General features: G+C 35.2%; 6 protein-coding genes, 1 long non-coding RNA gene and 1 pseudogene across 12 annotated transcripts; 3 read left to right on the top strand and 5 right to left on the bottom strand.

Annotated features, from left to right (window-relative positions):
- Positions 1 to 3,071: 3,071 nt before the first annotated feature.
- On the bottom strand, positions 3,072 to 6,196 carry LOC120280902. 3 transcript variants are annotated; one of them, XM_039287875.1, is made up of 3 exons: positions 5,461 to 6,196; positions 5,185 to 5,339; positions 3,072 to 3,456 (listed from the first exon to the last, which is right to left on the bottom strand). In XM_039287875.1, the coding sequence occupies exons 1-3, from the start codon at positions 5,996 to 5,998 to the stop codon at positions 3,454 to 3,456; spliced, it is 696 nt and encodes a 231-aa protein (XP_039143809.1). In that variant the 5' UTR covers positions 5,999 to 6,196; the 3' UTR covers positions 3,072 to 3,453. The 3 variants fall into 3 exon arrangements, with proteins under 3 accessions (XP_039143809.1, XP_039143808.1, XP_039143807.1); XM_039287874.1 differs by having other exon boundaries at positions 3,072 to 3,469; XM_039287873.1 differs by lacking the exon at positions 3,072 to 3,456 and adding an exon at positions 3,478 to 3,974.
- A 4,819-nt stretch (positions 6,197 to 11,015) lies between these two features.
- LOC120280761 (protein FANTASTIC FOUR 4-like) lies at positions 11,016 to 13,946 on the top strand. The gene is given in 3 exon segments (XM_039287704.1): positions 11,016 to 11,698; positions 11,700 to 12,072; positions 12,429 to 13,946. Coding segments are annotated over 2 exon segments (666 nt in total). The 5' UTR covers positions 11,016 to 11,286; the 3' UTR covers positions 11,954 to 12,072; positions 12,429 to 13,946.
- A 446-nt stretch (positions 13,947 to 14,392) lies between these two features.
- On the bottom strand, positions 14,393 to 22,764 carry LOC120280760 (annotated as a pseudogene).
- Positions 19,682 to 20,295, top strand: LOC120281095 (uncharacterized mitochondrial protein AtMg00860-like). The gene is made up of 2 exons (XM_039288023.1): positions 19,682 to 19,774; positions 19,861 to 20,295. The coding sequence occupies exons 1-2, from the start codon at positions 19,682 to 19,684 to the stop codon at positions 20,293 to 20,295; spliced, it is 528 nt and encodes a 175-aa protein (XP_039143957.1).
- Positions 22,765 to 27,527: 4,763 nt separating the features above from the next.
- On the top strand, positions 27,528 to 32,834 carry LOC120280388. 4 transcript variants are annotated; one of them, XR_005542329.1, is made up of 6 exons: positions 27,528 to 28,321; positions 29,030 to 29,186; positions 29,568 to 30,065; positions 30,220 to 30,328; positions 30,424 to 30,507; positions 31,446 to 32,834. It is a non-coding gene; the product is annotated as an uncharacterized LOC120280388 (long non-coding RNA). The 4 variants fall into 4 exon arrangements; XR_005542328.1 differs by having other exon boundaries at positions 27,531 to 28,321; positions 29,568 to 30,328; positions 31,446 to 31,617; positions 32,362 to 32,834; XR_005542330.1 differs by having other exon boundaries at positions 29,648 to 30,328.
- A 7,112-nt stretch (positions 32,835 to 39,946) lies between these two features.
- LOC120281096 lies at positions 39,947 to 51,303 on the bottom strand. The gene is made up of 17 exons (XM_039288024.1): positions 51,267 to 51,303; positions 50,930 to 51,123; positions 50,295 to 50,434; positions 45,768 to 45,894; positions 45,574 to 45,696; positions 43,911 to 44,119; positions 43,589 to 43,653; positions 43,208 to 43,261; positions 42,977 to 43,014; positions 42,755 to 42,872; positions 42,059 to 42,130; positions 41,801 to 41,844; positions 41,637 to 41,678; positions 40,948 to 41,007; positions 40,821 to 40,888; positions 40,514 to 40,578; positions 39,947 to 40,390 (listed from the first exon to the last, which is right to left on the bottom strand). Exons 1-16 carry the CDS (start codon positions 51,301 to 51,303, stop codon positions 40,533 to 40,535), a joined length of 1,437 nt encoding a protein of 478 aa, XP_039143958.1. The 3' UTR covers positions 39,947 to 40,390; positions 40,514 to 40,532.
- A 7,158-nt stretch (positions 51,304 to 58,461) lies between these two features.
- LOC120280412 (pentatricopeptide repeat-containing protein At2g36240-like) lies at positions 58,462 to 60,938 on the bottom strand. Its single transcript, XM_039287259.1, is given in 3 exon segments — positions 58,462 to 58,843; positions 58,846 to 60,123; positions 60,856 to 60,938. Coding segments are annotated over 2 exon segments (1,431 nt in total). The 5' UTR covers positions 60,112 to 60,123; positions 60,856 to 60,938; the 3' UTR covers positions 58,462 to 58,678.
- Positions 60,939 to 62,150: 1,212 nt separating this feature from the next.
- On the bottom strand, positions 62,151 to 64,995 carry LOC120280414. The gene is made up of 6 exons (XM_039287260.1): positions 64,837 to 64,995; positions 64,697 to 64,764; positions 64,256 to 64,391; positions 63,498 to 64,151; positions 62,679 to 62,862; positions 62,151 to 62,432 (listed from the first exon to the last, which is right to left on the bottom strand). Exons 1-6 carry the CDS (start codon positions 64,861 to 64,863, stop codon positions 62,407 to 62,409), a joined length of 1,095 nt encoding a protein of 364 aa, XP_039143194.1. The 5' UTR covers positions 64,864 to 64,995; the 3' UTR covers positions 62,151 to 62,406.
- Between the last annotated feature and the right edge of the window lie 6,920 nt (positions 64,996 to 71,915).

Below are 71,915 nucleotides of genomic sequence, written 5' to 3' on the forward strand. Positions count from 1 at the left end.
TCATATTGCCAATTAAAACAAATCAAAGAGTCATAGTTAAAAGAATTAAAAAATAATCTTATTTTAAGTGTGAAGTAAAATTATCAATTTACAATTTTACTTTATGATATAAAGTGAAATTATAAATTCATCTAAAGTTTGAATTTTGATCAAAATTCGATAGAATCGAATAATTAACCAATATTATATATGCTTAAAAACAAAAGTTGATTTAGGGCTCATACGTATATCTTCACAATAAGATAATGTATATCATTTTATTATATTTTATAAAATTTATATAAATATGACGCTTCTCTAACTTTAGCAACACAATTCTATTCTCTTATATTATTAATTTTCTCATCTTTTCCACTTTCTAACTTTGACCACAGTTTTTTAGAAAAAGATGAAGCCTTTTATGGAGACGTTGGATTTTGATTTGACTCCCAAAGGCCTAGAACAATCCAAGAAACAAATTTGGCACATTTAGAAATAATTTTTAAATTTTTTTAATTAATTTGATTAAATTAAGGTAGTTATCAACTCGTCCATATTTAAAAATTTCTCTATACCTACATAAAATCTGAATGTATTGTATATTTTGTGATATTTTCTCAATAGCAGGATGGGGCATAATAATATCTCACTATTATGTACATTTCATAATTTATTTAAATGTTGAAATTTGAATATTCTAATATTGAAAAATTAGTTTCTTATTTATAATTAATTTTATTAATATTAAAATATATTTATTCAAACAACATGCAAGCTTCAATGTTGTATCACTATGAAGTTGTACGTATAAAAAGGCAAGCAGATACATTAAAAAAAATGTTCTCAAAGAAAATATTTGGAAAGTATATTAGATACACACAGATGGAGGATATTTGATCAATTTTATTTATGCAGTATTTAATTGGCAAGGGTGTACAAACATATTTAAAAAAATCATTTATGTACAAGTAATTGGAATGTTATCAAAAATATACATACATTAATTCATTTATAAGAAATTAATAATAAATAAAAAAATTATAAATAACAAATGCATATGATTAAAAGTAAAATTCTATGATATGTAATTTTTTATTTAAAAAATTACGTTTATTTATTCATTCATTCATTTATTATGTGTGTCTTATTCATCTAAGAAATTAACTATTATTTTGGTACAATATTAGCAAAATTGAGACACATAATATATTATAATTGTGCAAGTCTTTATTCAATGCAGATTGTGTGGCTCGATGTTATTTGTGTGACTTATACAAATTCATTCATTTTTCCCATTAATATTCCACCATTTATCAGAGTCTTTTTAAAAAAAAAAAAAAAAAAAGATTATCACAGTCATTTTTACGGTGCAAAATTTAAGTCAAATAAATTTGTTATATCAAATTTAAAAATTATTAGATGTAAAATATATTGAGTTATTGAGTTGTTGGAGGATACTGAAATAGTTAATATTTTATTTGAAGAATTTTTAAATTAATCGGTTATGATGAAAGACAAACTATAAATAACTTTTTCATTAATATATCAATCACTAATTTATAATTAAGAGTTTTTGTGGAGGTTGGATCTGAAAACATACACTACTTGGTTTGAGGGGCGTAGCGTGCATGAGGATGCACAAATCTTCAAAACTATTTGTTTGTTTAAAGGTTCACGCTTGATGCAGTACCTTGAACGGTGAGATTATTCTTTTCTTTTTAATATATTAGGCAAAATGCAAATGGAGAGATGTGCATTTCCACTCTTTTAATTTTTCTTTTGAAAAAAATAAAAAAATCTAAATTAAAATAAAAAATGTTATACTATTAAAACGACGGAAAAGAATTTAAAATTTATAAAAAAATTAATTGGATGGGAATTATGTGGACCAATTTTATTAGACAATATGACAAATTATGAGTATTGATCTATGAATTTTGTTTTTGGTTACACATAATTTCAGATAATGTGAATGTAAATAATACAGAGAATACCGTTTTCTGTCTTATTTGTTATTCATAAAACTTGTGTTATAATTTGAATGTTGTAATTGAACTATGTGTCGAGATAATGTGAGTGTAAACAACGAAGATAATACAACATGATCATGTTAAATTGTGTTTACCATGATTTCATTGTACGTGAAAAACTCAATTGATCATCTTATTACCCAAATGGAGAGGAAATTAATCTTGCAATCGCTTCAAGAACTTAACTTAATTAAATTGTGTTTAACATGATTTGGCGGTAAAATTCGCATAAAAAAAATAATTATTGCAAGATTTTTCACATGTTTACTTTTGATAAGCAATTAAGTCAAAATGAGTGTCTCCAATGGGATTCGACTAGGGATGGCAATAATACCCAAACCCGACCCTACCCGACCCGTCCCGATCCGATCCGAGTTTGACGGATAAAACCCGATTTGACCGGGTTTCGGGTCGGGTTCGGGTAAAACCCAACTTGTATGAAACGGGTGCGGGTGTGGGTATGGGAATTCTAATACCCGACCCTGCACTGCACTCCAAAAATTAAAAATTATTAAAATATTTATATAATATATATATACTAATATGTTCTATAACTTAACAATTTAGGGTTTTTTATTTTTCCTCTTTGTTTAGTCTTGTAATTTTATAATTATTTTATTTTATTTTATAAAAAACTTATAATTAATTTTAAGTTATTTTTCTATAAAAAATATATTTTTTATTAATTTTTTTAATATGGAGGCGGGGCGGGTATATCCACGGGTACCCGATTACCCGTCGGTGCGGGTGTGGGTTGGGGTTTTTAAAACTCGTCGGGTTCAGACATACTAGCGGGGTAGCGGAGTGCGGCGTATGGTAAAAACCCAGACCCGACTCGACCCGACCTGCTGCCATTCCTAGATTCGACTCAAATTCATAAAAAAAGTGATTGGTATCAAAAAAACAAAAATGTGTGCCTCCAATGGCAATCAATTTGAATTGATAGTGAGTGACTGGTAAAAACAAAACTATAACAAAAAAACAAATTTGAGAATTTCCGGCCAGCCATAGGGCTTCAAACAATCTCCATACTCCAGCAACCTCACATGAGTGTCTCCAATGGCAATCAATTTGAATTCAAAGTGAGTGACTGGTAAAAAAACATACAACAACAAAATAAATCTGAGAAATTCGGGCTAGCCCTAAGGCTTTAAACATTCTCCATTCTCTAGCAAGCTCACATGGCTTAGTTGAGAGATTTTGGGAGGTTCTGGCCAAGGTGAAAAAAAGCATCCCAAAAGTCTCTACGACGGTCACACACCATGAGCCCACTCCACCACTCTCGCTCTATTTGAATGACCAAGGAAAATGAAGTTGACATGGCAAAATATTCTGACGTGGCAAATTTACGATGACGTGGCAAAGGTTTTGGCACAACTGACATGTCTCTAGTCAGCTGACTGGGCTTTTCCCGGCCTCCAAGTTAGTTAATGACGATGTTAATTCACTGAGTGACCTATCTGTGAAATAGTTAGTGACTTTAATGAGCATTTTGAAACAAACCAAAATTCGGTGAGCAAACTGGTATTTTGACAAAGTTGACTAATTTATCAAGAAAATTAACCCAAAATATTCTTATAAAAGATTCATCAATCATCGGAGTAAGTCTGTACATCAGTGAAGAAAACAAAGAAGGATATTGAGAGGGATCTTTTGGATAGTGGGAGAAATAGATCATCATCTTTCCCTTTCTAATGAGGTAATTAGTGATTTAAGAAGCAAGAGCAATTGCTGCTGATCTTTAATGGATTTGCAAAGCAATTCTATGTATTTCATGGACTCATGAGGAAGGAGGCCTGACATGAAGAAGGGAAAGAGTTGAGAGTGTGTGACCTCCATGAGCTCCATGACTTTGTCCAACCATCTCTCTGTTTCTTCTCCTTCTTCTTTGCCAATACTCTCTGCAGTGTTTAGTAGTGGTAGTAGTTCTCTTTCCTCTTTCTGGAAGTGCTCTTTGCAGTGTTCCTGTTCATGATCCCCAACAAAACCAGAAACTTCAATGTATATGCTTGAAAAACTAAATAATCTTGCAATGGAGTCTATTGAAAGATCACATACTTTACTTAATTGTGACCTATAATTAGAATTTGTAAGAAGGATTTGTTTTAAATATATATATATACATATTGTTGAAACACTGATTGATCAACCAGCAGTTTCAAAGAGCTAAAACATGCGTGAGTGATTCATTAATTTGAAAGAAAGGAGCTAGATATAGGAATTAGCATATGAACTCTGAGGAAAAACAGAGAAAGCCACAAGCACAGAAGTAAATGATTCATTAATTCATGGATCATTCTCAAATCATGCAGCAAAATTTCATCTGCCTAAACACATAATAACCAACTTAATACTGTGACATTTCAGGGTCAGGATGGACGGAATGAGGATAAATTGATCATATAAAGCTGACTAAAGAATAACAAAAGTTGGTGGTGAATCTGGTGCAAAACTTTTTGCTATACCTATTCTGTTCTTTGTCAAACATAATCATAAAATTCATATTGGGGTTAATGTCCACTTTCATGAACACACTGTTATTTAAAACTTATATCATCTACATTTCCCTACAGAAACCATGTGAAACTAGACAAGAGTGAAATATATGTATATGAAAGAAACCACAAAATTAAGTAAACAAACAAAGTAAAATTATCTTATGCATATGTCTCTACTTTAAAGTGGTGTTTAATAAATTATCCATAAATAATCATGGCTAATCACAACATTCATGTTGGGGCCCACGTCCACTCTCATACCTTGTACATTTCCCAACTGATATGCCTCCCTATATTCAAATAATCACTACCATAAAGAAAAACTGAAAGACATGAAACTAGATAGAGCGAAATACACCCATGAAAAAAAAACTACAAAATTAAATAAACAAAGTAACAAACAAACATATAAATATATATATATATATATATATATATATATTGCTATGAGTGAGATGATATATTATAAATGAGTAATTAACAAGCAAAGTATATTATATGGACCAATGGAAGATTGCATTGATGTTACTGAGCTTGAAAGCCAAGGAAAGGCCTTAACTTTTCAAAAGGCCGCACCATCAGATAGCAAAACAAATACAAATGCACGCACGCATGGCCCACCGCTAAAACATTAAATAAATGGGTTGAAGAAGACAAGGCTGAGATCATCTACCAACCTGCAAGGTTTTCAAACGCTGTGAAAGATTCAGCATGGCTTCCTGGTAGCACGGCGCCTTTGGCCCCATCGCTATCACTGACTTCATGTCCTCCTTGATCCCATTCATCATCGGCAGCTCCTTTGCATGCTTTCCATATGCCACCCCACATAATCCTAATTAGATTTAAAATTAATTAGTTAAACAACATATTAACCTTATAATTAACCACCAAAACCACCAAGATGAACATGTTTAGGATCTAGGGATTGATGAGGCGATGAGGCGGTGAAGTACCTCTGTCCTCGGCGGCCTTTTCCAAGAGAGGGAAAAGGAATCGCTCCTCCATCTGGGCGTGCTCCAGCATTATCTCCACAAGCTCTGCATACCTCCTTCCGGCGGCGATCCTCCCTCCCCCGCCACCGCTGGCAATCTCCTCCGCCCAACGTGACACCCCCTCAAGATGCTGCTCGATGCTACGGTGCTGTAAACCCACAGCATTCCTTAACTCCGCTGCTACCGATGAGCGATCAGTTCCATTCTCCGCAGGGGATGGAGGTCCAGGGAATGTGGAGTCGATGTAGCGGAGGATCATGTCGGCGGATCCAGAGATGCTCTGAGAGCCGCAGCGGAGGACAGGGTGGTGGAGGATTGGGGATTCCGAGGGGATGAACTGGAAGGTGGAGTACTTGTAGAGGAGAGAGATGCGGATCCTGGCGGCGATTGGGCAGGACTCGGATCCAAATAGCTGGAAGGTCATCGTCGCCGGCACCGGAGACGATGATCGGCGGGGAGGTGGCGATGATCGCTTAGGTTTAGGAGCGCAGTTACCCATTGTTTAGAGATGGAGAGGGAGATGGGGTTTTGAAATTTATGAGGAAATGGAGGTGTTTAATGTGAATTGATGGAATTAAAAGGGCGGTGGTTTTGGGGGGAAGGAGATGGAGGAGCTCTCATAGGCATTGCCTGCGAGTTAAAAAGGCGGGAACTCATTCTAGATATCCCTCGGGATCTGGGACATTGAAAATGGATGGATGGGATTATATCATGGGCGTTGAAGAGATGACGATTCATCCGTTGCTTAGTTCTTTTAAGTTTTGGACTGGGCCTGCTTCAATTTTGAGGCCTGGTCCATTATTATGATTATTTTATTTTATTTTTATTTTATTTTAAATGGAAGTAAATTAATTTAATCTATTCTTATCTTATTTTAGTGTTTTGTACTATATATCATTTTACATATTTTCTAAGTGGTATGATAATAATCAAGATAAAAAATATTAATACAAAAAAAAGTAAACATAGCAAAAATTTTCTAGTTGAAATCACTTTTTGATATAGTAAATAAGATTTACTGTCAAAGGATTTTTGGTCTAGTGATATTAGCTTTACTGTGAAAAATGTGTTGTGAAAAACTCAAGTCCTATTAGATGTAATGATAGTAATCAATCCTGTTGCTGATGTATAGCCCATCCTTTTTGTCATCGAATGAAACCAAACAAACAAATGCCCACCTCCTAGACAAATGAACAAACATCCAATTCACTTATAGCATGGGCTGAGGTTGAATTTTTTTTGTGAGGGCCAAAAATATTTTTAAAGTGAGTTAAAAATCTTTTCGTAGAGAACAAGTTAAAAATGAATGAGGCAAATATTTGATTTTTATAAATATTTTTCTAAAACTATATTTTTTTTTTAATAGCATATATATATATAAATAATAATTTTTAAAAAATCAAGTTTCTAAACAATAAATTAAAAAAAAAAATTGGAACTATATAACCAATTTATTAAATATAAAAAAATGTTAAACTATAAAACTTTATAATCAAACTATAATATTTTTAGCCTATATATTAATTTGTCAAAAAAAACCAACTCATTAAACAATAGACTCTTACTAAAAAAAAAATTATATAAATCAATTTATAACCAACAGCCATGGTTCCTTTTGCCCATCCCTAGCTAGAGGGGGCACGGGCCGATTTTCGGGCCCGACCCGGCCCGGAAAAGCCCGTCTGTTCAAGTAACCCGGCGGGCCGGGCCGAAAACCCGTAATCAGCTCGCATTGTAGTGGGCCTAGTTACGAGTTATCCTTATCTCAAATGAAAAGGTATTTAACATAACAAGTTCTTAATTGTCACAACTAACCATTAAATTATAAATTTTAACGGATGAATCTAAATATGCTTAAGTTTAATAAAAAAAAAGGTAAATTTTGAAGTTAGTAAGCTTTTTTTATTTATTTATTTATTTATTTATTTTTTGCACTAACAATATGTTCAGCATAATATTATCTTGTAAAGTTTGATAATTAAGCTAAAGTGGAGACATACCCGAATAGCAATGAATAGTTAGCAAGTGGCAACTATGAATTAAAGTAAGAGAATTATATAAGTTTTAATTATTATATACTCATAAAGATATCTTAACAACTTAATTCAATAGAGAAATGAATTAAGTACAATCCCTCGTCCTCTTTTTTTTTTAAAGTTATTTTAAAATTATTTTGAGTTGTCTCAAAATTTTTAATCGGTTAACAATTATATTTTTGTTTTAAGATAAATTAGGAAAAAAATCTTAATTTGTAATTTTTGTTATATATATATATATATATAAAATAAATCATAAGTGAAATATAGAGTAGTGTATTAGATACTTATAAGGTTTTTTGAGGTCATTGTTTCGGATCTCAACAATAACATTATTAGATTTTTTAATTTAATTTTATAGTAAAATTTTAAAAAATGGCGGGCCGGCCCATAAATCGGCGGGTTCTGGCCCGGCCCGCCGGTTTGTGAGGAGTACCGGGTCCGGGTCAACTGAAGTTGACCCGTAACCCGCCGGGCCCACCGGTTAACCCGGCCTGGCGGACCGGTACTGTAGGCCGGGCCGATTACGTGTCAGCCCAGGGTCGGCTCAAAGGTAAGGCAAATGAAGCAATTGTTTTAGGCCCCCAATTTTTTTAAGGTCTCATCTTTAATTTAGATTTTTTTTATCAATGATTTTAACAACTCAAAATTTTGAAGGACTCCAAGTAATTATTGTAATATAAAAATATTTTAATTTAATATTTAATTAATGTTTTATAATCCTAGCTAACTTTTAAAATTTTCAATAATATCATAAAATATTAAATATTTTTATTTTAATGATTAATCAGTCTCATATCTTCTTTAACTAATTATTAAAAATTTTATTCTGATCCTCTAGATATTTTTCATGCATTTTTTCTCCAAAATTAATATAATATTCATTAATTTTAATTATAAATAAGAGCTTTTGTAGTTTTTATATTATTGCAATTTTTTTTGTTACATTTTCGCTTTGTTGAGTTTTGCTTATAAATTTTAAATATATCCCTTTATCATAAGTTTAGTAGCATGTAAAAAATTAAATAAACATGTATTTATTGAAATTAAATTTTATTTAAATTTAATTTTTATTAAAAAAATAAAAGATTTTATTCTAAAATTTTGTTTTAGGCCTCTAGTTACCTTGAGCCGCCACTGGGTCCGCCATTAACCGACCCGAACTCGACGGGTTGGGCCCAACGGGCCTGATTACCCGGCCTGTGCCCCTCTCTATCCTTAGCTCCGTTTTGACTTGTAGGATACGCGCACGCTCTTACTGTGCTTGTTAGACTATTTAAAAAATTTTTGATAAATGACAAACATTATTATTTATTCTCAAATGACATGACAAAGCCAATCACCATCTCCTCTCGATCAATAAATTCTCTCCATCTTTTCAATTAATTATAGTTTTCTTAGATAAAAGCGTCACAATTGACTGACAGTCAACGGTAAAATGTATTGTAATATGTATATATATAAAGTAAAAAAATGAAGCTTCTAGCTTATTACTTGTACAAGGCTACAAGCTCAATATGTTCAGGCCTTCACCCACAAATAAGATAAAATCAAAATCTTATCTTATATTTCCAATCTCCCAATAAAGAATATTCTGTAATAAGTTTAAAAAAACAGGGAGGCATATTCTTGGGGGGAGGGGATTCATAGCACGATTGATTTAGATAATTGAAGAAGATAAGAAGGAAAGGTACGTGAAGGGGCAAGCTTAGTAGTCTGGAAGCGCCGGAGTATCTAGTGGTTGTCATTCTTTCATCAAGTCACCCTCTTTTTAACAGTATCATGCACGCATAGCACGATACAAAGAGCACACGCGTGGCCCTTAAATGTCCTTATACAATGGACTAAAGATCTACGGCTTTTGGTCTAGTGTCAGTTCAGCACCCTCCCATTCATCATTTATTAGTTGTCTAGCACTCATTATCTCATTAGATGAAGTCTCTGGAATTCCAACATCATCACATTATTTGTTAGTCCCCAAATGTTAAATTTCCATCATTAGAATATGGAAAATATGTGAATCCATCCAGATGCGCGGTTGGAGAAAAGTTAGTGATATTAAGCTAGTGTTTGTTTGGAAGAATTTGGGGTTACTTGAACTTGAGTTATTTGGTTTTTAAAAATACAGTGTTTGTTTTATAAGATTCTAAAAACCCATGTAACTCATATTACATTTAATGAGGGATTTGATTTAAGCTAAATTAGACATAACTCAAAATCTCGGGAGTTAAAAATCCTTAGGTGATATATAAATATATGTGTGTGTATATATTAATGTATATGCATATATACATACATACATACATACATATTTTATATAAACATATATAGGTATGTTTTACATATACATACATACATATACATATACACCTATGCATATATGCATATACCCACACATATACATATACCTATACATAGTGTGTTTACATATACATATACATATGCATATACATATACTCATATACATATCTGTATATATATGCATATATTCATATATACACATATATACATATACTTATATATAGAGAGATATACACGTACATAGATGTGCAAATATACACACATACATACACTTATACACGTGTTTTCCAACTCCAGATTTATCAAATCCTTCCAAACAAATAAAAATTCTTATAATACAGTAGTTCCAGTTATACCTAACCAAACACAAAATTTGACTGCATTGTATTTTGAAAACTAAGTATTTTCAGTTACACTATAACTGGAAATTCACTACATTTAGAATTACATCCATTCAAACGTCACCTAAGTTTCATATTTGCAGTTCGAGAAAAATTAGTGATATTAGATTTTAAAACAAGTAGTTAGATTTTATTAATTTTTCAGCATGATAGTAGAAATTGAGTTAGATGATTGCAATTGATTACTATATATCTCACATCCTATTTTACATTATTCATTACACTATTGAAGATATTGTGTTGAGAACTTAACATAAATACGGTTCACAAGAGATGTTTTACTGCCATTGAATTAAAATCTAATGGCTGGGTATAAACAGTAAAATTGAATTCTACAAACATTAATAGGAGACGCGATCTTTATATATATATATAAAATTTAAATACTAAATTCAATACCACATCAATGAGAACTGCATCAATTTATTCTATTTGGTCCCTTTGTTGAAATAAGACACATATAAATGATGCTTACCTACAAAAATAGTGCACAAATGGCAAGAAGAGTCAAATTGTAAAAATTCTGAATTTTGACACTTGTGCTTAAAACCAAATTAATCATTTTCATTGATGCAAATGATGATTTATAAGTCTTTTATTCAAAGTGGAGCAGGTCATTGGTCTCAATCCAGAGAACAGTTTAGAATGCTATTCATTCATGCAAATCCAAACAGTGAATGACTACCCCTCCAGCAAAAGCTTGGCATAGAATCTGGGAGAAAATATTTCACAACATCATCTTTATAGCTAATCATCTCCACAAAAGACACAGACTTTTAATTCCAATGTTGATATTTGTTCATTCTCAGCCTCATTTGTCAAACAGCCTGAACTCAATTATAAAAAAACAAACAAACAAACAAATATAAATGCAGTGATTCAGTAAATTTTAGTTTCTATGCGGATCGTGTTGTGGTTGTCAACACACGTCTGCAGTATCCTCCACCACCATCCCCCTACTTTATTTCAATCCAAAATCCTCTCAAGATAAAGCCTCAATTGTGCTCCCCCTCCTCTTCATCAGAGTTCTAGTATCCACTTAGTTCATTATGGCTACCTGTGGAGGCCTGAGGCAGTTCTTTGAGAAGTCAATGCCGGAGAATTCTTCATTTTTAGAGTCACTGTCTGCATGGAATCATATTACAAACATAAAGCCGCTCGAAACCAGTATTGGATCAATGACTGAACTCCTGCCGTCTAGTTATGGTGAGAACAATGGCAAGAAACCAGCATTGGATCCTCCACCTGGTTTGCCCAAGCATAAGCATCAGTTTAGTATTGACTCTTTGCAGCTCTGCACTGAAGGACTTGGGTCTGAGAGCTTTGATGGAGTTGAGAACTCGATGAAGGGCTCTGACGATGATGACTGGAGTGGAAGTGGGATGATGAGTGACAAAGAAGGGAAGACGGCGGACAGGCAATCAAGGTGTTACTTAGAGGTGAAAGCAAAGGAGCAATGGGAGGCGATTTCCACCCCCAATATCAACATTAGGTAAGAGTGGCAAGCCATGGATGTACTTCAAATCTTACAGGAATGATGGGAGGTTTGTGCTGAGAGAGATGAGGATCCCTACACAAGAGTTGTTCCATGCTTCTCGTGAAGACGGGAGACTCAAACTCCAACTAGTTCATCAAGAAGATGAGGTCGCTATGGAAGAAGAAAAGGATGAAGGAGATGAAGAATCAGAGCACTCTGATCATGTGGATGATGGTTAGATGATGGGTAAAAGGATTCAGTTCTTGTGCATGTTGATTGTTGTAAAATGTCTCGCTTCACCAAGATCTACTTGAAGGATGGAAAAGATAAAGATTGAAGATAACAAGACAACACAGAGGTGAGCCATAAGATATAGATGCCAAAACTTTTGTTGTATTTCTTGTTCCTGTGTCTATCCCTTAGTATATTTTGAAGCACTTCAAGGTTCTATAAGAATCATTCTCCCAAAAGTAAATTACTTAATTGAATTAAAACAAGTCATGAAGATTTTGTTTCGTGGGGATTAAAAAACACAAAACAGAACTAAAAGGAGGCTAAGGAGCTTGACAAATATATCTTATTCAAGTTCTCGTCACTACAATATAGCATTGAAATGGCTGTTAAAATCATCAGCCGTCAAGAGTTTTGAATATTGTGTAAATACTAAGAAATTTTCCTGTCAGGCTGAGTAGCTAAAGCATTTCCTGTTCACAGATCTCCGGCACTTCATAATTGATCCAACAGGCATGGAAGAGATGTCGGTCAAGTAGCTTTCAAATAAAGGATGAGGTTTCAGGCAAGTTTACAACTTATTACTGGCCCTAAAAACAGGAAGAGACGTGTGGTTTGATCCCACTTTGGAAGGTAAAATCAAAACCATGGAAGCCTTATCTAGTGACTTAGCATCAGGAAGGGCACCTAAAAGTTGATATGCTGATTCAAAGTGAGGAACATGATAAGCTGTACTACCAAGATGAGAATATATGATAATTGGATCAGAATTAGGCAGGCAACTCAACAATGACCAAATGATTGAGATTGCATTGGCTATCAATTATCCCTAAAAGTCAGTACATAAGGGTGCATGCCAACACAAGTGGACACTCTACACGTCTTAATGCATGCCACATCCACACATTTAGAGAATAAGGCATATTCCAAGCACTAAGACAACCTTGTCCTCTCTATACATGATGGCGGACTTGCTTTAAATACTTTTATCGTAGTGAGATCAATTGAATGCTATACATGCTCTTTACCCAAAGGTGTCAGCCAAGAAAAAGAAATTAAAAGGCAAGACAAAAAAACAATTATAGCCAGTTAATTAAGTTGTACTTTAATCTTATCACATGTTTACAGTTCATCATTCAGAGATTTCCAGTGCCACCACATTACTATATGAATGGTTCAGAAAGCTTGAAGGAATATTGATTTTGAGATTGATATAAGCATAAGGTAAGATTTTCCCTGTTTGTTTTAGACTTTTAGTATACCTATACAGTAAGTTCTGCAGCTGTCAGTACGAGGACATACCTTGTATAAGTCTGGACACCAATTCCAAAAACAGCACCCATTTATGCCTCTGGGACCTGACAGTTGAAGGTTTGCAGCAATTTTAGACAACATGCCAAATATAACAATGCATTATTTGCTTACCTACTCCAATTTTTGCATACCAACATGAATTTCAACTTCTGACGTAAATAAATGACACAAAAACATCATAAAAAAATGAAATATTGTGAATCCTGCATCAATAGCTCAGCTGAAGTATCCCAAAGTTTGAATTATTCTCAGGGGATTTCTTAAATCTGAACTACTGATCAGGGCGACTAACTTGGCCACCTTCATTGTCAATGATGGGAAAAAGGACAGCAAATAGAAAGGATTCCAAGGAAGCAAGACACATGCAATTTCATACATAAACGGAGAATTCAACACATTCCCAAGATGCAATTATAAGCTCGAACCACAACTCAGGTATCTAGATACTAGAAAACCAGATATATTAACAAGCATACAGGACAGGATACTTCTAAATAGAGTTAACCATACTCAAGACTTCCTTTGAATGTAAAAGATAAAACTAGCTATAAATTGATTTTTAAGTATAAAGAACTCTTACGAAGTACACAAAACTAAGTAGCAAAAACAAATATATGTATAGCAAACAGGTGCAAATTTTGATATTTTGAGTAAAATGGTTCAAATTCTGCTGCCTGCTTGTCATAATACCCTTAATCATATACATAGGTAGTAATTCACAATGCAAGGGAGAAAGAATAGCGTAGCTGACGATGAGCCGCCCATAAATTCCTCCTAGTCGCATTTTAAAACTATTCAGGTCATCAACCACCAGATTAGTATCAGAAAAATTAATATTCTAGCAATAATCAGCTTGAATAGGACGTCCTGAAGCCACATCGTCCTCCGGAGCTGTCTTCCTTGTCTCTGAAAGCTGTCAGCCTGGAAAACCTAAAACTTTAGCGAACTCTTTTTGCTGATTCTGGAGCACCACCAAAACAGGTAGAACTATTAGAAATTGACAATGCTTATGACTTTAGCTAAGTACCTGAAATTGTAAGTTTTCAGTCTTAGAACTATTATAAATTGAATAAGGCATGTAAGTCTCGTGATTGCTTAGCAATAATCCTCTTAGAAAAAGACAAATGCAAATATTGAAAAAATTGCATATCGGTACAACTTAACATAATAAATACAGTAGAGAAGAGGAATTTAAGAAAAGTTATAAGTTTTTAACATTATCAAACAATCAAACCGACTTTTGTCACAAGGGGTTGTCAAGATGTGAACCTTTTCAATATTGTCCATCATTATTCCTTTGACCTCTGTAACCTGTGCTTTCAACTTAGACATCTTGCTGATCTCCTCTGGATGATTCATCCAATCTGCATCTGTTCCTTCAGTGTTGGACTGCATCCACAGGAACCAGATTTAGAAACCCCAAAGCATCACTACCTATGGAACATCAAAAATGCTATATAGTACTAGCATACCCAAATTCTATATCCAGTTGGTATGCAATGCTAAATTTATCCTCAAGCAAACCATCGTCTTCCTAATCAGCAAGTGGGTGGGAACTGCTATCATTAATGCTCCCCTCATACCGATGCATGAACTCATCCTTCACTCTCTCAAGGAACACAAAAGGGATACTCTTCCCAACTGATTCATCAGCCACAACAAGAAAGACTACAGAAACAAGGAAAACAATTGGTCAGCAAGCTGCTACATCCATATAAGAAAAATCACAAATTAAGAACAAATGGAAGCTGAAAGAGAACTTCATACCAAATCCTCAGTCTACAAGAAAGTTGAAAGTGTGACCATCACATGAGTAAGTAAATCTGTTGCTATTTGGTTGCACAGCAATGGTGCTAAAATTTCCAGTGAAAGAAGTGTGCTCAGCCAGCACAACATTCCCCTTTGCAACAAAAGCTATATATCAACGTTTGCTTGCTCATTCTGCTATTATTAACCTATAGAAACAAAGCAATTTCCTTGTAATATATATTCAATAGCTACTCAAATCAAGAACCAGTTCAACAAAAAAATGCTTGAATCAGTATACAAGAAAATCCAAATTTTCAGTTTTATAACAATTAAAAGGTAAATTAAAGGGAAAAGTTAAAAATAAGAGCTTGATCAAACTTCCAACCCCCATATCGCCACAATGCTTCTTATGGACAGCTGAAAAGATCTCATTAATGCATATCTAAATTAGATTTCCATTAAACATTTAAATCCTATGTTAAACTAAAAAAAATATAAAAAATTATGTCCCAAATGGACACCTCGATCAATCAAGACATAAATTTTTCCAAAGAACTCCAAATTTTCATCGATATGACGATACATGATCCAGAAATTTAACAATTGGAAAGGAGAATACCAGAAAGGGATCCAACAGCAGGTTCATTCAAAATCCCAAGAATCACAAGAGAACGATCAAAAACATAGAAATATAGATCAAATCGAGATGAATTCTTCAAGACAAACGATTGATCCCATTGAGAAAAAAGATAAAAGAACAAAGATCGAACCTCAGAGAACCCAAAACCGATTGCTTCGTTGCTAAGATCTCCCTCTCGTTCTCGTTGGGAGGACTGGTAGAGAGCTCTAGCTTTGGCGGGGTTTTATACGCCTGGAATGATGATCGTATTTACTTCTCTGCCATTATCTGGCTTTTATGCATTTAAATTTAAATTTAATAAAAAAAAGCATTTTCCCAGACTGAAGAAATTATAATTAAATATTTAATATATATAATAATATACTACATTTTATCCAGAAAAAAAAATTTATTATAAATGCATAAATAGTTGTGCAAGACAATCAGGAATGGCTGGTAAAACGTGAGGTCGGATGAAGTTGGATGGAAAGAGTTGGAGCCACGTTTAATGCTAACCTAGACACATGTTAAAATCACTCACATAGCAGGCTGTTGGACTATGAACTTTCATATATATATATAATGAGGTGGATTAAGAAACTTTATTTCAAAATAATATATAACTTTATTTAATCTTAACTTATCCTTAATCCTATATTCTAAACACATCCACATTTGTGTTCATCAGCAATCATGCACTTTCTTCTTAAGTATTAAAAAAACAACTCTGGAAACAGGGAGAATAATCTATATATGAATCATTCACCAAGTTCAAAACCAAGAAAAAATTAATCAATGGCAACATGATGTAATACAAATACCTGTGAAAGCAACATCTGTGAAAGCAACATCTGCAACATCTGTAATACAAATACCTGTGAAATACCCTACAGATGAAGATTGTGAAAAAGCGTACACAATCATATTTCTATCAAGAAACCATCTAAATATTAATAGGTTACTAAGCAAAAAATAGATCCACAACTAAAAAATCCTTCTTTACAAGCATGAACTTGAAACAGTGCATCAATGAACTTGCATTCAAACCAAAAATCTATGAATGCTAGTGATCAAATTCAGCTGTCTTGCTAGAAGGATATCAATGATCAACTAACAAGCAATTCTCATGGTGATTCAAGCAATGTATGAATTCAATTCATTGTTTCTCAGGACAAATGGGAAATGCAAGCATTAATGGAAAATTAACCAAAAGGCAGAACAATAACAAACCATGCAGAAAATGCCTAAGAGGCTCAATGAAGTCGGGAAATCAATCTCCTCCAGAGCCTTCAAAACATCCTCCGCATTCATCTTCCGCCTCTTCGATTCCTAGCAAACATCACTCGCCCTACAAATTCCCAACCAGATCAAACCATAATTTCATTTCTACAAATCCTAACCCTAGAGGATTCGGAACTCACGTTGCCGAGAGGTAGTGGATGAAGATGCGTGCACTCTCGGGGAAGGCGAGCATCACCTCCTTCTGCACGTTCACGTCCTCGTCCCCACTGTGTTGGAGCTAGACAAGCTTCTCCTTCACCAATCGCCGCACCACGGCCCTTGGGAGCTCCTCTATTGCAATAAAAAAAAAAGACTATGAAGAGGGGTGAGGTATGGGTAACTTGTGTCATTTTTAATTTTGTGGAGTTGGTAACTAGTTGTGTCCGATGGAAGGAATGGGGAGTTGCAGGGTGGTTGAAGAGGAATCCATGGGAATTAGACAACGAGGATGGACGCGTGGCTGGTTGTAGGTAGGGAAGCAAGACCTTAAGAGCTGGCTCATCAGGATCTATTCCTCTGGCTTCTGTGGATGTAACCTTTTGGGATTTTAATATCATATCACATGTGTTTGTATTTTCCTGTGTCATCTTCTTCTGCAGGTTGTGAGAGGAGTGTCTTGCAACAAGTAGTATCAGTGCGGCACAGTCTTGCAAATACATGGAGACAAAGGGACAAGAGCTAAAGAAGATGGAAAAAACATTGAAGACCTATGTGAGGGACCAGACAGAGAAGCTGGTAGAAAGACAAGAGAAGGCCATGAAGGAGCAGTCCGAGAAGCTGAAAGAAAGGCAGGAGAAGGCCATGAAAGATTTACATGACAAGCAGGAGCGGGACATGGAGGAGATGAAGACGATGTTGCTTGAACTCCAGGTAGCAGTCAAGGGTTCTCCAACCCAAAACCCGGGACCATCGTCGGCAATATGTACGAGGAGAGAACCATGGGGCAACAGGGCAGAGCCACCAAAGCTCACCCGACTAGAGTTTCCTAATTTCAATGGGGACAAGCTAGATGAGTGAATGTACCATTGTGAGCAATATTTTGAGTACGATGAGACGGCCGAGGGAATGAAGGTGAAGGTTGCTACAATTCACTTGGAAGGGAAAACACTACAATGGCACCAAAACTTCATGCACAATCGGTTGAGGAAGGAGCTGCCGGGCTTGGAAGAATATATAGAGGCTATATCAGCAAGGTTTGGGGATGACCTGCATGCAGACCCAATGGTAGAGCTGAAAAATCTCAAGCAATCAAGCACTGTTCAAGTCTATTTAGACAAATTCGATGAACTAATGACCAAGGTATTTCTGTCAGAGGACTACACCGTGAGTTGCTTCTTGGGAGGCTTGAGAGAGAAGGTCTGATACCCTGTTAAAATGTTTGCACCAAAGACACTAAAGCAGGCTGTGCGCTTAGCCAAATACAAGAAGGGGTAGTGGATAGTTGGCACAAGAGAGGAAGATTACCAACTAGGAGTGCACCCCTACTTCCTTTACCTAAAGGGTATACTGACGAAATTAGTTCTCATGGAGATAAAGGCGGAGCATGGACATCAAAATTGGTGGAAACTAAGACGTACAAGCAACTCTCCAGGCAAAGAATGGGAAGAGAAAAGCAACAAAAGGGTTGTGCTTTGTTTGCGATGAGAAATATTCACCGGGCCACCGCTGCAAGGGGAAGCAACTTTTCAAATTAGATGTTTATATGGAAGAAGGGGCGGCAGAGACAGAGGAGGGTCAAGGAGAGTCTACTGAACCAATAGAAGATGGAGATTTACCTCTACTCATCTCATCGAACGCGATTGCAAGTATTTCTTCACTAATGAATTACAAAACAATAAGAGTTTCAGGAGTTGCGAATAAATAGAAGATCCACATACTGGTGGATTCGGGCAGTACACATAATTTTCGTGGATGCAGCCATAGTTCAAAGGTTGGGGTGTCAACTGGAGGACTGCACGCTGGTGACGGTGGTAGTAGTAGATGGCAATCGCATGCAGTGCAATCAGGTGTGTGTGTGGGAATGGCCTGGAGAATGCAAGGCCAAGAGTTCAAAACTGATTTGTTGTTGCTACCATTGGACGACTGTTAGATGGTTCTCAGTATTCAGTGGTTGATTCAGCTGGGGCCTATACTATGGGATTTTAAGCTGCTAAGGATGGAATTCAGCTACAATCAAAGGAAAGATAGTACTGCGAGGCTCTCCGCTGCCACGGTTACAGATGATGCAAGGGAAAGACCTTACAAAGGCTCTCCAATTACCATCTCAGATATGCTCAATTCAACTGTGCTCCATCCAAGTAGTGCAGGAGAACTCATCTCTTGACACAACTGGTCCACTCCAATGCAACCCAGAATAAGGAAGATAATTGGCCTCCTTGCTAGCAGTGTACAATGAGGTGTTTAGTGAACCGCAAGAGCTGCCACCAACCAGGAGTCATGATCATCAAATCATATTTAAGGAGTACACCGATCCCATAAACGTGAGGCCATATAGGTATCCCACATACCAGAAAAAACATCATGGAGAACTTGATTGTAGAGATGCTGAGTAAGGAAAATTATGCTCCCGAGGATTAGCCCTTTTTCATCCCCAGTGGTGTTAGTAAAAAAGAAAGATGGGAGTTGGCATTTGTGTGTCGATTACCGGGCTGTGAATGATAAAAATATCAAAGCCAAGTTCCCCATTCCTCTTATAGAAGAGCTACTGGATGAGCTCCATGAAGCTGACTATTTTTTGAAGCTCGACTTGAGGTCCAGGTACCATCAAATCTAGATGAAGAAGGAAGACATCAGCAAGACGGCGTTCCGATCTCATGATGGTCACTATGAATTCATGGTCATGCCGTTTGGTTTAACAAATGCACTGGCAACGTTCCAAAGCTTGATGAATGATATGTTTCGGTCGCATCTTCAGAGATTTGTATTGGTTTTTTTTATGACATCCTTGTGTAGAGAAGGTCTTGGGAGGATCACATGGTACACCTGGAGATTGTATTGAAGATACTGCAGCAACAACAGTTATTTACAAAGAGAAGCAAGTGCTCATTCGCTGTTTGGAAGATAGAGTACTTGGGCCATGTGATTAGCAAGGATGGAGTGGAAATGGATCAACAGAAGGTGGAGTCCATCAAGGCGTGGCCAATTCCTAAATCAGTAAAGGAGCTAAGGGGGTTTCTCTGTCTTGTGGGTTACTATGGACGCTTCATCAAGGGGTTTGGGATGATCTCGCGGCCGCTCACCAATCTGTTGAAGAAGAATAACTTCAGGTGGAATGACAAGAGCATAATGGCATTCGAACAACTAAAGACAGCAATGAGTAGTGGCCCACTGCTAACCTTGCCGAACTTTGATGAGGAATTCACTATTGAAACAGATGCAAACAATTAAGGAATCAGGGTTATTTTGTCTCAAGCGGGAAGACTAGTGGTATTCATGAGTAAATCTCTGTATGAGAAGAATCAGACTCTTTCAACCTACGAGAAAGAGATGTCAGCTGTGGTGTTAGCAGTGCAGAAATGGAGGTTATATGTGTTGGGAAGGCACTTAAAAATTAAAACAGATCATCAAAGCCTGAAGTATTTGCTGCAACAAAGAATCAACACTCCTAATCAACAAAGGTGGATAGCTAAACTCATGGGGTAAGATTTCAAAATTATATATAAGAAGGGATCGAAGAATACAGTAGTGGATGCTCTTTCTCATGAATTTAATCTTTCTACTATGTCAATGGTGAACTCAGAGTTATGGGAGAAGGTCACTCACAGCTAGAAGGAAGATGCAGAACTAACCACTTTGATTGAGCAATTGAAGAAGAATCCAGACTGCAAACCTCAATATACTTGGAACCAAAACCAAATTAAAAAGGAAGGGAAGGTTAGTGGTAGGAAATGAAGAAGAGCTAAAGAAGATTATACTAAAAGGAGTTCCATGCAAGCGCATTTTGGGGGGGGCATTCAAGAATAGAAGTGACGAGGAAGAAAATAAGAGGTTTTTCCTACTGGAAGGGGCTCAAGGAGTCAGTGAAAACATTTATCCGTGCATGCGAAGTTTGTCAGAGGTTTCAAAAGTGAAAATACACCACCAGCCGGCTTACTACAACCACTACCAATACCCATTAGCATATGGGAGGAGATCAGTATGAACTTCATTGACAGGGCTACCATTGTCTCAGGGAAAGATCACTATCTTTGTCGTCATGGATCGCATGAGAAAATATGCTCATTTTCATGGCCTTGTATCATCCATATTCAGCTATTTCCATTGCACTACTTTTCATGGACAATATTTACAGGTTGCACGGACTTTCGAAGTATATTGTCAGGCACTGTGACCCTGTCTTTGTAAGCGGGTTTTGGAGAGAGCTGTTCAGATTGATCGGAGTAAAATTACATTACTCGACCTATCACCCACAATCCGATGGTCAAACTGAGGTGGTGAACCGTTGCTTGGTGCAATACTTGAGGTGCATGAGTGGGGAGAAGCCAAAGGAGTGGGCACGGTGGCTATCCCTTGCGGAGTGGTGGTATAATACGAGCTTCCGTTCATCTATTAAAGTGAGTCCCTATGAGGTAGTATATGGTCAAGGACCTCCCTTGTACTTGGCTTATAGTTGAGGTGCCTCTAAATTTCAATGTTCTGGACAGGTGCCTCTTAGCAAGAGAGGCAATTCTGAAATCCCTCAAGGAAAACTTGGCACAAGCTCGGAATCGAATGAAATAGCTGGCTGATAAGGGCAGAGTGGACAGGGAGTTCCAACAATGAGAATTGGTCTACATATGACTGCAACCATACAAACAGAGTTCGGTGGCAGCAAGGGAGAATCACAAGTTGTCTACATGGTTCATCGAACTGTATGAAGTGGAGGCACGTGTCGGGAAGGTGGCATATCGAATTAAACTTCCATTGGAGACCAGAATTCACAACGTTTTTCATGTGTCACAGTTGAAGAAGAAGGTTGGATCTCAGGTGGTCTCAACAACTCTTTCCCTAACATGACTGCGGGAATGAGTGGGTGGAATCGCCGACCGGAAGTTGTTCTAGACCGCCAAATGGTGAAGCGTTTCAATAGAGTGGATGTCAAGGTGTTAGTGCAATGGGAGGGACTGCCACGCGAAAAAGCTACCCGTGAATATTTTGATGATATGCAGGAACGCTACCCAGAATTTTCCCTGGATCCTTGAGGACAAGGATCGTTTTTGATGGGGAAGGGAGTGTTGTAATTTAAAAAAATATACTATGAAGAGGGGTGAGGCATGGGTAACTTGTGTCTTTTGTAATTTTGTGGAGTTGGTAACTAGTTGTGTCAGATTGAAGGAATGGGGAGTTGCAGGGTGGTGGAAGGGGAATCCATGGGAATTCAACAACAAGGATGGGCGCGTGGTTGGTTGTAGGTGGGGAAGCAAGATCTTAAGAGCTGGCTCATCTGAAGGGAAATGTGCTTTTGGAAGTTGATATAAATTCCTCTTAACATTCTCTTCTCTATCTTTCTGTACCTGTGTGTGTAGCAATACAATCAGGATCTATTCCTCTGGCTTCTATGGATGTAACCTTTTGGGATCTTAATATCATATCACCTGTGTTTGTATTTTCCTGTGTCATCTTGTTTTGCAGGTTGTGGGAGGAGTGTCTAACAACATCCTCCACCGCCGCCGACGGCGCCATACCCTCTTTCGACATTCTTCCTCTTTAATTAGGGTTTCCAAAGAGAACTCGAGGTTCGAATAATGTGATTTTTGGGGCTACCGGTTCTCACCCCTTCTTCTTTATATTATATTCTAGCTTTCATCCTAGCCGTCGATCTCATAAATCAACACAAAGGATCCAACGGCTACCTTGAAGTTGGTGGTTCATTTGACGATTTCTGAGTTTTACTTAAGATGCCATTTGTGGCCTAAGGTCGTAGAGGGTTTTCTAATGGCCGGCGAGGTAGAAGTTCCACAGGAGAGTTTGGCGGTAGGAGTGGTGGCCAAGATCGAGGAGCAATGGCGGAAGGCTAAAGAGCACACGGAGGCCTACCCATACCTATGGGGCTCATATATCCTCGTCTACGGCGGTATTGGAGTTTACTTGACGAATCGTTGGCGCAAACTTTGGCAAACTGAGGATCGTGTTTGGGTTCTCCAGAATTAGCTTCGTCAGCTCGCCCATGAAGAGGCGGTGACCGCTCGTACTGCCAGATCCGATGCTGCCACACCATCCTCCTCCTAGCAGCCATCATCATTGCTGTCGCCTCCGCCTCCACCTCATGAGGAGAGTGGGCCTTCTGTGAAATAGGTCAGCTGCATGTTTGTACTTCCAATCTAATCTTTTTCTTTTCTGTTATTGTGAACCCTGTTCTTTTAATGAATTTTTTTTTAAACTGGTTTTAGTTAAAATTTTATTTATATATGTTTTTTTTATATTAGGTTTGTTCTCATCCTATCCCAACAAACTCACCAAATTTGATTTTTTTTCCTTGAGCCAGCCCTACCCGCCGTGCTTGATTACCGCTATCTTCCTTATGTGATTCATAATGAACTGAGAAATCCTTTTCTCTCTTCTCTTGTAAGCCTTCTTAGAGTGGGTAGCGAGTCGAGTGGTCTCCATCTAGTGCCGTGATTGTGAGGAGTTTCTAAGTAAGTCTATTGTTGGATCTTCTGATTTTGGTGTTCCGATCCTTCTAAGCTGCTTTGTAGTCTTGAATCATATTCTTATCTTGTTGATCATCTTATTCCGTAATATGCTTGTTTATGTTCAAATTGAGTCATGCTTTTCTGCTCTAGTTTTTATTTGGCCATGATTAGTACAATTAAGATAAACTTAGGCTGCACGCATGGTTGTAGTGAATACATACAAGCATTACTTCTCCATGCACTTTGATTTCACATACTTATTTGTGCATAGGGTGTAGTGAAGGTTGAGGCTTTGAAACAGTACACATCCAGATGTTCATACATGCATGTGCAAAGTGGTTTAATTTTAAATGTTCAAGGAGTAATTAGTGAGAGTAAATGCTAATTCATGATTATTTCAAATAACAACTGAGCGCTAAGCTTGTGCATGCAAGTGCAACTATGTTGTCTTTTAGGATAATTTAGTCATGTGTGTATACTGTTAAATTTAGTCCGTTGTATTGTTAGATATTTACTTAAAGCCCTATGGTATGGTTATGTGCATCTATCTCAGTATGACTCTCTCACAAAATCTGTGAGCTTATAATTTTGGGTTTTGTTATTTATGCACATGCTTAATGTTTGTTAGGGTTTCCTTCGGGAGCTTGATTTTGGTGATTTGGTTTGGAGTCTTGATGTTGGGAGACATCAGGTAAGTAACCACATATAAATTATACTATGTATATAGGTCTTTAATTTGATGCTAGCTAAATTGGTGAAATTAAGTATTTTATTTATTTATTTTGGATAATTCAGTTTCTGGTTATTATTTAAATTGTGTTTATTTAATTAATATTATTTTCGTAATTTTTTTATATTATTTAAAATTTCAAATTAACAACATATTTTCTGAATCTGAAAATCTGAAATGTTTAAATGTTTATTCAAATTCTGTTATTTTTTTTACTCTAAAGTTTTGAGAAATTTACTTAAATTCTGATCATTTTAAACCTTTGAATGTTCAAATAAGGTATTTAATTTTCTAATCTATTAAATTTATGAATTATTGATAGTTTATTAAATTTATTATTATTTGTATTTCTTCTAAGTTGCTTGCAAATGTTATTTTTATATTTTGTTTTCTGATTTGTTATAATTTTAAATTATTCGTTCAAGTTTGAATTCAAATAACTAGCTTATTTTGATATGATAAAAATGGGATCATGCGACTGCAAATTTCTTGTAATTTGCCGATATGAATTTTGACAGGGGGTTTTTTTTGTGAACATTAAGTGTTTTGACATAGAAACTAGTCCCCATTTAACTATGCACTAACCATGGAGGTTAAACACTGATCCATGTCAACACTTATTTTGATCTAGAAACTACAGTTTCCCACCACTTTTTCATCAATAAAGAATAATTACTTCTCATAATTTTGGATCGGATCACTGAGGGTAAAAATATGACTTCTGATAAATTTTGTCTCGGTCACCGAGGGTAAATATATGAATTTTGTGATTTTTTTTGGCAATAGTTGTTTGGGAGACCTATATGCTCTGTTTTTGACATCTGTGTTTACTTGAAATAATTTTTATTTCTGATTTTCTCATTTTGATAGATTATGATTTCGTGTAAATGATCTCTATATTTTTAGTGGGTGCTTATTGGGTTGTCAAGCTCATAATATTTTTGTTTTCTCTTTTCATATCAAGAGTAGAGTTAAGTGGCGGATAGCTTTAGATGGGATCGTTGGGTAATCGCTGATTAACTTGCATGTAATAAGTCCGTTTGTTGTGGGCCTAGTTTTTTTTTATTTGAATAAACTTGATTTGACCTTGTAAAATACTTAGTCTGTTTTCTTTTCAGTGTTGAACTCTATTCTTGTTCTAGCGCACTGGGCCTGGCGAGTTGGGTTCGGGGTGCGACAGTTATAACTGCTAGTTCCGATTTTGTGAGTACTTTCGGGTCATGATATGAATTGAAGATGAAAACGTCTGAGTGATTATGGTTTTATGTTTGAATTGGAGTTTTATATTTGAGAAATTCTTGTTCATGGTGTTGTTTAGGGTTCTTATGGAAAGTGATCATGTGTTTGTTGAACGGATAAATCAAAATCGATAGTCCACTGAAAGAAACTTAGTGTTAAAGTTCTGTTATTCTTTGTCCATTTTCACTCAATCCAAATTTCAGCATTAGAGTGCCTGCTTCAGAGTTGTTGACATCAAACTTGAATGCACTTGATCACTGTGGTTGGTCCAAGCTTTAAGTAATTTTCAAGTTTGAAACCTTGTGTATGTGAAAAACACTCAAGGGGAGAGGTTTACAGCTCTCCCAGTGCCTTGCCCCTCCAAGGAAATGGTGGATTAAAGATTTTAAAAAAAAAGAAAAAAAGAAAACTTGAAGGAACTTGTTTGAGCACAAGAAATAGTCATATTATAATGGTTGAATAGTGCTAGTAAGCAATGTTGGAACAAAATACAACATCTGTGTTATGTTGTTTTTTTCATAAACATTTTTTTGCTTTCAGGTTCAATTTTTGATTTATTGAAGATGATTTTTTTTTTCTTTTTATTGCTTAGTTGTGGTCTATGTTCAATCATAAGTGGCCTGCAAGGGAAGTATAGCTTATTAATGAGAGAAACAAATCTGAGGAGAATATTTTGAAACACTTCATTTTTGTTGTGTTAGTGTTAGTGATGGCAGTTCTAGAGTCCTTACAGGAACTAGTAGTGCAAACACTATATTTCCCTTTTGCTAGTTAAGAAAAAGCAATAGCAACAACAACAATAAACCGTTAGTCGCAATTATATGGGGTCAACTACACAACATGTTGCTTTGTCAAGGCTAAAAGACTAGATAAACTAAGCTCACTCATATTATTACGTAAAGTTTCTACTCAACATTTTAGGTCAACCTCTCTTTTTTTTTTGCGACTTTCTGTTTGGAGGGCTTCTAACTTTCTTATAGGGCATCTATGGGTCGTCTAAGTATATTCCCATGTTCACTCATGAGAAAAAAATCGCTATTTGGCGACACGTAAATTTCATGACACAAATTGCATGACAATATCGTGACAATAAAAGACAAAAACGCTGCAGAAAAAACCAAATTGCGTGGCAAAAAAAATGACCATCTAAAAACGTCGCAAAATATGTCGCAATATTTTGGGACTTAGCATGTAATTGGTTATGACATGCATTATGACAGCATTATTTCGGAACGATCTATCGACGTCGAGAAAACGTGTCATGAAAAGTTTTAATAATAAAAAAACTTATATTTCTCTTGGTCAAAAAAAATAATAATAATAATAATAATAATAATAATAATAGTCTTTTAAAATAAATGGTTTTTAAAAATTAATAAATTTTAGAAAGTAATAAAAAATTTTTTAAATAAAGTTAAAGATTTAATAATTATAAAAAAACATAATGGATCAAAATGCAAAAAATCCACTTTCCTATACTTTGAAATACTTCGATAGCAATTCAATCAGCATCAAAACAACACTTCTGTGCTGATTAGACCATGATTTTATCGCCCTTCAGCCATTTAAGTAATAAAAACAGTAATAAAAATAAAAATAAGACCTAATTACGGAAATATTTTTTTTAAAATTAGCCTATGTAGCCCCATGGTCTGTGCATATCAAGTCAAGATCCCGGTCACACATTTTTTTAAAGAGAAATGATATTTTTTAAACAATTTAAAATTTGATTTGTTTTTGCATATAGATTTATATTTAATTAAAATTTATATAACTTTAATTTGGATATATATAATGATTTTTATGCTATTTTCTTCTTTACTTTTCATTATATATATATATATTGCATTCCCTCTGAGAATAACGAATAAGTTATATTGATTGATATCCTATGTGTAATTAATTAATAGAGTCATTTAAAAGTTGTATGATCAATGGCGATGTGTATATGGTAATTAAATGTTGGAATTTAATATTTACTAAAATTATTAAAATTAATTTCAACAATAAAAATTATAGTAGTATTTATCTAGAGATACATAACATGATATATTTGAGGAGAAACTTCAAAAATTCTGATTTTATTATCACTAAAAGCTAAAATAAAAAAATGTATTTTTTTATTTAATTTTTCTTTTTTTAAGTGACTCTTCTGTTTGATATAAATCAGGAGAAGTGAGTCGGTGGCCATGACACCCACGGAGTGTTACACGAATCACGAGGCAAAAATGAACGAGAAGGATTCGTCCAAGTGCATTAAGATTTGGATTCACCACGCATCTATCTTCTCCTTTATGACACTCCCCTGCGTCTCCCTTCTTTTGATCGCTCCGTCCCCAAAAAAAATTTTTTATTTGCGATCGGGGTCCTCTCTCGTGCTCTATTTCTCTCGAATTCTCTCACGTTCTCTGATGATCGCCTATGCTGGAGACCTCCATGGACAGGGGCCGCAAGAGGGTGGAGGCCGGCGATCACCTCCTGGCGATAGTGGCCATGTAGCTCCTCCGATATCCACCCGGGAACGTCCTCCTCTGAACCCCCGGCGGATTGCGACATGGACCAAGATCCATCAACGTCTGGATCGGAAGAGGATGATGACCATGGTGAGTATGACTTCCATGATGATCCAAACTATGCTTCTTGCAACGTGGAGAACCAGAGGAGGTTGGAGGGGATCGTCCCAAGGCTTGGTGATGTCGATTATATATGGTGCGGTGTTTGCTGTGCTGACGGAGATTTGTGAAGTTCATACTATGGAATCATTTGCTCTGAGGAATTTCTCTGGTTCTTTGGCGCGTTGAGGATGATTGGACAAGCAAATTATCTTGTTGAGGTGACAATGGGTAGTTCTACTTCAATTTTTAGATTATTGTTGATGACTTGATAAACTTTAATGTATATCTGTTGTTAGATAGTGTTAAATATTATATATCATATTGAGGTGAAGATGGGTAGTTTTAATTCAATTTTTAGATTAAATCAATGAGTTGATGAAACATCTCTACATGTAGAAGGGAATTTGCAAATATTTAAGCCTGTATGACAGCAACCATTCTCATTTTTTAATGAGGGTGAAATTGATTCTCGCCTTATTTTTACTTGTAAAGTGGATGGGAGATGATGAGCTTGAATAGAATTCTTTTGAAATTAAATATATCAAAAGTCCAGAAGTGTTGTTTCATGGTTCCTTGCTTTAAAATTTTCACCTCTCTCCATGATTTTGAAAGAGTTATGTGGTTAAGGGCAATTATGTTTGATTTTGTGTTTGTGAGTTCCTGTGGGGAGTCCTAATCAAATTACAACTGTTTTTGCACATCATCTATAGCTTTAAATTACCATCTTTTTGGAAAGTTTTTATATTGCACATCCTGGAGTTTGATTGTGAGTTCTAATTATGCTCATAGTTATTAAGGTTTTTGCATCTCATTTTATTTTTTTACTCCACCTTAAATGGAAACTAATGCCTTAATTTTCTTTATTGTTTCTGTAATTTCAGTTCTTTTTTAGTTCTCCAGCTGAACTGTATAGTCTCTTGAAACAGGAATTAGCACAAAGCCAAATGTTTTCAGCAACAAAAAACTGAGAACCACCCTTGCATTGATGTGAATTCCAAAGTTAGTGTATCTCGTAAAAATCTGAAGCCATCCAACGTTGCTTCACCCTCTCTGCAATATTTGTCTTCTGTTCAGCCTTCACAGGTGGTTGTTTCCTTTTCATTCGTGGTGATTGCAGACTTAATAGACTTATGATAACAATTTTTTTCATGAATGCCTTATTTTTATTGCTTCATGGATATCTATAGTCACATAATGTCTAATTCTTTAGGAATATATCTGTACCTCTGCTTGTACTTATACCAAATTGAAAGAAAACCTGCTAAAGGATTTTGTTTAGGTTCCAGGATTAAGTCTCTTGGATTCTTATCTTTAACCTTCCCTATATTCCTTTTGTGATTTTCTGTGTCATGTTCTTGATGTCCAGAATGTCCAGACTCACTAGTACTAACAAATCTTGCTATATTTATTTTTTTATTCAGTTTTCATCCTTTGTTACTGGATCCCTATTTTGTAATTATCCAGGTCTCTTCAGTCTGCAGTGACTAGAATTTATGTCACTAAGCTTCAATAGGAACTGCAGTTCATTCTTTTGGTCTCTTCAGTCTGCAGTGGTGTCGAGCAAATCGAGCACTTCAGCATCGGTTTCCAGATCGTATTGCTTCATGACCTCCGGCTGCCGCATCTCCGACAAAGGAATCAAAGCTAACTGATCATGGATCATCCCAAAATTAACACAAAATTAAACGGATCACATTAATGTGAGCAAATTAACTATATCGACACAGAGACTAGTCAAAAGGGACAGATAAGGAGGATGATATATATAAATATATATATATATATAATAGAGAAAAAAAAAAGGGTTATGACTTACGAGATCCAGATTTGGCACCAGAGGGCGTGTTTACTAGCGTCGTGGAGCTTGTTGTGCTTGACGTGGATGATGATGATGAGGGTCTCACCCTTATCAAGGAGGTTATTGATGGCCCAGGCCAGCGCCGTCTTGCTGCTCATGGAGAGGTCTAGTGCAACACTGATCTTCCGATCACCTTTCATTTTCTCTTTCTTTGTTTCGTTTGACCGTCAACCCCTTAACTAAGAGACCTGTTTGTACGAAGCACTGGTCTCCAGGGCTCAATCCTTGAACAGTAAAATCACGCAACATCGTTTTCAGGGAAGCATAAGTGGCCACTTATGTGTGCTGGTGCCCTAACCTCCCTGATGCCTATTTTTCGTTGATGGTGATTGAGTATTTAGATGTGGCCGAGCACGTGGCCTAGAAGGTATGGTATTAAGATCATGAAGTTTTTTCATGTTGTTTTAATTTTGAGAGAAGTGGTTGTATGGATATTTTATTGGAATTATTTTGATATTGTAGTGCTTGCAAGTGTTGGAGAAGATATCGAAGAGGTAGCCTGTGGCCTACTTGCAAGCAGGGGTGGTCATGCCAGTGCTGAATTAGGTTGATTTCTTATCCACAACTATTAAAGTGAGGATTGTGTTTAGCGTTTAAATTTTTATTGATGGAAAAAGTATGTGGAGTTTATTTATGTTTTGTTATTTTGAATTCTCATATTTTGTGCTATAATAATCTGCTCCTTCCTCCAAACATCTGCATGATGCATGAAAGTATTACTTAAAGAAATTGTATTTATTAAAACTATTTTATATAAAATAACATTGATGCATGAAAGTACGTGAGCTAGCTTCTTTCTATAGTGAACTACTAGTGTGCACATCCCAAAGTATTGAGACAGTGTAATTAAGAGGAGAATTAATAAACTATAATAAGTGTTCATTTACACACACTCTAATGAGGCACAGATAATAATCACATGGATTAATATGAGATATAGTTCCCAACATCATAATGAGGCATGAGTTATAAATATTATAGCATCAACTAAACACAACAACCCCTACTAATAGAGTGCGTTTATATATATATATATACAAGGTAATTATATATGCTGGTTAGAAATAGCCTCTCCATGTTTTTTGTGTGAGCAAGCAAGCTGTCTTGAGGAGGAGAGGAAGGTGATGCATGCCTTGATATAGACTTGGAAATGGTGGATTAATGCCATGACCACGCATTTCTTCTTATTAGCCATGCATGTGAAAGATGTATACTGTTTTGTTGTAACAGCTTATAGAGACTGCTGCTACGTGTTTGATTAAAATAACAAAGTGCTTTAGTAAATCTCCCGCACTCTTGGATGAACTTTGCAAACGTAGAATTATTAACCATGTTTAAAGTTGGTAGCCTTGGATGGTTGGAAGACACTTGGCCAGTCTACTTATAATGTACACTATTTGGATTGAATGCTACTGTGCTATTTTCTTCTCCATTGTTGCTCTTTGCCAGATGATTACTAATTCTGTTTTATTGCTTACCATCAGGGGTTGATTGGGCTTCTCACCAAGCTTACTGTTAACTCAATGGTAGCATTCAAGACACTCTTTGAGTTGAATATAGGTGGTATTCTACGTGAAGTTATTTTGACAATGTTAGACCTATCCCATAGCACTTCTTCTCACTTGTTAATTTCTTGAAGATGGCTGACCTAATCAGGTTTAAAGTCTTTAAACTTCATTTTTGCTATAATTGTTCATGATCTCCTTTCGCAGGATTTTGTTGGAAGTCTTGTATGAACTGAAAAATTCATACTTTTATTTGTCAAAATATATAGCCTTGTAATTGATAGAAATAACTTCAAATTAATTCTGATAACTATTCTAATGCGATTGTAGAAGATAGAGCTCCAAGGCAAGAGAGCACCTGAAAATAAAACTTTTTGTTAAAAGGAATATTTGTGTTTGGATGGATCCTGATCTGTTAGAAAGAAATGCTGAAGAAAGTCATACATTGAAGTCATGCAGATCTTAAAATGTGAAACATATTATGCAATTAAGCTCCTCTTTTAATGTGTTGATTTTGGTAGTTTATAAATGATCTTTTACTTTTGATTTTTTTTCCTTTGTTCAGTGTCTGCACTCTTAATCCTCTTGCTCTTCATTATTTTCAAGTCACTATAGTGATATTGATTGTATCATGGTCGATAGTCCTTTTGGTTTCTCTAGTTATATTTTGAATTCAAAGTATAATTTATGTGATTGAAACTCTTACTCTAAAAACTTGTACTCTTGTTAAGTATGTTTGTGTTATGCATTCATGTCAAGGAAGGTGGCATCATCAGAGGCAAAATCTTGTACTCTTGTTAAGGAAGTTGTGCTTAATTTAGCAAAGCGCATAAAGTTTACTTACTGCATCTCTGATTCAGTTGACTCGGAAATGGCTTTGACTGAAATTTTGCAGAAGATCAAAACATTTTGTGCAATCTTAAATGACAATGTGATCATGTTTTCAACAAATGATGATTTCTCTCAAAATGTGGAACACTTGGCTCGTGTTTTAGATCAAGTTATGCAAGAGCTTGATGGGGAAGGGCATGCCCACTTTTGAGTTCATTGAGAGTGGAATAATCAGATCCTTGGTGCACTATTTATCCAATGGCAGATATCCTTTTGGAGGACAATGTGGTTCGTGGCATGAGTAATGATTTTCTTATTGCACGGAAGAGGTTCCAGAAATTCTCTTATATTTCTTTGTCAAAAGCAGGCCAACGTTGGAAGGATATGCTTCTGACATTGTTAGTAAGAAAACTGCACATAACATTGTTTGGACTGTTACATTTTGTATTTGTTTGTTGTATTAGATGTTTGGATTATTATATTTTGTATTCAATTGTTGTTCGGGATACTTATAAATGGGAATGTTTATTTTGCAAAATATTATAAAAGTTGTTGTTAAGCATTGTAAATTAGGTTTTTAAACAGGTTTGTAAAAAATGTTTCAAAAATTATTGTATATAATCACAAACCGTGTCGCAGTTTTTTTTTTATGAAATTAATTTGCGACATAAATTGTGACAAAAAACAATGTGTCGCAAAATGTCTCACAAAGTTGCAATATAATTTGCAACACAATTTGCGACAATCGAAATGTATCGGAAGGTTTGTTACAAAAAATTTCACACAATTGCAACACAATTTGCGACACAAACTGTGTCGCAAAAAATGTCACATATTATTGCAAATTAAATTGCAAATATTGTCTCAGAAAACCCATGAATTGCGATGAAATTTGCAACATTTTCATTTTGTGTCGCAAAAATTTGCGACATCTGAAACGCGACACATGTTATTGTGTTGCAAATTGTGATTTGCGACACATTTTGAATTTTTTGTGTCACAAAAATGTGTCGCAAATAACGTTTTTTGTTGTAGTGGTTGTTTTAATCAATTTTCTCTTAATATATCAGTAATAGGTACCACTCCCAATCTATTTTGAATAAAATTATTCCTTAATCAGTCCTTAATAAAGCCAACATCCATCTCAACATTTCATCTGTTAGAAGACAAATGAACATGCTAGTTAATTAAAACTTTTAGTAGTTATTCTGGAACTCTGTCATATTGTTTTTTACTTATTTCTAATCAGTATTGGTTCACTGCAGAACATGGACTGGGGGAATTATGTTTATTTCTAGTTAATACTCTTGTGGAAGCATTTAGTTTTTGTTCCAGCTGCCTGCTATGTCTGTCTTCTATGGAAGTATTTTTTTGGGTGCATCATACAAATAACATAACACATGTGGTTGCATCTTGTTTAAGCATGCGTTAAGCAGGCGTCACTTTTGGGTAAAATGGGGGATTCGGTTCTTTTATTTTTCTGAAGATATTTCCATTAGTATTAATTTATATCATATGTCCATACATATTGTGTGATGAATCCTATCTAGTTTTGAAGGGTGTGGGTGTGTGCTTGTTAGGAAATGGTTTAATTTACTCCTATATTATGTTGACAGTGTCTGATGTGTATATATTCTAAAATTTTGTCCATGTTTGACAATTTCTTCTTAATATCTCAGCAGTTAATTAAGATTTCAATGTCATTTGAAATTACTATGTTTTAAAGGATGAGACTACAGCCTAAGGATTGAGAATGTTAGTTTTATTTCAAAATAAGAATTAAAAAGAAGAAGAAGAAGAAGAAGAAGAAAAGAAAACTGCTATGGATTAAGTAGCTATCTGTAGATGTTGCAATGATTCCTCTGCATATGTCAGGCCTTAACCTTGAGCCAGAGTCCTCAGAATCGATCTTATTTTTATGTTTTATATGTCATCAATACTTATCCAACCAGTTGCAAATTAGAGCTACTATTGTAGCAAAGTACTTATACTCTAGAGTTAGTAAAGTCATGAGGAAGGATGAAGGTAGTTAAAAGAGGATGAGAATAAGTGGGAGTAACCAAGGATGTGAATGTAGGAATATAATAAGAACAACTACTATTCTAAAGTAATTAGCTATGCTCCATGTGAAAGTTCTTCTTTTCAATTGAGCACGCACTATGATATTGGTGAGCCTAGTCAAAATTTTGTTTTCTTATTTGACAAGATCATTAGATAATTGACCACCACTCTAGTGTATGGCTAGCGAATCTTTCCTATTGACCTTTGGTTTTACTTCCAACTCCAAATGGGTTGCAATAGTCAGCTTTTATGTTTAACTCCCATCTTCTTTTGGGGTTTACTTTGTAAGGCATCGATTATGATCAATATATTCTTCTTTTGATTTATTGTACATCATTCTTAGTCAATTCACTTGTTTGAATGAGATCACACGCCAGAGCAGTGTATTAGCTGTAACAAGAGATTAAGTACATGCATCCTGTTTACCCAAGATTATAAATCAAAGCAGACGTGTTGACTTGCCCATATGGAACACTGAAATACAGCAAACAAACAAAAAAAAAAGAAATAGTCCTGGTTTCATTCATTCTTTGAATTGTTTGCTTATCTTGCTTATAGGGCATTTTTGAATGACATATTAACAACCATGGCATTCAAGTTTACATATTGTCAAGAAGTTTGATTTTCTTCATTTCCTTTATCTTGATTCTATGGCTGTCATATTCAAACTATTTTGTTTTCTTTCAGAAAGCATCCAGTGCATCAGGTCCAATCCTCGCTTGCAAACAAGTTTCCAATTAAAAGAAAGAGAAATGAAAAGCATTGGTCCAGGCTCCACAATTGTTAGTTATCCTTGTCTGAGATAACAGTAGGTAATTAAGTGCATGTGACAAAGTTCGAACATTAATTGAATCATACTAAATTAACCTGTTCCTGCTCTTCATCAATCTATTTTGAATGAATTGGTGTAGCAAAAGTTAGGGAAGGGATGCTTATTCTTGTATTCCTGACAGCCCATGTTATCTGCCTTCCTCTTGGCTTCCACGCACGAGGGTTGCATTTTAAGCTGCGTGGGTTGTCACCATCTAACCCTACTACGACGACTTCAAACAATATCAAGTGATACCGCATGCTTTCTTTGTTTAATAATTATTACCTTTTAATATACACAAGTTTTTAATTTCATATGCATTCATTCTCAGGTTGTGTTTGTTTGAAGAGGATAAACTACTTGAGGATTTGCATGTGAAATTACTGAGATCTATATAAGCTGGTTGTTACCATTCTTGATAGTGTGTTCAGAGAGAAAGATAGATGTATACTTGACAGATGAAATCTATCTCGTCAAACAACATTCCTGCACGTCAAGTGTAATATGTGTATTTATATTTAAAATGTTTGCTTCATATTATTTCTTTCTTTTCCTCCTAAAATTAGCAAGTGTAAACAATTAAAAGAAAATTCTAAATAATACCCTTAATTGTTTTTGAAAAATATACTTATTATGATTTTTTATATCCGTTGTAAAGGACATTAATTTTGTATTTATAAATCTTCATTTTCATATTATGGCCAACAATATTAGTATGTCATTAAATTCTCTGTTTTTCTTTTTTTTAAAGATTATCAAGTAGCCAAGTGATTGTCAAGACTTTCTCTCAATACATCCTTGACCTCCTAATATATGATTGTTAAAGGTTCGATGTTCTTCTAGTATATGATTGAGATTTAATAGTTAAAAATGTGTTTGGAATAATTTTTTTACCATAATTAATATATATATATATATATATATAAAGAAGCCCTGAATATATTAAATTATTTAAAAATCTAAGTAATGGTCTAATTTGTTAGAAGGTGATATAACCTCTGAAGCATCTTTGTTGTATAAATCACCTCATATTTCCTAAAAGATTGAAACACATGGCAATACCTCTTTCACTTGGGTCTCGTGGAAGTCTTGATCAAAGCGTCCGATGTGGTCCCCACCCAACACAGCAATTTCCACCCTCCAGACCGTCACACCATATATTTTTGTTAAATAACGTCAATCCCGCTCCATACTCTCACATGCCAATTTCCCAAAATACCCCCCAAGACTTCAAGTTTTCTTTCTCCCTCTTCTCCTTTAAAGAGAGCCTCTCTACTTCGATTCCCCAGTTGTTCCTCATCTTTAACGTTCTCTTCTCTAAAAAATCCCATTTATCGGCGATGGACCACGACAACCTCTTCAACAACGGCGACAACAAAGTCGCATGCGAAACTCTCGTTGTCGGATGCGGGTCCAGCCACCAGGATCAGCCACCGACTGATGAGCCTGACCTTCCGGCCGAGTCTTATCGGATCCGGATCGAAGACTGGTTCCGGATCCGCTCCGCCGCCGTCTATGATCGCGAGTACTCCACCAAGGGATCCACCAACCCGAAATCGATGATGGCGCACTCCAATCGGAATCCATCATCCACTTCGCAGCGCTTATGTGCGAATTCAAAATCTAGGGCTTTGATCATCGGGCTTCCCAACAATTTCGATCTCGCTGGGTATCTCCGACGGCCAGTGAACAGCCGAGAAGTTAGAAGGTCGGCGCCGTCGCTGGCCGGTGTGGAGCCGGAGTCGCCCAAAGGTATCGTGCTTCGGGAGGATCTCATCGGAGAGAGAACAGGGAGCTCAGCGGGGATCGGAGCAGAAGCCGGATGCCTCGGTGGGTTGCTGGGCTGGATTTCCGACGGTGTTTGGGGTTTTGGAGTGGTGGAGAAAAGGAAGCAAGGTGGTGGTGGTGGTGGAGGAGGAGAAGAAGAAGAAGGAAGAGAAGGTGGGGATTGAATGCTATGATAAGGATCAGAGTTCACCGGCAGCGGAGGTGATGGCGATGACGATGATGGCGCCAGGGTTGGGAGGGATGGAGCGCTTCGCGTCGGGAAGAAGGCCAGAATCCTGGGGGACGTGCTCTTGATGTGGGACCCGGTGAACACGTGGCGCGTTAAGACAGGTTAGGTCTTGAAAGGATTGGATTGCTTTGAGATTCGGGACTTTTGATAGGATGCTTCTCTGGCTACATACGGATGGGGTGGGAGTGGGAGGGATGACGTTGGATAAATAAAACATGAAATTGAAAATTATAAATAAATATAGCAATACTTTAAATTATATATATATTTGTCGATGTGACGAAAAATAGTATTTTTATAATAGGATTTTGATGTGTATAAAACTATAAATTAGTTAAGTTAAAACACAAGCTTACATTACTCTGCTATTATTATTACTGTACTCATGTTGTACACGAGAGATTGATGCAATTGATGATGTCAATTATAATGTTTATGTGAGAGAAATAATTAATTGTCATAAACAATTTTAATAATAATATTTAAAACTATATTGTTCCTCAAAATTTTTTAAAAAATAACAAATTTAATCTAAATTTTAAAAAAATCTTTTATTAATTCGACTATTATTAACATATTGAACAATTCTCTAATTTTATCAAATAAACTTTTTTAAATACCAAATTAAAAGTTTGAAAATAAAAAAATAAATATATTTTGAAGTTTGAATGTACAAATAGATAAAAATAATATAATTAATGAAATCATTAAGGATGCATAAAGATGATGCATGATTAACACTTTAATTATGTTTTGAATATTCAATCAAAGAGAATGACCACGGATGATATTAATATTTATAACAAATAATATAATCAAACAATATTGCTTTTCATCAAAATAAAAAAATAATTTTGAGTCAAATGAAGTTATGTTTTTATATAAAAAAACACCACGATATAATTGTACTCCTTTGTTCCTTTTTACTTGTCACATTTTAAAGCTTTATTTTGTTCTTTTTTACTTGTTTATTTGAAAATTTTGTGCAACATTAAATATTGTTATTCTAAATTTACCATACTCTTATATTTAATGTATTTTCTACTATAATACCCTTAAACTTTGGATATCTATTAAAAATTATATTCAAGATATTATCACAATTATAATGAAACTATTCTCTAAAGCATTTCTATGGAGAAGCCCAAATGGAAAAGCACAAGGACTTATATATGAGAGTTTATAGAAGATTTTGGGTTCACAAGTAAATAGAGGATTTGATTTGAAGTATTTCCGGAGACCAAAGGACTGAAAGGTAAGTTGGTAGAGACTTTTTTTGAAATACTATTTTATGATATAGGGACCGTTGGAGAGTTTGCAAGAAACTTTTTGTAAGGCTCTTTCCTGATAGGGGCTGAAGTGAATTTCGCAGAAATTAAAATTAAGAGAAAAGAATGGTTGATCGGTTGAGCTGAAGCTTTCTTCTCCATTAATGGCTTTTTAAAAAAAATGGGAGGCTTTGAGGAGATGGGTTGGAGATCACCAGAAGGAGTTCGCCAGAGTGGTTGCTTGCTTGGTAAAAGTCTTTTTGGTTTGGATGATGCATGATGTTTGGTTCAAAAACTTGCGCAAACATGTCGATTTTAAACATGTTTTTGTGAGATTTGGCTTGAATTTGAGTGGCAAAAAACATGATTTATTGCTGTAGATAATGAATGCTTCAAATTGTTTTGGAAAAACCCTTGCATTTAAGATTATCTTGCTTGGAATGGTGGAGGAATTCTTGAATTTATTGTATATTACATGTAGTCAACCGGAATTAGGATTTGTTTTGATTAATTAAGTTGATGATGAAGATGGTGATAATAATGGTTGGAAATTAAATGGTTGAGCTTAGCCAAATTGGTTAAGTTGAGCTTGATCAAATTCAAGTGAAGTGTGCTTGATTTGGATTAGTTAAGCTCATTCAATTGGATGGAAGTTGAGTTTGGCTAACCAAGTTGAAGTGGGGTTAGGTTTCATTTGGGTTTAAATGAAATTAAAGAATTGGTTTAGTGCAACCAATTAAGGATTGATTTGATTTGGACTCAATGTGTAATTGAGTTGTGGTTGGGCTTGAATTGTTTTGGCTAAGTTAAGTTGGTTGAGATTGATTTGGGCTTGGTTTAGGTTTTTTGAGCTAATAATTATGGGGTGAGCCAATTCAAGGAGAATTGGTTCAGTTGAACCAAGCTGGTTCAAGAGATTTTGTATAAGAATTGAAATTGGTTCAAGGCTAGTTGGTTAAATTGAACTTGGTTCAGTGAAATTGAGGTTGGTTCAAGCTGGTTCAAGAGGGTTTAGCCAAAATTGAGTTGGTTTAAGTGCAAGCTGAAAGTTAGTTTGTATATACAAGGTCAAGTTTGAACCGATTGAAGTGAGTGGACCCAATTAGAGAGTCAATTATTTGTTTCTTGTATTTTCTTAAATTTATCATGATTTAAATTAATCTATTATTTATATTTTTAAAATTTGCAAAAGTAAAACAATATAATATATTATCAATATTTGAATATTATTATAATATTATATATGGTTTTGACTGGAAAATTTTTTACGTGACAGGTGTGTGTATATATTATTATTAATAATAATAATTTTTCTTCTTTTATGGCTTTCTTCTTCAGTTTTTTTGGACTTATGAGTTGATGGGATGTTCGGTGGTTTTCATTGGTTTACTTATTTTCTTGGTGTTCCCACTTATGTTCTTTTGATTTTTTTTTTTCTTAGGGTAATTTTGTTTTTGTTGAATTCTTGCTGTCAATAAAGTCAATACATCAATTAGAACCACAATTAAACGTTAACATTTACCAAATTCTATATTTAACAAGTCAATACACAAGTTTGATTTACAGAGACGTGATATATTTGAAAAGAGCAACACTAACCATTCACATTCTTATGTCAGCTTCTGAAAGTCTTTAATCAAGTCAAACCGGGTCCCTGAGAGTGAAAGAAATTTCAATGACATTGACGTACAATGTAAATTTTGATTGCTAATTATACTCAAAACAACATTCAATTTTATTTTCAGGAATTGAAATTAAAAGCGGCCATACAGTACAAATGCAAATGTAAAAAAATAAAGGGTGATGTACCGCAAACACATTCCCTGAGTTTTTTATTTTTTATTTTTTATTGAGCGTATGTGGCTTTTAGGTAATCAATCTACAATGGCTGTTCAAACATTTTCACTCCAGTGTTTGGGTCTTCTAGGCATGGTGCCTGCCAAACAGACATGAGTGCAAAGATTGAGAATTTTTGAAATGGAAACTGTAATTGAAGATTTGATAAAAGAATCATATTGCCTTTATATTCAAACACAAGTTTTAGTAAGTGCAGAGTAACCTGAAAATGTGATGCTTGTTTATATAGCTCCTGCCTTTTTTACTTTTAGGCTTCCACGAGCCACACTGAAATGTAAAAATGAAAATGAGGAATCTGTGATACAATCTGACGTCGAGTAAGATTCTCTATGGGAGAACAAGTTTGAAAAGCTTTTGTTTTACTTGCATATTGGTGTGAACTATGGGTACAAGAAGGCCCAAGCATACATAATAGTAATCCATGTGTGGCAATTCTAAGATTTGAGAATTTAGAATACTACTATGTCAAAATGTGTCGAAAGATACGGGAGTTCTGAAATAGGATTTACGTGCGAAGTAAGTGAGGCAATTCTAGCTCCACTAGAACTTCATGTACAAGTCTGCAAAAGGGTGAACCCTACAAGATAAAGAAAAACCAGGCAAATTAATATTCGCGTATGTTAACAGAGATAAAACCTCATATGCCCAATACACAAGGGGCTGTGGTGGCAATTTTGCAGGCAGATAAGAAGAGCCCTGCAAACAAATCATACTCAAAATCAGAGGTGACAGCGTAGGCTCTAGACAAGTTAAATGTTACAAACAATCCTTTACACAAATGAGCAAAGTTCCAAAATCATTTCACCAGTGCAGTAAAATATGAGATATCTACTTCAGTTCATTTTTTAGTTGTTATACACTAAATTTAAAAATGAAGGCAGCTCTCCAGGCTGAACCTCATAACATCCCTTGTCAGGACTTTCTTAGTATAGCATAGCTTTGAGGGTGTGTGGTTAAATTACAAAACTAAAAGGATATGTTTGCCTATCCACAATTTGATAAAAGCAACAAGCTTTCACTGCAAAGCTCTCTTGATCAAAGTCGTCCTAGTAGTCTATCACCCTCTCAGATGGTTAACATCAGGCCTAGAGTAGGCCATACTTATGTCTCTATGTGCTGAGAAATATAGAAGATTGCAAATTCTTATTTCTAGGTAATTATGTAACTAGTGCATATTTGAATGCAGGGCTCAACTTTGATTTGACCTGATAGGATAGACAATCCAAATCAAAAGTCATATTCTCTACCTAAACCAATACAAGTCAAAATAACTAATAACCTGTGAAGAGACATTTTTCACTATAACAAACAAGCATAAATCTTACCCTCCTCATGCGTGGAAGCATTGCCAATCCAGCAGTTAATGTCTACAAAAGGACAAATGAAGAAAAAGGCAGCCAAGAAAACAAGAGGAAGAGGAGGTCTTCAGTAACTTTTTAAATAATTTATTAAAATATAATTTACTCAAGTATGTTTTTGCATAGCTTACAGTGAGAAACCCAAGTGATAACATCAAAGGGACAGTTCCATCACCTGGGCAGGTAAACATGGGAAAGTTAGCATAAGATACATGGAAGAAATTATAAAGCACAGCTTACAATGATCTTACAACAAGAGGCTCATGACAGTAAATATATGTGTATATACGAATAAGTATAGAATGTATTAGTGTGAAGGAGCGATAAAAACATGGACACCAGATTCAATCAACTGTAAACTAGGAGGAACTTGGAGAGAGTAAACACACCATATTTATCAGCCAGATACTTTATTATATTGTCTGATTCATACATGGCAACACCTGTATTTGGGTCCACCAGCATTTAGGTTTTAAAAGCTTGTCAACATCCAAATATTGTATTATCAAATTTTCTCATAATAAAGTTAGAACTTATTCATGGGTGAAGCAACATGAGAAAATTTTCAATCTTCTCGATTCCCTTGCTCATTTTTTTTCCATTCATGATGAAACTAATGCTAACAAAAAATTCTTATTTCCATAGGGCGTAAGCAAAACATCCTAATGCTCACTATCAAAATCAATCATAAAAGTGTAAAAAAATCATAACAGTTTCACATCCAAAAGCTTTTAGGAAGGTCAAAAGTACAAGCCATCATGAAGCATAGATTTTTTCTTTTTTATGAAAGCTAAAGTAGAGAAATATTACAAGCTCTGAGTGCTCAGACATTCAAACAGAATGGGGCACAAAAAAAGAGGGGAAGTTAAAAATTTTAACATCTTTCTGTGTCATGTATGATTAGAACCAGGGAATGTCATTATATATATATAACTAAATTAACTGAATGGTTATATGATGCAGAGGCAGATCTTTTATGAGCCGCTAAAAGTAGATTTTACTAGAAATCAAGGTTTGTTGAACTGTGAATTTTTAGGATTATCATTTTGGACATGTATCAACAGTTAAGTAGTGTTACTAGACCATGTAAGTAAACTGTTGCTTTCCACCCATCTGCAAAACTTTGGGACGGAAATTTGGACCATTTCTTGGGCAAGGATAGAACAATACATCAAGGGCCAGTATGCTTACCATCTCCCTGACCTGTGAAGCATTGAAGATGCATTGCACATGCTAAAGACTAAATAGATAAAGTTAGATCAACAACAGAAAGTGGTATCCTGCAAAGATTAGGGTAACAGAATCACCTTCCGACAAAATGGACAGCTGAACATTTCCCCAATGAAAGTCCATGCACACAACAAGCACAAGCATTTAATAATTCCTTCATTCCAAGTTTCACAAAATGCATAATTGCTATCACAAAAATAATATGTTTTTATCACAAAACCTGGGAGATACTAGGATCAAAACTAAAAATGATGTTTGCTTGCAGTGGTTCACAAGTTGATATATACCTTTGCAAATTCATATATATCCAATAGGCTTCTCTGGGCGAGGGCCTAACTTGCACGTCTCTTTCACCTTCTTACCTGATAAGCATGATCTTTTAAATGGTACAATTCAATCAATTCATAATACAAAAACAACAACAACAACAACAACAACAACAACATAGGTATTTAGAATGTAGGATAACCAATTAAAAATATGATATTATAAACCCAATGTAACAAAGAAGAAAAAAACAATCAGTGAAGGTGTGTTGATGCACGTCTTGTTCCATGCAAACCTTTTCTCAAAGATGATATCAATCTTTTAGTAAGTGGAACTACACAGAACTATCAACATTCATGAAAACCGCCACAGCACCTAGTGAAAAAAATAGAATAAGAACACTATATGCATTGATGAATTACCTTGAACATCCAGAGCATATTCATCCGGTCCAATTTCATCAGGAAACACAATTGAGGATGAATATCTGTCATAAGCAACAACATACAAAAGAATTAGGCAACCTGTAGTTAAAAGAAAGTAAAAACGAAAAAATAACTATGAAATTTACTTAAATCCTTCAACCAAGTTCAGATATTTCAAATAGTCAATCTATCAAATTCATACTTGAAATTTATGACATCAATTTGAAACTACCCTCAAAATCATAATATCACACAAATATAATCCAGAGATATAAAGAGACGGTTGAATCAAAACAGAGAACACGGTCAAGATTCAAACCCTAGGACGAAGGTTCCCGAGCCGAAGCGCAAAGACAGGGCGAGAGAAGCGGTGATGATATCGAGAATCTGGCCCTCCCCGACGGTGAACGGCTTCGGCTCCAGGGGCTTAAATCCTGGCGGAGGCGAGAGAACCGGCTCGGCTCCGTTGCTCCCGCTTCTTTGTTGGCCACTGATACAGAAACAGAAGTAGAAGAGGATTCTTTGATATCAACCGAAACACTGAAGAAGCGACGACGAGGTCGGCGAAGCGGCGGCGAGCTGGAGCCAAGAGCTTTAGCCATTGGCGGAGATAGAGAAGAAGCCATGGAAACCAAATACAATGCTCGAATTCAGGCGCACGAAAGGGATAAGATTGGTTCGTGCAGGGGCTTCGGTTGTGGTTGGGCTGTTTAGTACTGTAAACAAGGACGAAGGTAAACGGTTGATGCGCGGAAGCATGTCATGTCAAATCTAGTATGTTGGATACATTATGCTTGTGATTCACAAAAGATTGCGTTTGTAACTTTTGGTCATATATCAATTTGAGCACTAACATTCAAAATGTATCAAAGTTAGCACTAACATTTAATTTGAATTACTGTCGGTGAGGGTTATTGGGGTTTTGGTGAGGAATTCGGTCATGGACACGGGACTCTACCTCATCTTCACTCGTGAATCTTGCCACGTCAACAGTATGGGTGAAAAGGGGAAAAAGATGATCGTAATGCAGGAGGATGAAGAGGCGATGTGGCAGCTAACATGGAGAGAAGTGCACATCGGAGAGATACGATGTGGCATCCTCAGGGGTGAAGATGATGTGGAGTCCGAGCGTCACGCCCACTGAATCTCACTTTGGAAAACCCTAATAATCTCACCAATGTAACCAAATTAAATGTTAATGCTCGTTTTGATACGTTTTGAATGTTGGTGCTCAAATTGAAATATGACCAAAGGTTAGTGCTCAACCAAGAAAATTACCCTGTTTGCGGGGGTAAGTATCACTGGTGCCCATAAATGTTTCATAAGTATAACGTTGTGGCCACATACATTTTTTGTATAACGTAGTAGCGAGACTTTGTCTCGGTCACTCTCATGCCACGATTTCATGTTTGAGATTTGTTTTCCAGTGAAGGTCTTTGAGGGTGCCAATTATAGAGCTATCCACGTCGGACGCCACCTCAGAGCTCTCACGAAAAAGCCCCAAACATGAAATGTGGCTATGAGTGTGACCGAAGACAAGTCATGGCCACATCGATATAAAAAAGCGATGTATACGGCTATACTCTACTGAAACATTGTGGCCACCGATGATATTTCACGTGTTCTGATTGGAATGGCTCCAGAGTCCAGACTAACAAAGCTTATAATAATAACAACAAAATGGCTTGGTTTTTATTCAGTACTCGATCATTATAATCTGAAGACCAGAGCAAATTTTTTTTAATTTCTATTTTCAGGATTAAAATGATTTTAAAAAAATTGGATAAATCACTTTTATTAATATAAAAAAAATTAAAAAAATTATCAATAAAATAGAAAGGACTATTAGAAACTCATAGAATACACGTATTGCGAGTCCACTAATGGTGGATTAAACATCAAGCTCCTTGGGGAATGATAGTGACGATTTCCCCAAGATAGGACTGTGCAAGAAAGAGCTAGCCTATGCCCTAGGAAGAAACCATCTTGCCGGTGTCACTCGCTCTAGCGATCTCAATGTGAGGTCCCATAAACTTAAGACTGAGTTTGATTATCGCGATGGAATCCTCGAACTTTGCTCTCTTCATCTCCAAAACCATAGATAACTACAATAATGGCATATGATCAATCTTTAAAATAACCGCTGTCAAAGGAAGAGACTTTGCATTAAAAATACATTTATTCCGCTCAAGCCAAATATTCCAGGTGATAGCTTGAGGCAGGAGATCCCTAATTTTCCTACATAAGGAGCCTTAGGACTGTTCTCCACAAGCATCACAGCTCTCTTAGTGATGTCAAAATGGCTGGTAGATCAAAAAAGTTGACCTAAATAACTCCAAATCCGCACAGCAAAGGTGTATTGAAGGAAGAAGTGGCCTATTGTTTCAATTGCCAAGTGATAAATCACATATGTAGCTGTTTGCAATTTATTACATCCCTTCTTCTCCAAGAATTCTAAAGTATCTTATTTTTCCATACCCTCCAACTAAAGAGGTTTATTTTTTGCAGTCATGTACTTTCCCAAAAGGATTAGATCACCTAAGAGTGTAGACCCTGATTATTTAAGAGGTCATAAGAAGATTTGACAATGAACTTGCCATTAACAGTGCGTTTGGATGACGGAATAGGAATGAGGGGTAGGAATGGGGGTAATGAAGAGGGATAATGGGAATGGGGGTAATGGAGAATGAATGGGAATGAAAACTGTGTTTGGTTAGAAGGGGTTATGAATTGGGAATGTAAAAAGTAAGTGGGGGATATGTGAGTCAATTACCTTTATACCCTTCATTCAATAAAAATATGTATATATGTTTAATGACACATAAAATTTTTTAATCATTAATGACTTCATAAAAAATTAATTAATAAGTTAATTAATTATTTTTAATTGTCAATGTATGCTTATTTTTGTAAGTAATTATTTAAATTATTTAAATATTATTTTAATTATATGTTGATTGATACAATTATTGTTTTAAACATTTAATAAAATAAATTTTTATAATTACTATAGTTTTATTTTAATATATATGACACCTATATGCTCTAGACACTGCTCATAATTGTAATTTTTCCTCCTGCAATGGTTGTTTAGTTTAATGATCCCATCGAATGCTTACCCAATGTATTTTTTTTTCAATAAGTCTTCAATGCTTACTCAATATATGGCACATATATGCTCTAGACTTGCTGATTACTGTAATTTTTCCACTTTGCTTAGAATTAATTGTATATGATTTATTTAAATATATGGCATTAAAATTAATTGTCTATGATTTATTTAAATATATAAAACATCCCATATAATCTGATACAAAGCAGGCCATAATTGACAATTCCAGTGGCTTACATCATTAATAAACTAATCTTAAATAAAGAAAAAATCATCCACCTTAACTAAAAATAAATCAGTAAACATATATATATATATATATATATAAAATTTTATTAGAAAGATTGTGTGCAAGGCCTCATATACACACTGAATATCTCATTCTAAAGGCAGAGATTAATCACAAAACAAATAAAAGAAAAATGGTAGTATTCTACACAACAACTAATGATACAAGGAAAACAAGGAAAGATAATAAAAGTGAGATCTTTCAGCCCCGATCCGAACAATAACACAAGAATAAATCGTATCTTCACCGATCCGTACAACAACAACATCAAAACACAAGAATAAATTATAACTGCAAGATGATCTTGAATCACAAGGAGAAAGGAAGCAGGAGGTTGAGAGAGGAACCTGTGAGACTTCGTTGCCGCTGCTTCCTCTTTGTCGCTTGAAGTTTGCAGGACGCCGGTGGTGACGGTGGTGAAGACGATGATGGCGACAGTGAGGATAGTCACAGGAGCCAGCAACCCAAAGTAAAGAAGAGATATTTTAGGTTAGGATTGGGATATATACAAGTAATATTTTAAGTTGTTCATGGGCAAGAATGTAATTTTACATTTCATTATTGGGTATTCCCCCCAATGTGGGGGGAATGAGTTATGTCTTGAGGGGAGGTAATGATTTCTCTTGGCCCTCAATCATTACATGCAAAAAAAAAAAATATCCAAACAAGGGGAAGGGAATGTGTAATCAATGATTCCCTTCCCCAGGGTAATGATTGAGGGCATCCAAACGTCCCCTAAATGTGAGGCACCGCCATTTTGAGTCTATGCCATCCAAAGACAAAGCATTAATCCTTGAAAGGAGATCGATACCCTTTGGATCCTAGTCTAAGGGATAGTGAACCAAAAATGGGCGAGTTTTCTAACTGTACCCTAGGGTTACTGGGAAGCCCTAAACTGTCCGACTATTTGTCCAATGGTGCGTGACCATTGAACCATCGATTGACCCAAAATTAGAGTGGTAGCCCCATCTCAAATAACATGTGTGATATAAGCCTAAATTTGGACAAGAAGTTGGGAATTCCATTAAAAAAAAAAAGACTTTTCTTTTTGGGAAATCTGAGAAACAAATTCCAAGGGTGTTGTTGCGATAGTAGTTGAATAAGATAACTTTGGAGCCACACTAGGTGGCAACTGTAGAAATCTTCCATCACCATTTTCCTAGAAAGGCATTGTTAAATTCCTTTAAGTTTAGTATGCCCCACCCCCTCTCTTAGTCCCTTGCCCCTGTGTAAATGTTTCTAGTTGACAAGGAGACAACTAGGATGTTTAATGTCTGATCCAGACCAAAACAAAGGAAGTCTCTTCAGATCTAGTAAATCTCTTTGATAACCCATTGAAGAAGTTTGAAAATTGACATCTAGTATAATGAGATTGCAAAGAGGACTGAGTAATAAGTGTAAATCGGGCCCTAGGGAGAGGAACTTGGATTTCCAAGAAGACAGGTGTAACTTGATAGTTGAGCTCAGGCTTTCCCAGTTCTAACGATGAGGCCTCCTACCCAAGACCGAAACCCCTAAATAAGCTCAGAGGAGGAGGAGGTTAGATGTGCAATTCAACATTTAAGCAAGAGCAGTATCTGGGAGTTGGTCCATGCTGGAGGAGTAAAGACATGTTTTGGAAAAGTTGATGGTTAAGCTCGACATGCCTTCAAAAAGGTATATGATCAGTTTAATGACTCTAAGATCTTTCTTATCCCCCTACTATCAACATGAGAAAGTCATTAGCATATCAAAGGTCATATCATCCCAAATTCCATGAGTGGGAAACCATAAAGGATCCCTAAATTTAGAGTGTGAGAAATCATCGTGTTAAGAACATTAGTACAAGAACGTAAAGGAGCGAGAGAGTGGATTCCCTTGTCTTAGGCCACAATGATAGCATACATATTAACATTGGGATCCATTCATCAATATGGTGGCTTTGGAAGAGTTTAGGATGGTCTTAGTCCAACCAACTCACTATGTACCAAAACCGTGGGCTGATAGCAACCTTAATAGGAAGTCCTAGTTGACCATGTCAAAAGCCTTAGAGAAGTCAATTTTAAAGGCACTACCTAGGATCCTATGTTTATGGAAGCTGAAAATTAATTCCTTAGTTGTGACAATGTTGTCTAGAATACATCGTCCTTTGATGAGGAGATGTCAACCAAGGAGTCTGACAATAATTGCTTTTATATAGTAAGAATTTTTATCCAAAGTTCATGATAAACTAGTATAAAGGCACTAGCTTGCACTGTAGGCCTCAACATATATATATATATATATATGGTTTTTAGAGTAAATATAAAACATTAGCTCATGATTCAAATTCAATGGATGGTTTGAATCTAATTTGATAAAATAAAGTAATAAATGAATGAATGAGGCACCAACAAATACTTAATTAATTTTATTATAGTAGCTTTAAAACTTGGTTTGAAATAATTATCAAAGTACCACTTGGTAGTTTGGTTCGCAATAATGATATATTATTACGGTAATGAGATTTCCGTGATAATGAGGTTAGAAATTTTTATATGCCCGGGAATGTTGTGGTAATGTGAGATTACTATGTTTGGTTGAGAACTTTATATTACTGGTAATATGCCATTACCATGTTTGGTTAGTCATGGTAATCACCTCATTAATAACTCAAATTTATCGAAATACCCCTGCATATAAAATTTTGAAAATTTTAATTTAAAATAATTGGATAAATAAATAATTAATTAAATGATAATATAAAAAATTATTTTTTCACATTTTTTAAAAATACCTTTGTATTTAAAATTTTGAGCAAATTTACCATTCTTTTGCCATTCTCTCAAAAATAACTCTGTATTTAAAAGTTAATCCAAAGAAATATAATATCAACCATTATTTTGTTGAATTTATAGAAATACCCCTACATACAACTTACAATTTTGAGCAAATTTAATATAATATGTCAAATTTACCAAAATACCCCATGCATACAAAGTTAATCTAAAGAGTCATACATCTACCAAGATAATATTATCACAATTGGATATATAACAACACAAAGCAAATAAAATGTTTTAAGCATATAAAATCCAGCACACCTTACTAGTTGCACAACACAACATATAAAATGATTACACAACACAAAAATAATACATAACAAGCAATCCATATAATAGCACACACATTACTTGTTTTACTCAACATAAATCATACAATTTAAATAGTCATAAAAACCGATCAAGTTGTAACATCAAGTTTTAACTCTATTGGTAACCCCCAAATGCCCAAGTACCATAATCGTTCTTGCACTCATGCAGAAGTGAAAAGAAATATGATACCTACCATATACAATTAACCCACCAGCTTTAATTCTTTCCAATTGGGACAAGCCTTCAATCTTCAGTAGCTCAGTATAAATTTTCTTCTTTTCCTCTGTCTCATCAAATAGGAATTGGAAGCAACTAGCAAGTCTTGAAATCTGTTCTCCAAAACTATCAATATTCCAAGTTCCAATAGAGTTAATGGTGCTTGAAAACTCATCATTGCCAATGTTTGACCTAATGAGTGTTTACGCTTAACTTTATTTGGATGTGCATCTTGTGATGGACCTGGTTGTGAAGTGGCAGTGGCATTAATTAGGTTTAGATTAGGGACACTTGTATTTTCTTCCCCATCTAAGTCAACAAAAGCATCTCCTATAGATGGTTCAGTATTTCCTACAGTTTCCTCATTTGAAATATCTTCAACAGCATCAGCTGGAGTTTAAGCACCCTCCCCGGTGGCTCGATCTTTCCCAAATACTTGGCTCAACTCTTCTAAGAAGGGGAAAGGTTTGTTCTTTAGTCCAACAAGACCCACGTAACTATGAAAACAAACAAAGAAATAAATTATAAACATCAAGAAGATTAATAAATTGTAAAGAAATGCAACAAAAAATTTTAAAAATTATAAATTGCGATTAGATCAAAATTACCTTCACCCAATCATTAAAGGCAGTAACATCACATATGATGCATTTTGTGTTATCATTCCAACCAAAACCACTTGCATTTGGGGCCAACATCTCTTGAATGGCATGGCATTGTCTTTTCTCAATATTGGATGAACCCTTGATATTAGAATTTGGTAGCTTCTTACACATCCATTTTTCAAGCTGTGCTAAATAATCTGGACAAAATTAACCCTTATCAGCCTTCCATTTGCCAGATTGAGCAAGCCTAGTTAAGCATTCAACTAACATGAAATCTTTTTTTTGGCATTCCAAACATGTTTGCTTCCTTGTTTTGCTTGTCTCTTGCCTTTTTTCTCACTTGTATCAATCTCATCATTGTTCGCATTTTCAGTCATCCTATGTCAAAAAAAATAAAAGAAATAGAAAATAAAAAAATAAAGAACACATACATAAGATTAAACATAAAAAGGAAATAACAATATTAAATTAGTGTTATTTAAATAAAAAAAACAATTATACAACAACAACAAAACCAACAACAACAATAATGAAACATATAATAACACATGGCTATACATACAAGATTACATGTCTATTGATTACACATGTATATCAATTACCCTACGCTATGTTGTCCTCTATTACACCCCGAGACAATTCTATAAAATAGACTAATGTTAGTATAGTAAGCTTTGATATTTTTTTTTAAAATCAAACAAATTAATTATTTATCTTAAACAATCGCCACATGTCATCTGTTGAGTTCTCATGAACTGATTCTGGTGTTTGAGTAAAACTTCATGGCATTTCAAAATTGCATTTAAGACACTTTTAAAATACCAACTTATTGTCTCACTCGGATCTAACAAATTCCCTTTTTGCTACTCTATTTTTTTGGTCATATGAAATGGTATATAGGAAAGATGCAACTATTTCCGCAATACACATGTTCCTAGTATCTTCTAGTTTGCCAATTGTGGTAAGTAAATCACAAAGACGATGAAATGCCCTTCGATCCATACAATACTCTCAATGAAAGCTAGATCACTCTCAAAGACCAACCTATAAATATTGACACCCTTGATCAAGTGTCCTGCTCGCTCTATCATAGGCAATTCGTGGCCTCTTTATTCTACGCCTACACTCCAAGGCAATGACATAAACTAATATAGCTAGTTTATTCATCATCTCAGCATACAGATAAGCTATGGTTGCAAGCAAACCAAAATTTCCATGAGAGAAAAGATCCATCTACAATATATATATATATATATATATATATATATATATATATAAGACGAACATCTTTGTAATATTTGAAATAGTCATTATGAAAAAAATACAATAGAAAGTAATTACATATAAATCAATGATGATCAAAATTTAAATACAACAGTTAATCTCCTATAACATTAGAAAAGAATTTAAATTCTTAAGTATACATTTACAATAACTGGAGTATATGCCATATGATGACATGGAAAAATACACCGGAGTATATTTTTTGTCTTCCGGTCATTGGGTTTCATTAATACATATATAGCACATAGAATAAGGTAAATGACATAACAATTGAAGAAATCTGATCATACACTCTTATGTTTTTTCATGACATATACGAAAGAATGGAAGTTCTTTGTTTTGATTTGATGCTTGTGTTTAATTTCTTAGTTACTGTTCAATCTCTACTTTTTGTTTGCCACCATGTAAAATTTCCTTTTCATCAATTAATTTGCTACTTTTATAGTCCAAGTTATCCAATTCCATTTCATGTCAATGACTATATAATGTCTCTTCTATCTATCTTTGAAATGTATTATGGATTATAATTATTATACATACGAGTCCATTGTGTTGGAGACGTTGTAGTAATGCTTTCCACTGGTTATGAAACTTTATCATGCTTGGTTCATGGCATGCATATATATATATATATATATATATCTGGCCTTTTTCTTGGTATTATTAGGATTGTATGGAATCATTTAAATATTGTTTAAGTTGTGGCAAAAATCAGGATTGGTGGCTTCTTTCTATCCACAAAATAATGTTTTTTTTAAAAGAGAAACTCGAAAGAAACTTTTATTAAGAGAAAACCTACGGAATAAGCAAAGAAAAAACTAAGAAGTCAGAAGGAAAAACCAGAAAGGCAAAGCAGAATAGAAACAAAACAAAAAAGACAAGATAGGAAAAAGAAGGAACCATAAAACAGAGGTGAGGATAATGAGATTTACTTCTTATATAATTCCAAGAGGAAAAGGCCTTGAGGTGCACAGCGACACGACAATGCGGTATCATGAAGGTGAGGCTAACAGCGGAGCAACGGCTCAGCGGCAAGGAGGTGAGGTGCACGGCGGAGCGGCGGCACAACAAAGAGGCGGAACACCGGCATAGTGGCACGGAGGTTAGGCAGGACGGCGGAGTGACGACACGACGCGTGGCGATGCAGATGGTGTTGGCCAATGGTTTGATGGTGTCAGCTAATGAAAGGGAGAATAAAAACCTAGGGTTTTGATAAGGAATTATATTAAATTTGTGGGGGCATAATTGGAAAAAAAACATTATAGATTATGACCAACCTGGTAATATGGATGAACACCTATTTTGGTGGTAATCACATTATCACCTTCTTTGGTAATATTTCACTATTGATAATTTCACATTCCATCAAAATTACCACTACTACAGTAACCAAATATGGTAATCTAAACACATTACCACCAGATTTCCGGTAATATTTTCACATTACTGTGAACCAAACGTCCACTTCAGGTAATAGTACAACGTATTGATGCGAATGTGTTGTGAGTGACAAGTGTCCATCTCTATGTATCTTCTTGGAGTCCTTTGTAGGTTGACTTCCAGTTTATGACATATATTCAAGTGGGATCCATTAGTGTATTTGTTGACTTGTTTGTATTCATTTCTTTTCTTTGGAAACCCCCGTACTTGGTGTTATCTTAACTGATGTATGAGAAAAAATACTCAGGGTTTGCTTTGATGTCAAGGCTATGTATCTTATTTTATGATTTTGCGTGTTATCATATTCTCTCGTTCTTATAGTGTTTATGTACAGGAAACAGGTTAGTCATACGATAATCCAAGGTTGAGGTGGTACTTGCCCTTCCTTTGGTTGTCATGGCGGTATATAGCTCATTGGGACCATGGGTCGGGCCGTGACAGTTGGTCTAAGACCTTCTTCTCTAACTAATATTTCACATAATCTTAGGAAAGCTCTAGGACTCATTCTTATCATGTTATGGCATAGATCACTTGAAAGCAAATGTGGCATTAGTTCATCTTTTGCTTAGTCTCCTTGAAGGCGTAATTCACAGGTAATTTGATTGTTAACATATTTATGTTCCTTCTTGCACCTTTCAATCTAACTAATCACTAGAATAATAATTTGAGTTGCTGCTAAATGGTGCAACCGTTGTAATTTTATGAAATAATTGTCCAACAACTTTTTTTTGTCGGTCATCTAAAAAAATTATTTATCAATATTTGCCAAAAACATAAGTCAAAGGAATAAAGATGGTAGCAAATATTAAGAATAACAACAAAATACAATATGTTATGACCAAAAATAGTCTCATATGAATCTACACAATATAATAATATGAAAAAAATTAGCTATTCTTTTAAGCAAACCTCATATATGGTTCCTTCCGTGGAAACCACATGGGAAAAATAGTTCACAGAAAAATAAATTTTAACCCTTAAGCCTTTAATTATATAAAATGATTTATCTTGATTCAACTAAGCAAGAAAACAAAAATTTATATAACGACAATGGTAAGGACTATTTCTTGGGGTTGGATGATTACTAAAAAGTTTTGCAAATTTATGGTAACTAACAATTCCATTGACATTCTTTATGTTCTTTATCCATAAACAAATCAAAATCATGAAGATTATACAATAGCAAGGGCGTGAACTAAAACCTAGAAAAGATCAATAGCAGAGAATGATCAACAAGGTAGTACTCAAAACAAAAAGAACTAAACCCACAAAAATTAGAAGCTAGAATTATAACAATCAATGTCAGTTTGCTATTTAATATTTTTTTTTAAAAAAAAAATCTTTAGATTGGACTGAAGATTACTCCACTATAAAATTCTAATAGTTACTCCCCCAAAGCAAGAGACACAAGAATAGATATCAAAACAACAACTACTTATCAAACAGGAAGTTTGAGCAAGCAAGCACATGGAGTATTCATAAAGAAACAAATAAGCTGACAAAATAGATCGGTTGATCCTATGCCCATACATCATATATCACTAAATCACAGCAAAGTATGGGGTTCGGTCTTGTTCTTAAAACACTTATGAAAAAAACTGAATACAATGAAGAATCCACATGATATAGATAAAATCAACATTCATATAAAATGTCTAATCCCAAAATCACATAGAAAATTAACATCATCATGAAAAATATTGGATAAAAGGCAAATAAATACCTGCAAACTCAAAAATCAAACACAAACTTTTATGGGGTACCAAATATCACCGAAAAGAACGAAAAGATGGTAGAAAACCCACACCAGATCCAAGAAACGAAGGATTCTCACAAAGGACAAAGTCTCTGATGGTGCACAAGCTGCGATCTCACTCCTGGCGAAGTCAAGCTATCTTCTAGATTTAGAAAACCATAAAACCACCCCAAAAGAAACCCTTGAACCCTATAAAAACATAGATGTAATTGTTTAGAAAGCTTAAGAGCATTTTTGTCCAAATAAAAATCAGAACCTTGTCAACCCCCTCCCCCCTCCCCCCCCTCTTGATTTGGAGGGTTGAGAAATGGGGTTAGATTGAGGGTTTCTCATACCATACCCTCCATTTAACCCTAGATCCAAACATGGGTTGGTCCACAACCCTACCTTACAAAAACCTCCTCCCAAACAAGGCCTTATTATTTCCATCAGTTGAGAATTGATTGGGTGTAAAAGACGTTAATTTCTCTATCATTTGTGGGTAATTCACTCCACTTCCTCTCTCTTGTGATATGATGATTAGTATAAGATGAAAAAACTAACCAATTAAGAGTGGACAAATGACTCCAAAATGAGAGTTTACAATAGAAGTTTTTGGAGAATAAATTTAATAGTAAACTAGTGTAAAGGGTCCGAGCTCACACTGCGGGCTTCAATATATAAAAAAATTTGTTTTAAAAATAATATACATTATATTTATTTGAAGTCTCTTTAATAGTAATAAGGTCAAGAAAAAACATGGTTATGGTTTATTACTTCATTTGGTTTTTTTCTAAAATATATAAAAATTAGCAACTAATTTCCTTTTTTAGTAATACATATATATACACTAATTTCTGTTCAAATACATTTTTATGAATCATCAGGTTTGGTTGAAGAAAACATTCTTCCAAATCAGGAATTTTGTAAATCAGTGAATAAAACCAAATTTACATGTTCATTCCAACTCGGAAAAATTTTATAAATCAGTGAACCGAATGCAATTAAAAATGATAAACAAAATATTAAAAATCTAAATCATTGACTTTTGTGTAATATTTAAATAATTCAACTCTATTAACTAATTGCTTGGTTTAATTTAAGAAATATTTAATAATCAAATTAAAAAACTTTTAAAATCAAGAAGTGACAATCAAATATCAACCAATGAAAGTAGACCATATATTCTCATCAGCAAAGAATTTAGAAGGAGAGATATTTAGGCACACAATTAAGAATTGCATCTCATTATGAGTATAAAACATTTGGTTTCCTTCACATTCAATAACTTGTTTCTAAACATTAGTCTTTTCTCTTAAGTTTGATACCACACCCATGTCAAAGAATGTGGAGCATGCTTGTCCATTCAAGCAGCATTAAATATATGGCTTTTCTTTTTAAATTAATCCTAAGCTTTCTATGTTAACGCCCCAGTTGAGCTTGACTGGAATTCTATGATTTATTGGTACTTATCTTTTAAATTTGAAATGCATGAACTCATGAAGTAAAATACCTATTTAAATAAACTAACCATTCTTTTAATCAATGTTTGTTTCACGTTAAAAAAAGAAAAAAACACTTTTTTTGGGTAAATTTTTCCAATGAGTACTTTAGTTTGGCCTTATATCAGTTTGAACACTAACTTTCAATTTGTATTAAAATGAGCATCAAATTTTAATTTCATTCCTTCAACAGAGTAATTGGGGATTTCCAGTGGATTTTTGGTGATGTGGACGCTGGAAAACTTTTGTGGATACCCTAGGTCCTCGTCACCAGGGCTATAGTATTTCTGGAGAGAGAGAAAAAGAAAAGGATGATGGGAGAGAAGATAACGTGTACGCCTTACGTGGACCAAAAAAAGCCACATTGATTAAGTGGCTGAGTTAGTGAGTCGGTGACATGGACCTAGGGCATCCACGTAAGCTTTCCGACGTCCATATCACCAAAAATTCACCGGAAATCCCCAATTACGCGACTGGACAAATAAAATTAAAATTTGGTGCTCATTTTGATACAAATTGAAAGTTAGTGCTCAAACTAATATAAGACCAAACTTAGGTATTCGCTGGAAAAATTTACCCCACTTTTTTTATTTGAAGACTAAATTCAACATATGATTTTCTTAGTATAATAAAAAATTAAAATTAAAATTACAGCAATAAAATCAATTTTTTCATCGAAGTTTGTCAAGGAGGATATAATTTTATTCACATTAAAAAAAAAATTAACAATTTGTTTTTATCCCAATACTAAATTTAATATATTTTTTTTCTCAATATAATAAAAACAACTCAAAATCTGAACACTTCTTTAATTTCCTTTCTTAAAAAAAAAATTAGAGCATGCTAAAGAAGAAATGAAGCTTATTGTTGTCTTCACTAAAGAACAAGCCTTCGCCCAAAAATTAATAAATTATTGTTATCTATTCCAACTACGCAAGCTCATCATCTTTTTTAAAATAAATAGATAAATAGGAGAAATAAAAATAGATAAATATCTTATTATGGTCAATCTCTTATTGATTTATAATATTTTGTATTTATCTATTATTAATGTTACAATGTATAATCTCATATTATATTACATAATAATAATTGGTATTAATACATATATACATCATTATATACATTAAAATAGTATATATTTTATAATTTATACACAATTTTGATTTGGATAAGTGTGAATGATTTAATGAATTTTGATAATTCAAATCCAAATTCAGTAAAAAAAATTTTAAAGTTAAAATATTTCCTCTAAATTAAATTAATTCATTATTAACCAAAAAAATCAACAAAAACAAAGATTATTATATAGTCCTATTTTAATAGCATCTCATATTAAAAGAGAAAAATCACAATTTGCTTTTATCCAAAGACCAAATTCAAGAGATTTTTTCTCCTTTGAAAAACACTTTTTTTAATAAAAATAAACGTTAGAGCATACTGGAGATGAGATGAAGCTTGTTGATTACATCTAAAAAATGTTTTTTTTTTTCCAAATTCATAATTGATTCCAATTTTGTGAGTTCAACATACTTTTTCAATGAAAATAGATCAGTTTCAAAAATTTACAAAATTGTTGAATAATTCGGAGAGAACAAAGGACATACTATCGGTGGGAGAGTTCACCGAGAAAACTGAACTCAGATGGCCAACTGCCCATCATGTCTGAGTCAATGATAATGACAAACACCGACAATGAATAAAAAGAAATTATAAATTATTACAAATAATATATTTTTTATGAATAATAAATAAAAAATAAACAACTTAATCATTAATAAATTCTCACAACTATCTTCCTCCATTTTGCAGCCACTTCATCAACTGATTATAACCAGCAATATTCCCAATAAAGCCAGCATCCAACATCTCATTCACAAGCTCCTCCCCTTCTCTCCTCATCCCTTCTCTAGAAAACCCTCTAATCAATATGCTAAAGGTCACACCATCAGGTTTCCCAACCCCTTCCTCATCGCCAACACTCTCAACCTATTCGCATCCTTTGTCTTCCCAGCATCACAAAGCCCTTCCAAAACACAGTTACAAGTAACCAAATCCGGCACCATCCCCTTCTCCATCATCCTCTCCATCACCCCACACGCCTCCTCGTTCCTCCCCACACTCCTCAACCCTTCCATCAATGCGCTGCACGCCACCGCACTCACCCCTCTACCTCTCTCCCACATTTCATCAAACACCTTCAGCGCAATCCCCGCTTTGTCCTTCCTGCATAACCTCTCGATCAACTCCAACCATTCGAACCCATCCGGCACTGCTCCTCTCTTCACGAACTCCTTCATGAGCTCGCAAGCTTCTTCCTCTTTTCCTTCGCCGCATAATCCCTTCACCAAGATCTCGCAGGTAGCGACTGAGAAGCTGTGACCAAGGTCGAGTATCTCGCGCGCAACTCCAATGCCTTCTTTGTATCTTTTCTCTTTGAAGAATCCTGAGATGAGAGTGTTGAAAGTCACCACATTTGGGTCACAGCCTTGGGCTCTCATGGCCTTGAACCATGTCAGAGCATTGTCGAAACTGCGCGTCCGGCAGCAGCAGCTGATTAAGATGTTAAATGTGTATGTATCCGGCTTGACGCGATCCTTGAGCATGGTGTGGTACCATTGGAGGGCTTTGTCGTAGAGGCTGTGTTTGGAGAAGCCGTTGATGAGGATGTTGTAGAGGTCAGCAGGTGGTCGGGAGGAGTCGAGGGATTTCTTGAGAGTATGGAAGAGGGACTCGGCGTCGTTGAGGCGGGAGGCGCGGAGAAGGGCGAGGAGGGAGAGGCGGAAGATGGGTTCGGCGCGGGAGCAGGAGAAGATGCCAGAGTCTGAGCAAGGGCAAGGGTGGCGAAGGAGGAGGAGGAGGGAGTCGAGGCGGTTGGAGGCGGCGAGGGAGCGGGCCATGAGTTCATAGGTGGAGTGATCGAGAGAAAAGGAAGAAGAGGAGGAGGAGGGGTTGAAGAGGTGGAGGTCGTAAGGGCGAAGGCGGGGGTGGTGGAGGATGCGGCGGAGGAGGGAGGAAGGGGATGCTTGGGCGTGAGTCTTGAGGAATTGGGCGAAATGGGCAGGCGGAGCTGGGGAGAGGGATTGGGTCGGGAGCGCGTCGGGAGGTGGTTCCGAGAGAGGTGTCTTAGATGATGATGATCGGAGGAGCTCCTTAGCGCTGCTGCTCAAGGTTCTGATGCTTCTCTTTGGCAAGCAAGCACAAGGCAAGGTGAGAGTCAACATTGTGATTGATACCTGAAGCTCAAAAAATACCAAAAACCAACTTAGAATCAACTGAAAGCCAATCAATTATATCATCTACAATAACAAGAAAGGTAAATTCTTGAACTAAGAAGTATCAGGAATTGATATATGCCTCGTTGATCAGGCAAAGAAACAAAGTCAAAGAGAAACTTTGCCCCTTGTAAAGGCCAATTCATTATTTGGAGCTTAATGAGAAAGGCAAGCGCTTGGCTCCCAGCCCTCCACTCGGAAGCTCCTTCAACAAAGGCAATAACTTCTTCCACAATAGAAATAATCATGCACCATAGCTCCCTAATGAAGTTTAGTATAAAAATTTCAAACAAATAATTCAAACAAGCATTATCATTATCATACAGCAGTTTAAAACTCTCCATTTTAAGGGTAAAATAACAAACTTATTATCAATAAAACATTATTTCTCCTCAAATCATCACTAAGGTCACAAGCAGAACACAAACATGAACAAAAAGAAATCTTGAATACAAATAAACTGGCGACCACCATAGCACGCAAGATGAGCACTTTCTATAAATACTATGCATCACAGAACAAGAATTAGTAGTTAAAAGACGTGACTTCCTCAGAGATCTGAAAAAATCACAACATCCTCCAAATTTCTACAACCAAATTAATCAAACAGCGAGATATTTAAAAAGAGAACAAATGGGAGCATCTATCAAACAATTCGAACCAAGAACAAAAAATTCATAGTGGATGCCTCACAGAGAAAAAAAGAGAGAAAGACGAGAGCGATCTCTAGAAAAACCCTTTCCTGAAGAGAACGTTGTCAAGCGTGCGTGAACCCTAGAGAAGAGCTGAAACACGGGTGCAATTTAAATTTATACAATCGAGGTGGGGCCAGGCCATGACCCGAGTTATAAAAAAAAAAAAACCCTTGGTTTTTTTGCCAAATTACACAATACCTACTTTTCCATTACCTGGAACATTGTTCTTTGGTTATTTTTTAAAGTTTATTATTAAATTCAAGCTTTTAAAAGTTAGCTTGTGCAGTTGTGCGGCCAGGATCAAGAGGGGTCGTCGTCCTGCACTTGAGTTCTATGATCAAAAGTTTCCATTTCTCTTTCGGTTTAGAATAGAGGTGGGCACGGGCCGATTAATAGGCCTGACCCACTGGGTTGTGATTCACCGACCCACAGACCCGGACTGGCCCGTTAAACCTAGCGAGTCCGGGTCACAAGAAACCGGACCCGAAACCGACCCGGCTTCCATATTGACCCGGCGGGTTGGGCTCGACTGGCCGAGCCAGGTTGCAACCCGATTCTAAGCCGGGTTTGGCCCGTTCGGTCAACCCGACGGGCCAACCTACCGGGCCACAGGTTAGGACAAGCCCAATCGTAATCAGCCTGTCATGGAGACAGGCCGGTTACGGGTTGTTAGCCCGGCCCGCCAGGTCAGTGACCCGGTGTGTCAGTTCCGGGCTGGGCACAGGCAGGGTTGCCGGATGGCCCGTGCCCACCTCTAGTTTAGAACATCTAATGGCTAAGTTTCATGGTAATGATATTTATTTAAGTTATTAATCTTAGACTTTATTGCCACGTGAGTCTCTTGGTCTAACCCTATTTAATCACCTGCATGAACAACACATCTACAAAATATTTATTAAAAAAACAAATATTTATCTTGTGTAACGTATTAGTCACATAAACAAAATTAATACTCCGGTAGGGTTCATATATATATATATATATATATATATTTAAAAGATAGATAAACCACTTACTATTAATAAAAGTTCATAACAACAACCTCGACCCAAAAAAGACAGGGTAGGGTTCATGTACATATTTCTTTTAAAAAAATAAATAAATAAAGATTAATGCATAAATTCAAACTCACTTCGATTGGTAAGCACAATGCAACAAAATATTCAACCAAAAAAAAAATGATAGCCATCAGAGAATGAAATATCCAGTTAAGCACCCAAAACCTGTTGTTTACCAGCCATTTATTTACAGTGTATTCAGTGTGGAAAATGAGATCCTGCAGACCAAATTATGTTGCAGAAACCACGTAGAACAACTTCATTCACATAACTGGGCACATCATTACACTTTGGTCTCAAGAAAATTACAATTCGCAAATATCAACAGTAATACAAACATCGGTATCTATAATTGTTCAGGGAAGAGGAGTTGCTCAACTTTAACTAGGATTCTTTGATTGGATTGTTTGCCGAAATGATGAAACACCATGAAGCAGCTCCCATGGCCAGAATAAGAACAAAATTTAATGAAAAGGGTTTAGCCATGTGCTTCACATGATATAAAATTTCAAGAAGCCTGAATTGGAAACAGTAAGCTGTTCAGATGATGCATAAAAGCAAAACCAGTTCATGAAAGAGAATATTTTCAGCAATATGTATGCATGCGTTCATTTAAGTATATGATTGATTTAAAAACCAGTTCATGAAAGAAAGATCTATCCATATTTATCTATTCATAGGCCTTATGATCTTGACATGAATTCTGAAAGAGAATGAACAAGAAGTGGACTTCAAACATATACAAATGGAAGTGCTTTCTTACCTAAAACAGCCAGTGTAATCAGTATTGCTGATAATAATCGAGTGGGACGCCAGTAGTGTAGCATATCATACCGAGTTCTTTGAACCCTCCTCCGGAAAGCCTCTACCCACCACCTATGTGAATGTATGAATTGCAGATTGTTTGATATTGGGAAAATCCCAAGATGTGAACCAGCATATTTATCCTGCAATCATTTACCAAGAAATCAGAGTGGATAGAAAACCAACAGCAGTTATAGCACACATTAAACAACTGCCGCATCATGTATTTAACAGCAAAATATAATAATGTGAATTTTTTAGTATAAGCCCAAGTCAAATACATCATTTGCCAGTTCAGGCATTGATGGCCGTTTACACAAGAACTAGGTTAGAAGTAAACAGCCATGCTACTTTTATGCACATCATATGTAAAATAATATTAGACTCATAAATAACAAATGAAACAGTTTCCTGAGCAAAGTGAACTTTTGATACAACAAGATCAATTTATGTGACATCAACCACCAAATGATAAGAAAAAAAAAAGCCTAAAAATATGATACTGTCAAAATAAAGTACAACCTTTTAAGCATTTGAATTAAATAGATGGGCCAACAGTAAAAGGCTTGGGTTACATGAAATAGGCAGACCCAAAGAAAAAGAAAAATATTTTGTCATCTAAGTTATTACACACAGGCAGACCATAGGGAACAGCAGATAGCTATCCAAATGCGAAAATTGGAAGATGACTTCCCTTTACTAGAATCAAGCATTGTTTGAAAGCTCCAACTATCTCATTTTGTAGCTATACCAAATGGAAGATTAAAAAAAAAAATACCTGCTTAGCTGGAGATATGTTAAAAGCTGAGGATAACATCCCTCCTCCAGTATCGGCAAGCACATCGTCGGTGATTTCCCCATCTTTTCTTCTCTTTGCAAAGCTCCTTTTACCCGTATTAGCAAGCTGAAAGTTTCTAAAGAACCTCCAAATAGGCATCCTTCTGAACCTACTACTATAAGCATAGCATTTACTACCTGATTCGCCATTTTCCAAATCATAATCTGTAAAGGAAGTATTTGATTCTCCTTGCTCTACCTCTGAATCCTGGCAGAGTGTCCGCGCTCCTAAACCATATTTTTCAGGATTATCACCTTCTTCAACTTTGACCTCAACAATTTCATCACTTTCCAAGTTTGAATCAAGGAACCTTCTCATAATGCTGCTATTCCCACGCTCATAGTGTGCATGACAGTCATTGGAATCACCTCCAGAAAGAAATGATGCTAACCCATCTCTGTCTTGTTCATTTAAGGCTGCCCATTGTGAATTTCTGTCAAAATCCGTTGTTGATGAAGCTAGACCTCTCTCCACTTGCGCACTCTGTTCTCTTATTGCTCTAATAAACTCTCTATGCTTTACTATTGCATTTTGCCTTGAGTTGGATTTATCAGATGAAGCAGCAAAATTTACAGCCCTCTCAAAGTCCTCCAACTAATCACAAGGATGGCAATCCAACTAAATTCCATAAAATTAACATTTTTACAGATCATAAATATAAAAGCAGATAACACAGACAAATTGTGAGTGCTTCTTACCTGCCATTTTGTCGTCTCAAGAGCAGTCAGAAGGTCTCTCCTGTGATACTGGATCTGACCAAGGAGCTTGCTATCTGAAGACTCCCCTTGAACAAGCTTCTGTTCATGCAACAGCATCCGGAAAACTGACTCCATCCTGGATAATTCAAATTATGTTAGATGATTTCCGAGGCATACATACACGAAGAAAACGATAACCTCAACGATGGTGAAATCAAAAGAAAGACAGCTCCTTTATCATCACTATGTCACATATCAATCAAGAAATGAGCCAATTCATGCAGGAAATATACATCAAAGACGAAAAACCAACAAAAGATTATATGCAAAGCAATTCGAAACAACAACCAAAGAATTCCATCTTAAATTCTATAAAAAAAACCATAATAGCAAACAAAATAGATAGATTTAATCAAATGAACTAGGCATTGAACACGGAACCTGTCGGCCGAATCTTGCACAACTTCGGCCGCCGAGAACAACGGATCCGACTCCCATCTGCCGAAGCTCTGCGCCATGAGATACCACTCAATTTAAAGCACCAATCCTAGAAGAATTTGAGCAGTAGAAGAATGCTATACATCGAAGATGAACAAAACTCGGGCCATAAAATGATCAAGATTTCAGAGAAAACAAGACATGTGTGGACGATCCGCCATTAATTCGGGCATCGATCTAAGAAGTAGAATAATTCTAGGGTTTCAAAGTAGAGAAAAAAAACGTCACATAAAAAAATAAAAAAATAAAAAAAATAGAAAAATAAAGGTATTAAAAAAAAAAGAAGAAGAGAAAACTAGGACCGTTGCGGTTGTGAGATCTCAGATTTTTAATTTTAAATAACGTCTTTACCTTCTGTATTTCTATTTCGATCATCTAACTTTAAAAATTATGATTTAATCTTTTATTTTTAATTTTTATTACGATTTAGTCACTGTCACATGTGATTGCTATATATTCGGATGACCAAATCATAATAAAAATTAAAAATAGAGGAGTAAATCATAATTTTTTAAAATTGAGTGATAAACATAGCCATTTAGATTATTTATTTTTTTAAAAATGTGTTTTTAAAGTTAAAAATAAATAAATAAATAAATAAATTAATAATAATAATAATAATATGATGATATAAAAAAAATCATGTGCTTGTCGTCAAGCTTCAAAACTATTTTTGGTTAGTAATAAATTACTTATAATTAATATATTTTTTTTATAAAAGTGGATAAACAACTTATAACATCTTATAAATATATTTTAAAAGATTTTAATTATTTAAATAAATATATTTTAATGATTAATGTTAAAAAATTAAAATATTAATAAACACTTGAAAAAAATATATTTTTTTATATGGATATAATATCTTTTGTCTCTACAATATATTTTTGTCTTAAGAGGGTGTTCTATTATTCGTTTTGAAAAACAGTTGATCACTCCCCTACCGTTTAGTTAGGCTTTTCATTAGAGAAGTTGATGTGGCATTAAATATTATTACAATAATATTAAAATATTAAAAACTATTAAATTATTATTAAAAATTCTAAAAAAAATAAAAAAAATAATCATAAATAAATTAGTTATTAAACGCCAATACCTCCTGCACACAATCACAAAAATGCAAGTCTATATCATCAATAGAATAGGAGGTGTCATTATGCTTTTATTGGGTGTTTCATTGCTTTCAAGAGCTTAAATATTGCTTCTTCATCACTAGCTTATACTGTCATCTTCCCATCTTAAAGTCTTAAGAGAACACGGGAAGAGGTTAGGAATGGGCGTCTCAAAATGATGGGGACTTCCGCATCCTCATTTACACCTAAAATCACAAAATCGTCTAGGAAGACAAGACCTACAACCTTTATCAACACATCATTCACAATGCCCCAAGGACACCACAGAAACCGATTGGTGACTTGTAAAGTCATACATGTCAGCTTCAACTCTTATAGCGCCAATTTTAATAAAAGCTTGTAGGGCATGACATTAACGCTTGCCCTGGAATTGGCTAAGGTCTTCTCTACAATCGAGTCCCCAATCTTGCATTTAACAATCAACCCACCGGGATGCTTAATCTTTCTTGGCAACTTGCTTTGGAGGATAACCAAACAACTTTTATCCAAAGTGAGTAGACACTTCTTCTAACTTATGCTTGTTGATAAGCAACTCTTTTATAAATTTGGCATACTTGGGCATTTGAGAGAAGGCTTCCACAAGTGGCAAGTTGCTGTGAAGTTGCTTGGGAATATCCAATAATTTCTTGAATTGAGCATCCTCTTGTCTTTCCTTAATCTTTCCGGGTATGGGATTTGGCATTGATATTCCCGCATTAGTGGTGGTTGAGATTGTTGGACTTCTTTCTTTTTGTTGTTGTTATCCTCAGTGACAACCTCATCTTCCGAGATTGCATCTCCGGTAACATGTTTGATTTTCTTCACACTTAGCCTTTTTTGGGGGCAAACCTCAACTTCTCTACCATTCCTCAAAGTGATAGCCTTAAGTTGCTCTCTTCAATTAGGCATGGTGTTGTTTGGGAGATTACCATGTGGTCGTTCAAAATTCGCTTTAGCCAATTAGCTAACTTGATTTTCAAGGTTTTGAATTAGGCTTGGGCATTCCTCAGAGTGGCATTCACTGCATCAAACTTGGCATCTGTGCTAACCACGAACCCTGCCAACACCTCTACAGTGAAGTATTTCCTGGCTTTGGGTGGTGATGGTTAAAATTGAAATCTAGGAAGATGTGGTGGTTGTTGTTGCCCTTGTTGGCCCTGACCATCCCATGCAAAGTTTGGGTGGTTTCTTCACCATGGATTGTATGTAGCACTATAGGGATTGCCTTAAGGCTTTGGTCCACTTCTCACAAAATCCACTTGCTCTATAGGAGCAATCGATGTCCCCACAATAGGGCATTGAGAAATAGTATGTTCCCTTCCGCATATTTCACATGACATGACTGATTTTGAACTTGAATTTGCTTTCTTGGCTATGAGGAGATCAAACTTCCTTTGCTTTGAAGGCTGTGGTTGCATCCACTTTATGAATTTCGGTGACTCTAGATGCTTTAGCCTTTGGTGCCTAATGAGGCTTATTTCTTACCATGTGCTCAAATAATTAGTTTGCCTTATCGGGATACTTATTACTCAAAGAACCACCGGCTATCGCATCTATAACTGATGGGTCAGATAATTTAACCCGTTGTAGAGAATCTAAACATGCATCCATGAAACGAAACCCTGATGGGGGACACATTCTCAAAAGGTACTTAAATTTCTCATAAGCTTTAAACAATGTTTCTAACTTCTTTTGACTGAATTTTGGAGATATCTTGCTCAGCTTAGCCGTTTTGCTAGGAGGAAAGTATCTCATGAGAAATTTGCCAACCATGTCTCCCCATGTTTTTATGATTCCTTGGGGAAGTGATATTAGTCATCAGTATGTTGCTTCTCTCAAACTGAAGGGGAATAACGGAGTCTAATTGCATCATCTGAGGCTTTCATTCACCTTGAACATTGTGCACATATGCAAAAATCTTAACAAATGCTCATTTGAATCTTCATCTGCCAACCCATCAAACTGCACTATATTCTAAATCATTCAGATTGATCAAGCCAAATCAGAGTTGTAAGCATTCACCGTTGGAGCTTGAACACTAAACTCTTCCCTTGTAAATTGTGGTAGCTCATAATTAAATAATGTGTTCCTTTATTCGGCCATATTGGAGGATTCTTTATCCTCAATATCTATGTTCTTAGATGTGGAACCTTCCGTGGCTCTTCTCAATCTCATGTGTATGGTCCTCTCAAACTTACTATCTAGCTCTATAAACCTCATAGGATTTGCATTGGACATACACATGTGCCATGCAAAAGAAAGTTAAAAGAAAAACGAGAAAAGATAAGTAAAGAACATAAAGAGAAAAGAAAGAAGAGTTATGAAAAATGACTAAATTAGTGAGTTATGAGTTTTCCTAGTATTCTCTGTTCCCTGACGATGGCATTAAAAACTTGATGGTAAAGATGTAATGTGACACCCTCCCAGTTGTAAGTGTACTAATCATCAAGTAATAAATCCTCTGAGCATGAATAATCCTAATTTCATATGGGTTCCATCTCTCGGATACCCTTACAATTGTAATGGGTACAAGGCTCTTTTTCAAACCCTAACTTCATCCTTTTATACTTTACCAAGCATGTTGGTACTACGCTAGCCATATGGATAGTAAAAAGATGGATTTGGCAAAGTTTGGGGTTTATACGGCCTCGATGTGGGCACATAAAGGTTGTATGGCCTTCTCAACTGATCATGCGGGTGTTGTGTGAGCACATGGAGGTTGCATGGCTTTCATGACCATGACAGGTTATGTGGGTATTGTGAGGCCGGCATGCAGGTGTTGTATCATGCTACTTTTGAACATAAAAGGCTAAACAGTCATTCGAGTGCCTCGGGCCATGAATCTTAAAACTTATTGTATTTGATTTGCTATGAGTATTCTATTGAATCTTTTATGTTACTTCATGCTTGCAATTTACATTGTGCGAAAACCTTAATTTCATATCCAATTGGTGTGATGATGATTAAGAAATCCATCATGTTAGATCACACATAGGAGGTAGGGATTGAGTGCAAGTCTAGAGATAAGGTGTACTTGTCAAACTTTCTAGATTAGGGTTAAACCTAATAGCATTCACGGAGAATCATGCAATCATAAGGTAATGTTCTATTACCATATAGGATTAGGGTTGATCACTTGGACCAAAGGGATCAACTACTCTAGGAGTCCACTGTCCAAGAGTGCTCTACTAATAGGCAATATAGGAAATCTATACATATGTCTTGAGAGGAGTAAATGGAGGGCACCTATCTATTATCTAATTTTATCCTGATTTGTTATCTCTCTCTCCGTCTTAGCTCTTGAGTTATCCATTTAGTTTTAGCAACATCTTCCAACGGCTAGATAGTAGAGGGTGTAGAAGTACTAGTAGAGTTGGTCCTTGTGGATTTTGACTACCCAACCTTTGGGTACATTATACTATTACTTACAATCCATGTAATTGTGATGTATATGTAAAGGGCGGATCCTATCAAGGAAGGTACAGCGAAGAGCCTGAAAATTCAAATTTTAGCCAACATGGAATAGTCACACTCTCAATATAGGGGGTGCCTAACCCTATGCCAAGCTTAGGCCTCCCGTAACATTCAAATTCATCCTCCGTTCACACGATCTCTACACTTGTAGTGGTTGACCCCGTACTTGGGCTATTTAAGGTGACTTTTTAAGGCCTAAATGTGTTTTATTTCCAGGAGACGACTTATAGGAAGGGTTTATGCCTCCACCATCACCATTAGAGCTTGGAGAGAGTGATTCTTGTAGAGTTTGGCGAGGTTTAGCAGGGAGAAGGAAATTAAAATCCAATTGAATATTAGACTAGATAATAGGAAATTATGTAGTACTAGTATTAGTATTCAAGCTCCTCGTGGGATTAACGTCTTGCATTTCATGCTCACATTTAGTACTTGAGTGACTTGAGCACTATAGTAAATTAGATACATTTTTATTTTGAGAAAAAATGCACACATAACCTCACCGATCAATCATATGAATTCTACCCTTTGGCAGGAATAAGTACAAGGTGAACTCATCATCTTTACTCCTCACCACAGGTTTAACACTACAAGAAAAACCTAGTTTAGAAAAGGAATTTCTCATTTCTCAATTAGCTAAATCCATTGCTGATTTAATTTATAAATGGATTTGGAATATAATTTTTGTTATTTTAATCAAGCTTGACGAAAAAGAATAAACTCTATTTCAAATTAGTTTCAAAATTTAGCAATGGTTTTAAATTCATTTCAAACCCATTTTTAAATTCTGAAATGAATTTGATTCTATTACAATAAAAAAATGGTTTAATTCATTCATTTATACATATATATATGCAATATGTTCAATAAAAGCTATTGATAAATAAAATACACAACAAAGGATGACATAATTGAGGATGATCCTTGATATAACTCTAGGTAAAAGACACATGCATGGGATCTAACTCCATAAACTCACATATTTTTTCTCCATCCATTGCTTGATAGTAGAGAGCTACCTCATCTACAATAGGAGGTTCACTATCCCCCTCATGTTCTTGAGATGACTACTCCACTAGCTCAAGAAATCAATCTTGCATTAGTTAATTTACTTATCAAATATTATTTTCAAAACTATTGAATAAAATATCATGTAATGTAAACAAAACTATAATTAAAAACCACATAACCATAAAAGTGATTAAATGTTCACTTACCTTAATAACTTGTGATTATGCATCAACAAGTTCAGAGGTGCCTTTTCTCGCATAGGTCGCTTCAACAAGCTTGAAAGGGAGTGGGTTCTTGTCCAAGCCTTAATCACCAAAACAATAGAATAAATTGAATTAATTTACAATTAGCATTAGATTAATTAATATTGATTTAGAAAGACATATAAACGCAAATATAAATGAGTCATCAGTCTCTTCGCATAGTGTGTGTGGGAAAAAAATCCCTAGTACATCAAGACATATTAGATCTACGTCATTCGGTCATATTATGCTAGTTTCTACAAGTTTATGTTCAATAGAGTATCATAAGTCAATGCATAGAATTTTACATCCTTGTGTTCCTACTACTACAGTCTTGACTATGTTCATCCTTCTTTCTTACCTTGTTTTTGATTTTGTGCTATCTAGTTTTGTTTTTATTCTTCTTGGGATATAATTTGTGATGTCATCACTTGATTAAAGGTTTCATTTCTTTTGTAGTTTTGTTTTCTTGTTTATATAAAATTTAAAGCAAAGTTGAGAAAATAAATATTCTTCCTTAGCCTAGATCTAGCAAAACAGGAAAAGGAAAGAAATAAATGATAATAATTTCTAGAATCTATTCTTCTTCAATCTTTAAATCTCTGCAAGTGCTTTGCAACTTAACTATTCTGCTTGTTTCATTTGTTGATAAAAGCAATGCTTTAAGGTTTTGATTGGTGGATAATATACATTGGTTCTTATTTTCACATCTAGATGTAAAATACATCAATGTCAAAATAGTAGTATCATGCCAATTATGGGATGACTAGTCAACATATATTTACTCAAAATGCTACATTTGTGCACTACTTCCTACTATTTTAGCTACCAAAATAAATTTATTTATGGTCAAATACCACTCATTAAATTTATTTATGGTAATTCCTATATTTTGATTAATCAATAACAAATATTAGCATTATCAAAGAATATCGGGAGCAATTAGGTATAAATTATTTTTTTTTAAAAAAAAAGGATAAATGACAATTCCATTAAATGGAAAAAATGAATATAAAAAGAAAGAGAGTAGTGCCACCCTAATTACCACCAAGAGTGCCATTGGGCAACTACAATAAGATGGAGTTACAATTGGGATAAAAGAAAAAAAAAATCAAAAAATATTTAGAACACCCTTTAGAAAAAATTGTCAATAGTGATTGATCATCCATTAGTGGTAGCACTAAATTTCCAAGCATTATTCCTTTTTTTTTTTGAATTCATTGAAGATAGTTGATTGATGACTAAAATGGATGGACAAAATTACCAAATTCATATAAACTAATCATGGTCTGTTGTTGAATTGGACAAATGGCGATCCAATGTTGG

This window comes from Dioscorea cayenensis, chromosome 17 (genome assembly GCF_009730915.1).
Source record: "Dioscorea cayenensis subsp. rotundata cultivar TDr96_F1 chromosome 17, TDr96_F1_v2_PseudoChromosome.rev07_lg8_w22 25.fasta, whole genome shotgun sequence".
Classification (NCBI taxonomy): domain Eukaryota; kingdom Viridiplantae; phylum Streptophyta; class Magnoliopsida; order Dioscoreales; family Dioscoreaceae; genus Dioscorea; species Dioscorea cayenensis.

Coding starts and splice junctions, on each gene's coding strand:
- LOC120280902 (XM_039287873.1), bottom strand. CDS start 5,998: ATGGGTAACTGCGCTCCTAAACCTAAGCGATCATCGCCACCTCCCCGC. Junction 5,340..5,460: donor AAAGGCCGCCGAGGACAGAG/GTACTTCACCGC, acceptor AAATCTAATTAG/GATTATGTGGGGTGGCATAT. Junction 3,975..5,184: donor AGCGTTTGAAAACCTTGCAG/GTTGGTAGATGA, acceptor GATCATGAACAG/GAACACTGCAAAGAGCACTT.
- LOC120281095 (XM_039288023.1), top strand. CDS start 19,682: ATGAAGAAGGAAGACATCAGCAAGACGGCGTTCCGATCTCATGATGGT. Junction 19,775..19,860: donor TTGGTTTAACAAATGCACTG/GCAACGTTCCAA, acceptor ATCCTTGTGTAG/AGAAGGTCTTGGGAGGATCA.
- LOC120281096 (XM_039288024.1), bottom strand. CDS start 51,303: ATGACTGAAAATGCGAACAATGATGAGATTGATACAA. Junction 51,124..51,266: donor CAATGATGAGATTGATACAA/GTGAGAAAAAAG, acceptor AATTTTGTCCAG/ATTATTTAGCACAGCTTGAA. Junction 43,015..43,207: donor TCGCCCAGAGAAGCCTATTG/GATATATATGAA, acceptor GTGCATGGACTT/TCATTGGGGAAATGTTCAGC.
- LOC120280414 (XM_039287260.1), bottom strand. CDS start 64,863: ATGGCCCGAGTTTTGTTCATCTTCGAT. Junction 64,765..64,836: donor GAGTTTTGTTCATCTTCGAT/GTATAGCATTCT, acceptor CTCATGGCGCAG/AGCTTCGGCAGATGGGAGTC. Junction 64,392..64,696: donor GTGCAAGATTCGGCCGACAG/GTTCCGTGTTCA, acceptor TGAATTATCCAG/GATGGAGTCAGTTTTCCGGA.